General features: G+C 34.2%; 2 protein-coding genes, 3 long non-coding RNA genes and 1 other non-coding gene across 6 annotated transcripts; 5 read left to right on the top strand and 1 right to left on the bottom strand.

Moving 5' to 3' along the window:
* Nucleotides 1-3,912: 3,912 nt before the first annotated feature.
* On the top strand, nucleotides 3,913-18,075 carry LOC141583057 (GPI inositol-deacylase-like). Its single transcript, XM_074392465.1, has 6 exons — nucleotides 3,913-4,061; nucleotides 7,657-7,814; nucleotides 11,750-11,802; nucleotides 12,931-12,997; nucleotides 16,585-16,690; nucleotides 17,987-18,075. The coding sequence occupies exons 1-6, from the start codon at nucleotides 3,935-3,937 to the stop codon at nucleotides 18,073-18,075; spliced, it is 600 nt and encodes a 199-aa protein (XP_074248566.1). The 5' UTR covers nucleotides 3,913-3,934.
* A 1,010-nt stretch (nucleotides 18,076-19,085) lies between these two features.
* LOC141582914 (uncharacterized) lies at nucleotides 19,086-24,118 on the top strand. The gene is made up of 3 exons (XR_012515806.1): nucleotides 19,086-19,147; nucleotides 23,670-23,716; nucleotides 24,067-24,118. It is a non-coding gene; the product is annotated as an uncharacterized LOC141582914 (long non-coding RNA).
* An 11,137-nt stretch (nucleotides 24,119-35,255) lies between these two features.
* LOC141582916 (uncharacterized) lies at nucleotides 35,256-36,527 on the top strand. The gene is made up of 3 exons (XR_012515808.1): nucleotides 35,256-35,316; nucleotides 36,298-36,371; nucleotides 36,477-36,527. It is a non-coding gene; the product is annotated as an uncharacterized LOC141582916 (long non-coding RNA).
* A 2,616-nt stretch (nucleotides 36,528-39,143) lies between these two features.
* Nucleotides 39,144-54,726, top strand: LOC141582915 (uncharacterized). Its single transcript, XR_012515807.1, has 3 exons — nucleotides 39,144-39,184; nucleotides 43,312-43,405; nucleotides 54,706-54,726. It is a non-coding gene; the product is annotated as an uncharacterized LOC141582915 (long non-coding RNA).
* On the bottom strand, nucleotides 54,469-54,608 carry LOC141583088 (U4 spliceosomal RNA). The gene has a single exon (XR_012515841.1). It is a non-coding gene; the product is annotated as a U4 spliceosomal RNA (small nuclear RNA).
* An 806-nt stretch (nucleotides 54,727-55,532) lies between the features above and the next one.
* Nucleotides 55,533-61,506, top strand: LOC141582913 (GPI inositol-deacylase-like). The gene is made up of 6 exons (XM_074392378.1): nucleotides 55,533-55,746; nucleotides 56,733-56,868; nucleotides 58,145-58,195; nucleotides 58,647-58,834; nucleotides 60,207-60,311; nucleotides 61,368-61,506. Exons 1-6 carry the CDS (start codon nucleotides 55,625-55,627, stop codon nucleotides 61,504-61,506), a joined length of 741 nt encoding a protein of 246 aa, XP_074248479.1. The 5' UTR covers nucleotides 55,533-55,624.
* The last annotated feature ends 10,583 nt before the right edge of the window (nucleotides 61,507-72,089 follow it).

The following is a 72,089-nucleotide window of genomic DNA, read 5'->3' as shown; positions in this document are numbered from 1 at the left end:
AGTAGTGGGGTGTGTTCAAGGCAAAGTGGTAGTTTAAATCAAGGTAGTGGCAGTTGAAGCGATGAGAAATTAAAGGTTGAGACATTACAGTTTGCTGGCAGATCAGATATGGAAGGGCATAGTGAGAGGAAAAGAAGAGTTAAGAATGACCCCAAGTTTTTTTTGGCTAAACAACTGGAAAGATTGACTGCCATTAACTGAGGTAGGGAAGAATGTAGGAGGGACAGATTTGGAGGAGATTAAGAATTTAGTTTTAGACAGATTCAGCTTGAGATGCACAGTAGACATTTCATGTATGTTACTGTGCAGGTGGTGTTGAAGGCTAGAGTTCAAGAAAAGGGGTACAGCCTTAAGATAATTACTGGGGGGTTGACAGTATATAGATATATTTAAAGCCACTAGACTGGAAGAGATCACTGATGGTTTCAACAAAGATATGAAAAAGAAGTGATCTAAGGACCGAGGACTGATTCACTTCAGTTTTAAGAAATGAGGAGAGACAGCTAGGCCTGGTGGCTCATACCTGTAACTCCAGCACTTTCCCAGGCCAAGGCAGGTGGACCACCTGAGGTCGAGCTAGCCTTGACCAGCCTGGCCAACATGGAAAAATCCTGTTTCTACTAAAAATATGAAAGTAGCCAGGCATGGTGGCACATGTCTGTAATCCAGCTACTCAGGAGGCTGAGGCAGGAGCATCACTTGAACCTGGGTGGCAGAGGTTGCAGTGAGCCAAGATCACGCCATTGCACTCCAGCCTGGGCAAGGAAAGTGAAAATCCATCTCAAAAAAAAAAAAAAAAAAAAAAAGAAAGGAAAGAAAATCCATCTCAAAAAAAAAAAAAAAAAAAAAGAAATGAGGAGAGATGAGAAGGAAGCAGAACCAGAAACTAAAAAGGAGTAGCCAGTGAGGTAAAGGGAGAACCAGGAGAGTTTGTTCTCAGAGAAACTAAGGTAAATATTTCAAAGAAGGAAGAAGTAATTAACTGTTTAAAATGCTGCTGATAGGTCAAATAAGTTGAGGATTAATAATTGTCCATTGTAGCCTCGGCAGCATAGGAAGAAGCTGTGTCTACAAAAAAAAAAAAAAAAAAAAAAAAAAAAAAATTAGTAGGACGTGATGGTGTACACTTGTAGTCCCAGCTACTTGGGAGGTTGAGATAGGAGGATATGCTTGGAACCTAGAAGATTGGGACTCCAGTGAGCCCCAGTGATCGTGCCATTGCACTCCAGCCTCGGTGACAGAGTAAGACTCTGTCTTTTATTTTTATTTATTTATTTATTTTTTGAGACGGAGTTTCGCTTTTGGTACCCAGGCTGGAGTGCAATGGCATGATCTCAGCTCACCACAACCTCTGCCTCCTGGGTTCAGGCAATTCTCCAGCCTCAACCTCCTGAGTAGCTGGGATTACAGGCACACGCCACCATGCCCAGCTAATTTTTTGTATTTTAAGTAGAGACGGGGTTTCACCATGTTGACCAGGATGGTCTCGATCTCTTGACCTCGTGATCCACCCGTCTCGGCCTCCCAAAGTGCTGGGATTACAGGCTTGAGCCACCGCGCCTGGTAAGACCCTGTCTTCTAACAACAACAACAACAACAACAACAACAACAACAACAACAAGAATTAAGAATTGGCCATTGGATTCATTGGTGATTTGACAAGGACAGTTTTGGTGGCATGTTGGGGTAAAAGTCTGATTGAAATGGATTTAAGAGTGTGTGGAAGTTGAGAAATTGGAGACAGCAAGTACTGTGTATACAACTTGCTTTTTGTTTTGTTTGTTTTTTGAGACAGGTTCTCACTGTCACCAGGCTGGAATGCAGTGGCATGATCTTGGCTCACTGCAACCTGCCTCCTGGGTTCAAGTGACTCTCATGCCTTAGCCTCCTTAGTAGCTGTGACTACAGGTACATGCCACTGCACCTGGCTAATTTTTGTATTTTTAGTAGAGACTGGATTTTGCCATGTTAGCCAAACTGGTCTTGAACTCCTGACCTGAAGTGATTGACCCACCTTGGCCTCCCAAAGTACTGTGATTACAGGCCACTGTGCCTGGCCTGCAACTTGTTTTTAGAAGTTTGCTTTAAAGAAATGTAGAGCAGTTGCTAAGGGGAAAGTGATAATTAAAAGGGAGTTATTTTTAAGAGAGAATAACAGTATATTTATATACTAATGAAATGATCTAGTGAGATTAAAGCAATAATGCAAGAAGAGAAGGATTGCTAGAGTGAAGTACTTGAGAATACAAGTATAGTAAGAATAACAGTATATTTATACGCTAATGACAGTATATTTATGCACTAATTGCTAGAGTGATATACTTCAAAATACAAGTATTTTAATAAGAGAATAACAGTATATTTATACACTAATGAAAATGATCTAGAGAGAGAAAAGCAATAATGCAAGAAGAAGATGAGAAGGATTGCCTGAGTGATGTGCATGAGAAGGTAAAAGTGGACAGGTTTCAGAGCACAGTTGTAGGGGTTGGCTTTTGCTAAATCAGGTCTGTATTTGGCAATCACCAAGGACTCACTTGATTCCTAAATCTGCATATTAACGGCATTGCTGAAATACTGTCCACAAGGGAAGCTCATTAGAGACTCAGTGCCCAAGGTTTTTACTGGGATCATATCACACAGATACTCTCTGCCTAGCATATACGAAAATTCCAGCCTGGAGGACAGCAGGTGCTCAGCATCAAACATGTTGTTTGCACAAACAGTTTAGTGACTCTTATCATTTAGGGAATGGTGGCAATCTCCCCCAAATATAAGGTTCCAGATTCCAGCCAAGAGCCAACCTTATATCCAGTCCATGCCAAAGACAGCAGTCTCAGGCCTCCTATGTTAACTCTTCCGCACAAGATTCAGTCTACTCATTGAGAAGAGATGGTATGTAGGAAGGATCAGTGTTGGAGATGATGAGCAAAAGTAAGGTAATCAGACTGAGGAGGTTGATGAAAACAAAAGATCTTTTTGAAAAGCACTTCTCTAAAAAATAAAATATATGTAATTGTCAGTGAATAAATATTTGGAATGCTGTTTAACTTTTAAACCCAAATGCACAAATGAGAAATAATTGGATGAGATAAAAGATAACAACATGGGCCGGGCTCGGTGTCTCATGCCAGTAGTCCCAGCACTTTGAGAGGCCAAAGTGGGTGGATCATGAGGTCAGGAGTTGGAGACCATCCTGGCTAACACAGTGAAACTCCGTCTCTACTAAAAATACAAAAAATCAGCTAGTTTTGGTGGCACACACCTGTAGTCCCAGCTACTTGGAAGGCAGAGGAGAATTGTTGAACCCAGGAGGCAGACGTTGCAGTGAACTAAGATCACACCACTACACTCCAGCCTGGGTAACAGAGAGAGACTCCATCTCAAAATAATAATAATAATAATAATAATAATAATAATGATGATAGTAATAATAATAAAAATGATAACATGATAAGGTAGTATATTGCTATCATGACTGTAATTGTCTTGGCTTTTTTTGGGTAGTATTTTCAGTTTCAAACAAACGATCTGATTTTGTATGTCTTGTAAAACCTAATTGCTATATACCAAATATAATTACTCCTCAGATTACATGTAGTATAACAATTAGTATAAACATGATTTGCTCGACCTAGTGTTCCCGTTGGCTTAGAAAACCAAGATATACCTATTAAAAATGTTTGGCAGAACACAAAATATATGTGTACTCTTACTATATTTTCATATAATTAAAACTGGGTGAAAATGTGTTTCTGTACCTTATGATAGGAGGTGATATAGTTTGATTTTCTTTTTTCTATAAAATTGCTCATATGCAGAGAGAACTATTTAGTATTTTTTAAATGATACTAAACCTTAATTATGACATGGTGATTTCTTTTAATAGGGTCAAGAATTTGCTCCAAAAAGTGTGACAATAATTGGACATTCTATGGGTGGCCTTGTTGCAAGAGCATTGCTTACACTGACAAATTTTAAGCATGATCTGATAAATCTTCTTATTACACAAGCCACACCTCATGTTGCTCCTGTGATGCCATTAGATCGTTTCATTACAGGTGAGTACTATTACATAAACATTAGCTGACCTCCGTATTGTTGTTTAGGATTAAATAAATAAATCCCTACAGCTGTTCCCCTTAGAGTATGCTACAGATTTATCCATGAATGAAGCAACGCAATTGCAAACTAACACTTTCAATTCTGAGTGTCTCTCTCTTTATATCTTTGAATTTAGGCTAATAATTGAAGCTACTATTATGTTTTGTGTGTCCATAGCTTCCTAACATGGTTGACATGCGTTTTATAATTCCTAGGCACTAGGGCTTCCATCTAGTTTTGTTTGTTTTTTTTGTTTTGGGGACAGGGAGTCTTGTTGCTCTTTCACCAAGTCTGGAGTGCAGTGGAATAATCTCAGCTCACTACAACCTCTGCCTCCCAGGTTTACGCTATTTTCATGCTTCAACCTTCCAAGTAGTTGGGAATACAGGTGTGTGCCACCATCCCCACTAATTTTTATATTTTTAGTAGAGACAGGGTTTCGCCATATTGGCCAGCCTGATCTCAAACTGCTGACCTCAAGTGATCTGCCTATTTTGGCATCCCAAAGTGCTGGGATGACAGGTGTAAGCCACCATGCCTGGCCAGTTTAGTTATTTTTGAGGACGGTACCCTGTCTCTTAAGATGTGTTTAAACTTCCTATGCTTTGTTAACTGGTTTAAGGACTATATAAAAAAATAAGCTTGTATTTAAGTAGAATAGTAGCAATATCTAGTTTTTAAATATGTAGGTACACTAACACTTTATTTAATGAGATATAATTCCTAATATTTATTGAACTCATTATAACTTGGGTATTAAAGACTTCATATGATATATTACCAGGCGTAATCCTCACTGCAGTCCTGTGAGGTAGATACCATTATTATCTTCATGTTTACAGATAGAAAAAGGCCAAGGTGAAGTTCTTGCCCAGAGTCATGTGGCAAGAAAGTAGTGAAACCAATATTTGACCCTCACAGATTTGCTTCTGGCCTTGTGCTCTTAACCTTTGCATGCTGTAAGGCCTCTTAATTGAAGTATATTAACATAGGAAATAAAGCCACAGATACTATAATCTTGCAGGAATTTTGAATGAAAAGTAGAAGTCTGTGATTGATGTCATCTAATCAAATAGTGATAATGTCACAGAATAAGAATTAAATACCAGTTATCTCAAGTTCTTAAAAAAAAAAAAAAAAAAAGCCAAACATTATCCTCACTGCTTGTAGGAATATTATATGAGTAGAAGAAAATCTTTAGAAAGAATTCTTCCTGGTTAGTAAATGTATATAGCTTCTTACCTACTAAAATTTGCATTATCTTTATTTTGATGAAAATTTTGTTTGTAGTTAACTGAGAAATATTCACCAGTGACTCCATACCAAAGCAGTTTTTCTAAAGTGCTCATCTTAACGTAACAGCATTGCCAAAGAATCACTTATTTTCTGTTAAGTATCTGGTGCAATGGTAATTATTATGAGGCTCAGTTTTTCTGTTAGTACTTTTAAAATTTTGCCTGTAGAAGTCTTTTAATGAGGAAACATTTCAATTTTAAAATAATGAAGTTGTTTAAATTTGTTGTAGTCTAATAATCTTAAATGACCTTAGGTTTGGGAAAAAAAAAATTAAAAGGCTGAAAGTCAGTACTTGTCACTGTAATAGAGAACTCTATATTATTGCATTTTATATGGTATATGTAGATGAGCCATGTAGATTAAATAAGAATGACTCAAATATATTTTAAAAATTATTTGAGAAATGTACCTTCAATAGGTTTTGTTGCTTTGGAGGGTGGCACTGTTTTGTCTCTAAAAGGCTCAGACTGAAAATAATTCTTAAGGTTAGGATGTCTTTCCTGTAATGAGTAAGTCTTTCCTCTTTATTCTAGATTTATTCACTTTATTTTACTAAGTCAAAATTAGAATGAAAATTTTAAGGTTTTGAGAGACAAAGAGCCATGTGACCTCTCAAGTAGATTTCCTGTTTATACTTGGTGAAAATACTGCCTTTCATTAGGAGGAAGGAGGCCTTGCACTAGGATCTGGTGCTCTGCCCCTACCCTTTCCCATAGTTTGAGAAGCATGAAGGCTAAGTAGCTTCCCTGTGTGGAGCCTGTGTGTTTACTTCTACACTGCGATCTAGCTAACCAAGCCTCCAGACTTTTCTTGTCTATATGCCTCAAGCCTGCTTCCAAGACCTGTGTGGGTCTCTTAATTTCCCTTGTTCTACTGAGGGCAGGTATGTAGAATCCTAAGCTTGAGTTGTGGCCAAGGCATAGCTCTGCAGGAAGTACAGACAGAGCTTGCATGTGCACATGAGGCCCTTACCATGTGGGATCAAACTGGGATGGCAAGAGAAGCACAGTAAAAGGCTACAGATCTGCTCACCTCCATTCTGCCACTATCCAGTGGCTAACTCTGAGGTGTCTGAGAATTCTTAATTTGAACCTGGCCGTCCAGATTATTTCAATGATGCATTTTTCAAAATAGGCAGAAAAGACTGTATTTCATTTAACAGGTTATTAGCTGGATTTTTGATTTTTTAAACTATTTAGACATATGGCTTGTGTGACCTGCTGGTTCTCTGAATCCCAGGTTCTCCAGATGTTAAGAGTCAGTCTGCTAGGTGGTAATCTAAGTAAGTACTGCTGGAATCTTTAATGCGGGCACCTTGCTGTACCCAATGTTTGAAACCCTGAGTGGGATCAAATGCCAGGATAAAAATGCATTAAGTTTTGATAATCAGAAAAAGAATGGAGAAATCCCCTGCCCTAGCCTCTGTTTAGTCTTGGACAGTAGAATTTTCTCACCTCAATAGACAAAGTGAAAAATTGTCAGCAGGTTCTTCCCTTTGAACGACTTGTTACACTAAATCGGTTGAATCCCTAACCCTGAGGTTTTCCGAAGCAGCATAGTCCTAAGACTAATGTCAGTAATATTGTCCTGATAGATTGTAAGAATTTAAATAGTACTTTGCAGTGGTGGTTGGCCACAGAAGAGACTTAGTAAGCCTTTTTAAGCTGGGACACTGCCATCAGTGGGAGGGGACTACATCTCTTTTTTTTTTTTTTTTTTTTTTTTCCTTACACACACACACACACACACACACACACACACACTATATTGAGGGTAATTGATATATTAAATACTGCACATATATAATATATACAGTTCGATGGATTTGAACATGTGCGTATACCATCAAGCCAATACCACAAATGTCTACAATGGTAGTGTAGTAAATTCTTATCTTTGGAAGAGTATTAGGGTTTTCCCTTTTTGCTATATTGTGTGACTCATGAGTAAGCATCATTCTTGTGCTATGTAGAAAGGTGTTTGCTTATGGATCCGAAGCTAATAAAATTTAGGTATCTCTTTTTCAATTAATGCCTTTACTAACTCTTAGTATTTGCGCTTTGATTTAATGAGGAAGTTGGAATATGTGTAAAGATACTGATTTTACTGAAAATAGGGAAATGTGAATAATGCACTCCTTATAGATGAAATGACTTAAGGAAAAATTCAGTTAAATATTAATATTACTGTATAAATATCTTCTTGTTGCAGGGAATGGCTACTATTTTTTAATGTCTCCTTTTTATTCCCTACCAGATTTTTATATGACTGTGAACAACTATTGGATTCTAAATGCTCGACAAATAAATTTAACCACACTTTCTGTAGCTGGAGGATTCCGGGATTATCAAGTTCGTTCAGGATTGACTTTTCTTCCAAAATTAAGCCATCATACCAGTGCCTTATCTGTTGTGGTAATCTTTTTCTATTGAAATAGTAATGTAATAGACCCAGTGGAACATGAAAGAAGAAATAATATATAGCTGTGTGGTAATGACTGCTGAGTTAGTGACATAGGACTGCTGTATGCGAATGCATGTTTGTGTGTGAGAGAGAGAGAGAGAGAGAGAGAGAGAGAGAGAGAGAGAGAGAATGAGAGAGAAAATGAATGAATGAATGAACAAATGAACATGAATGTGTTGGGAGGGCAGAGTTGTGGATGCTTATGTTCACAGGAGTAAAAAGGATGGCCAGGAACCATCTCTTAATGCCTGTAATTCTAGCGCTTTGAGAGGCCACGACAGGAGGACTGCTTGAGGCCAGGAGTTCAAGACCAACCTGGGTAACATAGGGAGATCACTCCCCCACCATCTCTACAAAATACAAAAAAATTAAAATTAGTCTGGCTAATTTGGGCATGGTAGTGAGTGCCCATAGTCTGAGCTACTCAGGAGGTTGAGGCAGGAAAATCACTTGAGCCCAGGCGTTTGAGGTTACAGTGAGCTGTGATTTTTATTGCTGCACCCCAGCCTGATGACAGAACAAGACTCTGACTAAAAAAAAAAAAAAAGAAGTACAAAGGATCTTAGAAATGTGGTAAAAATGACCCTATTATTGAGGAATAATGATTTCTTGTCCAAAATAAGAGCCTATTCATTGATTAGAGTTGTAACTAGAAGAATGTGTGGATTGGAATTCAGGGGAATCTAGTTATATCTGTGTTAAACTATATGTAATCATAGTAGAATATCAAACATATCACATACTCCTGAATGCTAAATTTGAATTAAAGTTTAACAATTTTATAATAACATGATTAGCTTTGATAGTATAAGTAGTATAAGTAGAACCCTGGTTAATTTATTTGCTACTTATTCTTCCCTGCTAGGACATCCATCAAGTATTTGGTCTTTAACTGGGATATGTAACCTATGTAAAGTGAGTCAAGTTTCCTTTTAGGACTTCTCTCTTGTATATTTAACCTTGAAGTCTTCAGTTAAGATGGTAGCTTCTTAACTCAATAGACACATCACCTTCAAATCTAATTACTTTCTAATGAGAAAATGCATAAAATGTAGTCTGCTTGTTCCTTTTGCTTTTTAGGAGATAACCCTATAGTCACTGTTTCATAGTTGGACCTCTTCATAGATACTCCTTTGTTCATCTCACCTATTGTTGTCCTACTTTAGATTACTATTCATTCATTAAATAGGTATTTACTGAATGCTTGGCTATGTAGGACAAAAATTATTAAGCTGTAGGACAAAAATTATTAAGCTACTTTGCTATTATGCACCATTTTCACATACCTAGAGGAACTGGGATATAGCCAGAATAGTTTTGAAATGAAATTAGCAAATATATCAAACCTTCTTATTATAGGTATGAATGTTGTTATTTGGTGTTGAATATTTTGGTCAGGTATTTGTTGGAAGTCCTCAAAAAATTGTGTATCAACTCTTTATAAACACAGATGATTTAGTCATGTGAAATTTGATGTAACTTATTCCCTAGAACTTGGCTGGAGCACAGTGCTGTATTGATACCACATCCTAAAGCTTATCTTTTTTTTTTTTTTGAGGCAGGGTCTCACTCTGTTGCCCAGGCTGGAGTGCAACAGCACTATCTCGGTTCTCTGCAACCTCTGCCTCCTAGGTTCAAGCAATTCTTCTGCCTCAGCCTCCCAAGTAGTTGGGATTACAGGCATTTACCACCACACTCTGCTAATTTTTGTATTTTTGGTAGAGACAGGGTTTCACCATATTGGTCAGACTGGTCTTGAACTCCTAACCTTGTGATCCACCCACTTCTGCCTCCCAAAATGCTGCGATTACAGGCGTGAGCCACCAAGTCAGGCCCTAAAGCTTGTCTTTTAAAGAACTTTGATCTTTTTAGTTGTGTGTGTGGGGGTGTGTGTTTTGTGTACTACTTTATTTTTTTCTAATCCGTTAGATAATGTGTTGCTTTCAAGTCAGTTGGTTATCTCTGATTTCTGTATCTGATGAAGATATTTTGCTTTTGGAACTTTCTCAAAAGTGGCCATTGTATACCCTAAGATTTATTTTTTAGCCTCCAGGTATTCTACAGCCTTTCATATAGCTACATGTATATTCACTTTAAAAAATATTAACAAGTAATCATTTTTGAATGATTATCTCAAGAATAGTTAAATGATGTTTACATCCACTGGGATGGAAAAATCTTTTAAGTTAGACACCATAATTATATTAAGAGGGTTGACTAAACTGCTGAAACAGTCCCACACAGGTAATGACACTGAGGCACAATAGAAGTTTACATTTATTAATGTAACTGCCCTGGGTGGGTATTTAGGTTGGTGGGTGGTTTTCTAAGAGGTTCCGTTCAGGGACTCAGGCTGAGAGTAGGCATTCCATCTTCAGTGTTTTACTTTCAGAGTTGCTCTAGTTATCTTCAACCACAGAAAGGAAGAAAGAACATGAGACAAATGTCAGGCTTACAAATGGCACACATCTCTCCTGCTCACATACCATTATAAAAAACTCAGTCACATATTATAGCAAGAGAAGCTAAGAGCTGTAATCCAACCAAGTGTGCAAGCAAACAAGAATGGATTTTGGTAGACATTTGGCAGTTTTCAATGTAACAATCATGAGCAACTACCTTTTTGATTTGTGTTGGCCTTTTCTTTTTCAACTGTAGCACACATGCATTAATTAAAGTGAATGGAAGTAAACTGGATTTATATTCTTGGTAATGGTAAATGCTGTCTACTAAGAGTTCTTATTCTACTGACCATTAATGTAATCAAAGAATGACAGTGAACTCTGATTGTCTATTTTTTTTTTTTTTTTTAGTAAACTGTAAGTAGTAATTTCTAAATATATCAAGTAATTATAAGTTCATCAAGTAAACTGTAGATTTCTCCCACTTCAGAACTTGGAACCCAAAGACACGTTATTATTTATAGACTTCAAGGGTGATAGTGATTCCTTAGAAGTTATATGTATCTATTTTTTAAGTTCATTTATTAAAGAGATATTTTAGGCCTCTGTAAATTATCTTGCATCTACGCTATTAGTCTCCTCATTTTGTTTTGACAGTTCTGATAATGACAGCTCCTTGTCTCTTTGATGGTACATAGAGAGATGCTATGAAAAATAAAATCAGATTTACTTAATGAGCACCTGTTGTGTGTAAGATGCTATTCACAGAGAGATCATTATCTGGTGTGAAAAAGAGTCTGTAGTTTTTGGAGGGTGCTGTGCCATTGTTAGGAAGCCTTCTGCAGATACTTGTATTTTTTAGGAGCCTTTTGGGCGTATACATCCTAATCAGCCAGGGTTTTTTTTTTTTTTTTTTTCCAAAGTAAATAAGCCTGGACCCCAATTGTGAAAGTCTGATTTGGTATTTTTGGAATTGTGATCAGGCATACTTGGTTTGAAAAATCTTCTTAGGCCTAATTATTTCTTAGGTATACCACTGGTGAAGAAATAATATCTTAGAATCTATCAAGTGGTAGTTTGGTCAAAATTAAAATTACTAAAATGTCTTTAGTAACTTACATTATGATTTATAAAATAATCTTAAATTTACCTCTCAGGGTAATTAAAAAAAGGTAGACATTAAATTTTAGGAAAGAGTCCATGGTTGCTTTAATAATTTTTAAAGGGTAATTTAAACTTGACTAGCCAGGAATGATATTTATAGAAAGAGTTATGTTTTATACAGAAAAACTCTAATATATTTAGATCACCTTTTATAAGAATGCATCATTTAAAAATGACTAGGTGTCACAGTATAGTGAAACCATGTTATGTGTTTCTAAATATTAACTTATAAGAATTTCAAACTTTTTCGAGAATAACAAATGTGTTTTTTTGTAAGTTTGATTATTGTTTTCTCTCTTTTCTTTTTTTTTTTTTTTAAGAGTTCAGCAGTGCCTAAGACCTGGGTCTCAACAGACCACCTCTCCATTGTGTGGTAAGTTAATGCTTATATAACTTATTTTGATGATTTGTCATGGGCGTCTTTTCTCCTCAATGCAGTAATTTAATTGGTTTGTTAACCACTTTTTTTTTGTTTTTGAGACAGAGTCTTAGTCTGTTGCCCAGGCTGGAGGACAGTCGTGCAGTCTCCACTCACCTGCAACCTCTCACCTCCTGGGTTCAAGTGATTCTCATGCCTCAGCCTCGAAAGTAGCTGGAATTCCAGACATGTGCCGTCATGCCTAGATTTTTGTATTTTTAATAGGGGTGAGGTTTCATCATGTTGGTCAGGCTGGTCTGGAACTCTTGACTTCAGGTGGTCTGCCCACCTTAGCCTCTCAAAGTGCTAGGATTGCAGTTGTGAACCACCGTGCCTGGCCTGGTTTGTTGATTTTCTTAGAACTTCATCCATAAATAAGACTATGGGAGAAATACTAACTTAAGAAATTGGAACTCTAATCTTGGTTCTTGTTTCAGTTTGACCAAGGTTCTCTTGTCAACATATAAAATAACCTCCCAAAAACCTCCCAATAGCATTAGTCTCAAGTGAAGCTAACATCAAATACCAAAGTTTTTGAGATTTTCCTGGTTGGGTGGAGTCAATCGCACCTGTGGTAGGAGTTTCTGAGCTTCTGGCTAGTCACTATACTCAGATTTGGTTAATGGAGCAGTGACTATTCTCGGGAGCGGCACATGGAAAACCAAGTAGGAATTAGATTTATCTATATGGGTCAAGAAATAGGCAGACCCTAATATATTTCTCATTGTGTTTCAGCTTAAAGATTCTCTTTTGACTTTCCTCTGGCTGTGCAAACAGTAGCATCTGCTAGAATGACGTGCTTCAGGCATATAGAGATGGGGTAGATGGTGCATGTATAGCTAGGGTAGGTGAGGGAATTTAGGACCCTGAAAAATGTGGCAAACATTCAAGAAGATTTAATTTGCTTTATTTTTGCTTTAAAGTTTTCATCTTTAAGATGTATGTTAAATAAGAATGATTTGTTACATAATTTTTCAGTTTAGAACACTAAAAGAAACTCAGATGTTCCATTAAACAATAAAATTGTATGAAAAGTTTATGTTTTAAGAAAGTTTTATTTGTAACACTTACTTTATTCCTCAGGTGTAAACAATTGCAGTTGACTACAGTTCAAGCATTCTTTGATCTTATTGATGCTGATACTAAACAGGTATATATTTTTAAACTAAAAATTATTTAAGCAAAAGCTTTTACTTTACTATATCATTTACAGCCATGATGGATTTAGTGTATTTTCTTTACCTTGATGAAAATAGGAGCATATACCTTGTATCAATTTTAATTAGTCCAAAAATGGAAATACCTTTCTTTTTCTCATAATATTTGGACTGCTGTGAATAATTTATAAAATGCAATGAATATGAAAAAGTGAAAGAACCTTAAATCTTCCCCTAGTTCTTCCCACTATTTAAAGTTTGACATTTAGCTTTTTTTTTTTTTTTTTTTTTTTTTTGGAATGGAGTTTCACTCTGTCACCCAGGCTGGAGGGCAATAGTGTGATCTTGGCTCACTGCAGCCTCTGCCTCCCAGGTTCAAGCACTCCTCTTACCTCAGCCTCCTGAGAAGCTGGGACTACACTTGCACACCACCAGTGTTTTTAATAGAGATGGGCTTTCACCAAGTTGGCCAGGCTGGTTTCAAACTCCTGACATCAGGTGATTCACCTGTCTTGGCCTCCCAAAGTGCTGGGATTACAGGCGTGAGCCACTATACCCAACTTTCTTTTATTTTTAAATGTAGGGGAAATGCTTCTTACAAACTATTTTATAAATTTTTTTTGTAATACCTTATAAACATCATTATCTATCTTATGTTTTGTTTTGTTTTGGTATTTTTTGATCATTATCTATCTTACTAGACTTTTTTTTCCTTTTTGAGAGATAAGTCCTCACTATGTTGTCCAGGCTGGACTCAAAGTCCTAGGCTCAAGTGATTCTCCCACCTCAGCCTCTTGAGTTTATTAAACATTTTTGAACCATTTTTTTAAAATGCACTTTAGCTTTCTGATAAGATTAAAGTGTGTAATTTATTGAATAACCTAAGCTCACCATAGCTTAAATTATTTACTTCTGTAAGTTTTACCTTCTCTATAATGAGATTTCACAGTGTAAACTCTTCAAACTAGTAATTTTCCAAATTTTTCAATCAGCAGAACAAATGGAAGTCATAGTATCCTTTACAGATTATCACATTCCTCTTTTATCTGTTTCTTGTCTGCTAGCAGATAAATGGTAGCAGGTACCAAGGATTTCAGCAAAAATCAGAGAATTATTTTCATTAACTTAAATTTTTTTCTGTGAGTTGGAAACATTGTCATTATTCATCTTCAACAGCCTTTTACCTCAGGTCATCTTGTTACATGGAAATATATTTTGAGAACTATGGCTCTGGCTTATTCTTTTGGAGAAAAATGTTGCTTATTTTTTAAGTAGTCTTTTTCATGGCAAAGCATTGCAACCTTTATATTTTTGGAGTGTTTCCCCTGAAGGCTCCAATTCTTGGGGAAACTAATATGAGTGATCTCTTTCTCAATATGTCTCCAGGCGATACTTTTCTTATCTATGAGGAAAGAACCTTTGTCCTGTAGTGTACTCTCTTATAAGGGTAGGGATTTTTTTCCTTAACTCTTCAGAAAGCTGTATAATCACTCTTAGAGAGAATCATAGATACTTAGCTCTTTTCCTGAAGATCCAGATAATTTTGTGTTTTACCACATTTTAAACTACAAGATTCGGTGTTTTAGTTAATGTATTTATTGATTTTAATAAGCTTCACCAAGTTGACACTGTGACTTGGTCAGGAACACAAACATTTTTTGGTTTATCAGCACTGTTTTAACTGTGAGACTTAGCCTTGGTAAAGCTGCTAAGCCTACTTGAGGGACTGCAACTAGATACAATAATAGAATCAATTAAAGTTGTTTGTACTTGCACTGAGATTTAGTAAAGTTAAGAAAAACCTTATTCCAACTCCTGAAGAACAGGATACCTCAGGTAGGTATATTCCTAAAAAAATTGGACATAAAACTAATTTCAGTAAATAAAATCGTGTTTTTCCATTCACTTATAAGATTAGAAAAGAGTTATAGTACTAATATATAATAAATTATAATTCTGAATGTATAAATATTTTGTGCATTTTAAGGGGAAAATGAGAAATTTTTAATAACCAGATAGCTAAGAATCAAAAATACTGCTGATGAAACTGAGTTTTGTTTTAAAACTCACTATGTGTAATTGTCTGACTAAATAGTAGAAAATAAAAACTTAAGGTATGATATCTAACCCTCGGGAAGTATATAGTCTAGGAGAAAAGCAGAACATATATATTCAGAGAAACTAAAATGCAAAGCATAATTAGTCCTAAGCATGGTGATAAGGCAGGAATCAGAGTAATTTTTGGTGGTTCTTAGCATAAAATTCATAGCTAAAATCTTTTGAGTAAACAGATTGCCTAGAGAGTGAGTAAGGTTGGTAGAATGCAGTCTTAATTAAATTAAGTTTTGATAGGCTGTAACATTTAATTGATTGCAAACAGATGTGGCCACTTAAGAAAATCACACAAATTTAGTATGTGATTGTGTTCTTTGAAGTAGAGAGTTTACATGAATTACTGACCTCCACTCTGCTGACACCATATCTAGAGAACCGTATTCTATTTCATGCATATTTTGAGAGGGACGTCAGCAAACTTGAGTATATTCGGAGGAGGCAATCAGGATGGTGAAGGGACTAAAAGAGTTCTGTGATAAACAGTTGATATGTTTGAAGTTGTTTTATTTGCAGAAGATATGTTTTATTTGAATGGCGGACATAGCAAGCTTCTAATTTTTGAAGGACTCTCTCCCAATCTAAGATAGCAGTGCAATAAGGAATCAGATTATTTGCTCTAAAAAGGGTAAAGCATTCTCCTGATAGGAGCTGTTAAAATTGGAATGCACTGCCTTACAAAGTAGCAAATTAAAAATGCTCAAGGAAATGCTGGATGACTTTCAAAGGGATTGGAAAGGTTTAGTATACCTGAATCCTTATTAATTCTTTGCCATTCTCATTCTGTTGTTGAGAAAAGTCACTTACCTCTCAGGGTCTCAATTATTAAACTCTAGAGTTGAATAATGGTTGATACCAAATGGATTTTACACCCCAGTACACTTTTTTTAAGGGATGTGCTTGTATAAAGTTGCCAACTTTTTATTGTGCCAGGATATTTAGAAAACAAGTAGAAGGATAGAGTAAGAGAGTAATTTCTATGGTAGGAAAGTTGGCAATATCTTCTCTAGTAAACAGTGGCTTCCTTGTTGTGGTATTGACAGTAGTCTGAATTTGGAAAGTGGTATGTTAGAATCACTAGGTCAAAGAATCTCTAAATTTCTCTTCTGGTTCTATATATTTTTATAATGTTTTATTCTTAACTGTAACTTGAGAGGCACTATTGCATAATAATGAAAGCATGGACTCTAGAGCCAGGATGCCTGGGTGTGAGTCACAGCCCAGACTTAATAGCTGTGTGATATTGGGCAAATTCCTTAATTTATCTGTGCTTTAGTTTCTTCACATTTAAAATGCAGGTAGTATCATTATCTTTTAGAGTTTTTGACTGAGTTCATATACAGTGCTCAGAACAGTGCCTGGCTCAGAGTAATAAATGTTGGCTATTGTCATTATTACTGAAGCAATGTTTCATAGAACTGTTGCAAAAGATACAAAATGATACAGAATGTGTCAATGTTCTTTCTAGATAACTCAAAATTCCAAGAAGAAATTGGCAGTTTTGACTCACCACTTTATAAGACACCCATCAAAACATTTTGAGGAAAATCCAGCTATAATTTCTGACTTAACAGGTTGGTGACAATAATGCATTTTAATTTTAAATGGAGTATTACTAATTTTGAGTAAATCTGTAGGAGACAAAACCTTCGAAACTGTGATAATTCAAGTTTTAGGGTCCTATTGTATATGTATAATTTATTTCCCTATGCTGGTGCAGTTCTTGGTCAGGAAGGGAAAAAGAGAAGCAACATATAAGAGGTTACTGATTAAAATTTTGTCCTGAAAATAACATGACAAATAAAAAAAAATTCAATTAACTGACTGTTCTCCTAGCAATCACGTAAAATAAGTGCCATATTATTCTTACCTCCTTTCAGTTTCTCAATTATCAGTTATTATTCATTCTTCTTTTGGATACCAACATATCTTTTGCTGATAAATTTTGTTTTTAAATATAAAGCAAAATAACTTGCTTTGTCTATTTAAAAAGAGCAAATTATACCTATTATATGTAATTATATGTCTTGTTTGAGAAGTGAAATATTTATTTCCTTTATTTTCTTATTTTGATAATTCCTTAGAGTTAAAGGATACCAAACAGATTTATACTTTACTTGATGTGGATGCTAGTTGGTGATGAGCGTATAGAAAATATATTACTAGATTTTTTGTTTTAATATAGCCAGTGTTCAGGAAACCACTTCTTTATTGTGACTGAGAAGTATTTCACCAGGATTCAAAGAAGAAAGAAACTATGTAGTATAAAAACAAAACAAGGCAAATAAATTAATTTCCTTTACCTTAAGGGACATCTCTGTGGGTTCCAGTAAAAGTGTCCAAATGGACCTATATAGCTGACAATGTAAGTATTCCACCAATCGGTGTTTTTTTTTTTTTTTTTTTTTTTCATTTTTTTTCCAGAAGTGATTTAGTACCTATCTTTAAAAGTTAAAGACTCTTTTAAAAAAGATAACTGCATGCCATTTTCCCATGATTTAATAATAATTCTTTAAGAAATCTAGTCAGTAATCAGTTTTATCATAAATTTATTTTTGCTATTTTCTTTTTCAGTTTGTTTACATTAGGATCCGAACAAGGCCTACACATTGTTATCAATTAATGTCTCTTATTACTTTTTAATCGGGAAGACTTTCTCTTACCACCACCCTCTCCCTTTTTTTCTTGAAACTTATTTGTTAAAAACAAAAACAAAAACAACAAGTCATTTGTCCTCTAGAGTTTCACATTCTTGATTTTACTGACTGCCTTCCTGTAGTCAGTCAACATATTCCTTTGCCTGTTGTGGCCCTGTGATTTAGTAGTTGGATCTAGCTGCTTTTTCATATTCAGATCTTTGTTTTTGCTAGGCTCTATTTTTGTTATGTTAGCCACTGTTGATGAGGAATGCGTGGAGCTATTAATTGATTTAGGAGGATGCAAAAATGATGATGTTTAATTTTATTATTTATTAACTAGAATAGTACTCTAGTTAATTCTGTTTCTTTTTATTTTATTTTTTTATTTTATTTTATTTTTTATTTTTTTTTATTTGAGACTGAGTTTCGCTCTTGTTACCCAGGCTGGAGTGCAATGGCACCATCTCGGCTCACCGCAACCTCCGCCTCCTGGGCTCAGGCAATTCTCCTGCCTCAGCCTCCTAAGTAGCTGGGATTACAGGCACGCGCCACCACGCCCAGCTAGGTTTTTTGTTTTGTTTTGTTTTGTTTTGTTTTGTTTTTTTGTGTTTTTTTTTTTTTTTTGTATTTTTAGTAGAGACGGGGTTTCACCATGTTGACCAGGATGGTCTCGATCTCTTGACCACCTCGTGATCCACCCACCTCGGCCTCCCAAAGTGCTGGGATTACAGGCTTGAGCCACCCGCCCGGCAATTCTATATTACTTAGAGCAAAACTTCTGCTCATCTACTAATTGAAAGTAGAATAAATCCTATGAGAAAATAATGATAATTGTGTGGATCTTTATCTTTGGATATTACCTTATATTTACTCATTATCAGAATGGTGAGTTGGCTCACAGGCATCCTCTTATCAGTGACCATTAAAGGGTCTCAAAACCATAATCTGTTGCTAGAAATGCTTATAGCTATTGGATTGGCATTTCTAGGCCTTTTCAGTGGCCAGAGCTAAGAACTGTATAAAAGTTTACCTAAAAAGCAAAACGAAAACAAAAACAAAACACACAATAAAACAACAAAAAGTTCATTCACACTTATACTTCCAGGACAAACTGAGGACTACAGAGATGATACCTAATTTTTCTCTTGCCCTTCTGTATCTTCCTCCTTCTGCTCCTAGAGTATTGGTTCTCAACAGCACCAAGATGATAGAATGAGAATAATTACTCATTTGCTATATCTGGTTTTTGGAATGATTAAATTAATCTACTCATTATAGCTATATTGAGTGTTTTTCTTCTTTTTTTAGAAATCTGAGAAGATGTATTTTGCATTTCCTCTTGAAAATCATAGAAAAATCTACACTCATGTCTATTGTCAGAGCACTATGCTGGTAAGATAATTGGTACATTCTATGTAGATTTAAGAGATTAAACTGTTGTTCATTTTTCAAATTCTACTGATAGACCTAGTTAATCTACATAGTTGAAAAATAATTTCTCTGGAACAGTGTTTTAATTGAAAAGTATTAATCAGAAATTTTCTGTCACAGATACTATGCTATTAAATTGTAACTTTGGTTCTAGTTTAGGTCTTCCACCCTGTCTTTCTGCCTTAGTATTACTCTGTTCATGATGAAGAAATGGAATTCAAAACCCCTTTAATTCTAAGTTTCTATTAGTACTTTAAATAATAGATGTAAGTAAGCAAAGCTATTCTATAGTAACTTCATAAAATGAATTCTGTTTTTTCATTGGCTTCCATACTAAAATTTGAGGTACTTTTTATACCAAATATTCTCTAAGATAATAGAGTAACTTTTACAATGTTATCTAGATTTATTGTATCAGAATAAATATTTTGATTTTTGTGTTTCTTTTTTTTTTTTTTTTTTTTTTTTTTCGCTTTCAGCTCAGGCTTTAGATCCATTGCTTTTCTTTTTAATGAGTATTATGTTAGGCACTGTTAAAAAATGTGATATTGTTTTAAAAAAGCTGTAGCATGCATTTATTACAGTACTAGGAATGAAAGCCGGGTGCGGTAGCTCACACCTATAATCTTATCACTTTGGAAGGCTGAGATGGGTGTGTCGTTTGAGTTCAGGAGTTTGAAATCATCCTGGACAATGTGATGAAACCCCATCTCTGCAAAAAATATAAAATACTTAGCTGGATGTGGTGGCACACACCTGTATGTAGTTCCTGCTACTTGTGGGGCTCAGGGAGAAAGAGCGCTTGAAACCAGAGGTTGAGATTGCAGCGAGTTGAGATTATACCACTTGCGCTCCAGCCTGGGTGACAAAGTGAGACCCTGTCTCAAAAAGAAAAAAAAAAAAAAGAAGAAAAAAGTAATGCTTAAATAATACTTCAATAATTTATCTACATTTCTAACTTTCAGGATTTTTTCTTGATTTGGGTTCTTTTTCCTCTATTCTGATTTTTTTTTTTTTTTTTTTTTTTGGCGTGTCTCAAGATTCTTCACTTTATATTTCCATGTGTTCCTTCTTCTCCCTTTTGTTATTTGTATTTATTTAGAACCAAAATCTAGTACTTTGCTGGAGATGCTGACATCTGATTACAGTATATAGTAAAATCTTTTTAAAAAGATGATAGGCATGTGGGCTGGGTGCTGAGGAATACTACATTTTAGTGGAATTGCCAGATTTGCATCTCTCACAGAGACTATCATCTCTTAGCCTAAAATCTAGATGGGCTCTTTACACCGGCAGATTCTGGCCCTGAGAGTAATGGCTTAAAATAGTCTTTCTCACTTAATACTGAATTTCAAATCAGGATGTCATTATTGTATTTAGAAAAATGCCTGCCAAATTGCAAATTATTCATTTGGTTGATGGGAGGATTTTTTTTCTGTATTTAGTGTTCACTGCTATCAATTAGCATAAAGTCATGTGGTGAATTTTAAAAATCTTTAAAATTTTTATTTTAGAAGTTTTCAAGTATATATATAGGCAGAAATAAAATATTAGAATGAATTTTTTTATAATCTTCACATAGCTTTAACAGTTATTAATACTGTCATACATCATTTATTCCTTCCCACTCTTCTTGACTGTAGAATTTTAAAAGTAAATTCTAGGCATTTTATTAGTTCATCCATAAAGTATGTTTTTCTATAAGGATTTTACATATTACTGTAATGCCATTATTTCATCCAACCAAATTAATACTACTTCCTTACTATCATCTGATATTCACTCCATGTTCAGTTTTCCTCGGTTCACTTAAATTTCAAGTTTATTTGAATCAGAATCTAATGCATACATTGCCTCTGGTTCTTAGATCTTAAGTCTCTTTTATAATAAATAGCTCCACCCTTTTCCCCACATTCTGTGTTTAACTGATTATATTCTCATAGTGTCTTTTAGGATGTATTTCTATCCCCTATATTTTCTATTAACTGGTAGTTAGATCTAGAATCTGGATTAGATTCAGATTAATTTTTTATAATAAGAATGTTTTATAAGTAGAGCTATGTATCACCTATTTCTTGATATCAGGAAGTACACAATGACTGGTTTTACCACTTCTAGAGACAAAAATACTGGTGGGCTCTGGGGTGCCAGCATGATCCATCTATTATTATAAGGTATCCAGTCAATCTTTCACTTAATGATTTTAGCAGCCATTATAAGCATGGCTTTTTACTGTAAATGGAATTTTTTGAGAACTATAGATTTTTGATTAGCAGCATTTTCTTCCCTGTATAATTTAGGAGTTAGTTAATAATCCCTGAGTAACTTCTAAAGTTTTTGTAACTAGCTAGCCTTTTAACACCTTGGTTATATCAACATGATGTCTTAGGGTGGGCTTGAGTAATACATTATCTATTCAATCCATTGATGAATGAATCAGAATTTCCTGTACACTGAAGTAGTGTGGAATATCAGCAATTTTTATAATGAAGGCTACGTCTGAGGATAGGCCCCCCACTTAGTAGCCGTAAAAACCCTTTACAAAAATGGGTTGGATCGTTTACAGCCTGCTAGATTTTCTGTGTTCAGGCTGTGGAGATCTACTCTGTTGCCTTGCTTCTTTAATGTCATATTATTGTTCTGGGAATTACAGGGAACTGATACAGGACTCATAAAAGTGTTTTACCTGCAGAGGAACACCACATTTTTTTGTTTGTTTGTTTTGTTTCCAATCAGATTACTTTTATATAATCCAAAAAAATGTCTTAGCATTTTATTTAAGCTGAATGAGAGCAGAGGCTATGTGTGCCTGATTCATCATTTTCCTGAGGGCTTAGCATATAATTCCTTGGCCCTAGAATGGATTTTATAAATATCAGTTGAATAAAAGGATTGATTTCTTGATTGTCCTATCTGGAATTCAAAGGACAAATGTATTTAGCTATTTGAGCAGTGCTTCTCATCCTCTTATGTGTTGGTAGGATTTCAGTAGTTAGATAATTATATCTCAGAACATTGCTCTTACTTCCTTAAAAGTTACAGTGAAGAGGCCGGGCGCGGTGGCTCAAGCCTGTAATCCCAGCACTTTGGGAGGCCGAGGCGGGTGGATCACGAGGTCAAGAGATCGAGACCATCCTGGTCAACACGGTGAAACCCCGTCTCTACTAAAAATACAAAAAATTAGCTGGGCATGGTGGCGCGTGCCTATAATCCCAGCTACTCAGGAGGCTGAGGCAGGAGAATTGCCTGAACTCAGGAGGCGGAGGTTGCGGTGAGCCGAGATCGTGCCATTGTACTCCAGCCTGGGTAACAAGAGCGAAACTCCGTCTCAAAAAAAAAAAAAAAAAAAAAAAAAAAAAAAAAAAAAAAAAGTTACAGTGAAGATCTCAGGTCACACTGCTTTTAACTGATTAAAGCTGAATACAGAATGTGTTAAAATGTCATAGTATCTTCTGCATTTCCATCCGTGCTGATGAATCTAACCAGCTTTAGACTGGAGCCCTTGGAATTATGCTTTAGTACAAACACATTCTTGATTGTGTAGAAGTTATTTGTTGGTCATTTTGGGATGGAGTTGGGTGGATCACAAGGTCAGGAAATTGAGACCATCCTGGCCAACATGGTGAAATCCTATCTCTACTAAAAATACAAAAATTAGCTGGTTATGGTGGCACCACTGCACTCCAGCCTGGTGACAGAGCAAGACTTCATCTTAAAAAAAAAAAAAAAAAAAAAAAGAAGAGAAAAGAAAAGAAAAAAAAGATGTCAGTTTAAAAGTCTACCTCCGGCTTTTCTTTCTTTGTTTAAAAGATGTCAATTACTTTCTATCTAATTAAGGTATGGACATTACTGACCTCTGAAAATTTTGGTTCAATAATTAGAAATGCTTAGGTGATGTGCTGTAGAGAGATGGCAAGGCATGGTGGCTCACACCTGTAATCCCAGCACTTTGGGAGGCAGAGGCAAGCGAGTCACTTGAGGTCAGGAGTTTGAGACAAGCCTGGCCAACGGTGAAACCTCATTTCTACTAAAAATACAAAAATTAGCTGCACATGGTGACGGATGCCTGTAATCTCAGGAGGCCGAGGCAGGAGAATCACTTGAACCCAGGAGGAGTAGGTTGCAGTGAGCCAACGTCGCACCACTGTACAACACCTGGGCGACAGAGCAAGACTCTATCTCAAAAAAAAAAAAAAAAAAAAAAAAAAAAGAGAGAGAGAGAGAGATAGCTGTCAGGGCAGTCTTTCTCTTGCTCCTGGATAACTGCTTACCTATCAATGTTGATTTTAGACTTCTTTACCCATCCTTGATTTGTTTGACTTTGAGAACATCTTGGATATGTTTCTCAATAATAAGCTATTATTTTTCACTTGCTCCCAGTCATCCTATCATATAAGCATAAAGTATTGAAAATGGATACTTGTCTTATGTAATTGTTTTCTACAATACTTAATGTGTTTTGTTTTTTATTGTTAATCAACAGGATACGAATAGTTGGATTTTTGGTTGTGTAAACAGCCCTTCTATGTGGTAAGTCTTTTGAACCCACTGTTCATTTATCTGAACATAAACAATACTTGGAAATTACACTTTAAGAATAGCTTCATACATTGTTATCATTTTGATGCTATGTGAAATTATAGTATTGTTTTTAAAATGAATAGTAAAGGAAATGAATATGCTAGTAATTTTTCCAAACATTGAAATTAGGAAAAACATTTTTGTTTCTAAGGGAACTATGCAGACAGAGTATATTGGATTAGACTCACTAGACATCTCTAGGTGTAGAGATGATTTATTTTTCCTTTGAGTCTTATTTGTAATTTATAATACTTCCATATATTTGATCCTTTAATTATATTTTCATATTTATTTTAAAGCCAGACAGGTGTTGATTTATCATGGAATGCTGAACTGCTGCCAACAGTTAAGGTAAATTACGGCTTCAGAATTTTAATATTCAGGTGAAAAAAATACTTGAGTCCATATACATTTTAAAATATTCTTTTTCATTAGCTTATCTTGATATTAAATAAGTTTGAGATTTGCTAACCTACGTTTAAAAAATACTTTTCCTAGAAATACATTTGATAGGGAATAATATACAATTAGTGTTATTTATATATATTTTTTATTTTCAGAGATAAAAACTATAAGTTAACAGTCCTCTAAATCTCTGTATGTTATAGCCTCATACCAAAAGAACTGGATGGATTTCTAACATTCAATTTGAGTGTATGTTTGAATGGCCTTCCATAAAATATGAGCTGAGTAATATACTTAGAATTCATTCTGGGAGGAAGGGCCTGCAGTAGGAACATGGACATCTCACAAAGATATGATACATGGTCAAGCACTTGAATAACTAGTTTATCTAGTACTCCCCAGGGTGATAAGTCACATCAGGGATTTATTTAATTGTTGTTTATGATTTGATTAAGCAACTCTGCTGGGTCAGCAAGTTCTTTTATAAAGGGCTTATTTGTGTAGTCTCAAAATCTATTGTTGAAAAAGCAAAATAATTATAAAATTTGATGAAAATATCTGTTCTGATTTCCAAATTGTATTTATTGTAACTGATAATGTTATATCAGGATCGATAGTTTTCAGTCTTCAAGTAAATCTGTACTTTAAAAGTAAAACACAGTTTCATAATGAATCCTAAACTCATTCATTGACTTGAAAGTGAAATCATCTGATGGTTCCAGTCATTTCACAGTTAACTCAATTAAGTTAATTATTTTTGCTCATGAATATTTATAATTATTTGTATATATAGTCAACTCTGTACTATACAGAGAGTAACTTATACTAACAGAGAGGAATGGTGTCAAAAGAAATAATTACAAGTCATACTTCCCTTTGGAATGGTTGCAATTCTTTTTGTTACCTTGCTAAATCTTATTTGTACATATTCGTTCATGTGACCTTGAGTTTACCAAACAAATATGATAGGAAAGTTAATTGACTCATGAACATTTTGAAGGTCTCTCACTAGTTCTATCCTGACCAGATCGAAACAAACAAAAGTATTAGGATATACTTACTGTTCAGTTACTTATAAGGTGTAATTAAATATTTCTTCAACTTATATTTTTTATTTCAATAGCTTCAGGGGTATAAATGATTTTTTATTACATGGATGAATTGTGTAGATTAATTTGGATATTATATCCAGCCTATAATATAAGGATTAAGAATAAATAAATTATTAAAAACTCAATAAAATGTATTTTGCTCCTATACTTTAAAAGGTATTTCTTAAATCATAAAATTTTTATATTATTCTTTTAAACCTCCGAATATTAATCAGTTTCTCCATCAAACACTAGGTCTCTATGTTGTTTGTTCTGCATGTAGGAAACAGCTGGCTGAACAGCAGGAGAACAAGTTATTTCAGCTGCCTATTTTTCATGGCAAATGCTGAAAGAAAGAAGTTAGAAAACAGAAATTACAGCATTCTGCAATGTTACATGCTCTCAGCTTAAGAGGATAGATTTTTTTTTATTGTAATAAATCAAAATTGTATGTAATGTGTATTAACCATTTATAAATAGCACACAAAATTATTTTGCTGTGAAACCGAAGGAATGACTAAAGCAAAGAAATTTTGTAGAGTTTATTCACATTAATACCATCTCCAAAAAAAATAATGTCAGATGAGAATTATATCACTGTTAAATACTTCTGTGGACTGAACTTTTAATAAATAGCTGGGGCCCTCCATCAAAGCACGTATAAATTCAACACTTGGCCATTGTTGAGAAAAAATACTTAAAAGCTGTTAGAGTGGATAGTGGCACAGATTATCCAAGTTTTTTCTAATTAATTTATGTTTCATATTAGCTACCATTTTGATAGCTAATTTGGGTTTTAGCTCCCTGTAGCTGTGGCTTATGTGGCTATTTTGAGGCTTTTAAAATTTATATTAAAACATACGAATCTGTCACAGGGACTTTGCTAAATTGGGACAAACCCAGGAGTTTATGTTTAATAAGCATGCTACAGGAATCTCATCAGGTTTTTAGAAGGCTACTCATTGATGGGACTTTAACTTGAGTGTCTGTGTCCTCCTCGCCTACACTGGTGCTTCTGAAGAACATTGGGGAAAGCTAAGAGTCTTTAGAAATGTTTTAATGCGGGCCGGGTGCGGTGGCTCAAGCCTGTAATCCCAGCACTTTGGGAGTCTGAGGCAGGTGGATCACGAGGTCGAGGGATTGAGACCATCCTGGTCAACATGGTGAAACCCCGTCTCTACTAAAAATACAAAAAAAAAAAAATTAGCTGGGCATGGCGGTGCGTGCCTGTAATCCCAGCTACTCAGGAGGCTGAGGCAGGAGAATTGCCTAAACCCAGGAGGCGGAGGTTGCGGTGAGCCGAGATCGCGCCATTGCACTCCAGCCTGGGTAACAAGAGCAAAACTCCATCTCAAAAAAAAAAAAAAAAAAAAAAAAAAAAAAAGAACAAAAGAAAAGAAATATTTTAATGCAAACATATTGTTAGAACATATAACTAATCCCACTAACACATACTTCCAGAACAAAACTTGATTAAAAATTTATTTTGCTGATTCATCACATAAACAGAACTTAAGACAAAAGCCACATTATTATCTCAATAGATACGGAAAAGGCTTTTGATAAAACTCAACACCTATTCATGTTAAAAACTCTTAGTGGACTAGGTATTGAAGAAACATACCCCAAAGTAATAAGAGCCATCTAATGGCAAACCCACAGCCAACATCATACTGAATGGGCAAAAGCTGGAAGCAATCGCCTTGAAAACTAGCATAAGACAACAATGTCCTGTCTTACCAATCCTATTCAACATCGTACTAGAAGACCTGGACAGGGCATTCGGGCAAAAGAAAGGAATAAAGGGCATCCAAATAGGAAGAGAGGAAGTAAAATTATCTTTGTTTGCAGATAACATGATCCTATATCTAGAAAACCCCACTGTCTCAGCCCAAAAGCTCCATAAGGTGATAAGCAACTAAAGCAAAGTCTCAGGATATAAAATCAATGTGCAAAAATCACTAACATTCCTATGGACACCAAAAAGAGTCAAGCCAAGAGCCAAAGCAGGAATGCAGTCCTTTCCACACTGCCAAAAAAAGAATAAAAGATCTAGGAATACAACTAATCAGAGAGCTGAATGATCTCTACAAGGAGAATGACAAAACACTGCCCAAATAAATCAGAAATAACATTAACAAATGGATAAACATTCCACGCTCATGGATAGGAAGAATGAATATCATTAAAATGACCATACTGTTGAAAGCAATTTATAGATTTAATGCCATTCCTATTAAACTATTATGGGCATTTTTCACAGAACTAGAAAAAAAAAAAAACTCTTTTAAATTTCATATGGAACCAAGAAAGAGCCCAGTATAGCCAGGCCAATCCTAAATAAAAAGAACAAAACTGGAAGCATCACACTACTTGACTTGAAACTATACTACAGGGCTGTGGTAACCAAACAGCATGGTACTGGTACAAAAACAGACACATACACCAATGGAACCGGGTAGAGAACCCAGAAATAAGGCCACACACCTGCAACTATCTGATCTTCAACAAATCTGACAAAAACAAGCAAAGGGGAACGGTTTCCAAATTCAATAAATGGTGCTGGGATAACTGCCTAGCCTTATGCAGAGCTTTGATACTGGACCCCTTCTTTATACCATATACAAAAATTAACTCAAGATGGATTTAAAACTTAAATGTAAAAACCCCAAACTATAAAAACCAGTAAAACAACCTAGGCAGTACTATTCTGGACATAGGAATGGGCAAAGATTTCATGATAAAGCTAACGAAAGCAATTGCAACAAAAGCAAAAATTAACAAATGAGGTCTAATTAAACTAAAGAGCTTCTGCACAGCAGTGGAATTTATCAACAAAGTGAACAGACAACCTACAGAATGGTAGAAAATTTTTGTAAACTGTGCATCCAACCAGTGTCTAATATCCAGCATCTATAAGGAACTTAAAACAAATTTACAAGATAAAAACAACCTATTATAAAGTGGGCAAAAGATGTGAACTGACACTTTTCAAAAGACATACATGCAGCCAACAATCGTGGGAAAAACCTCAACATTACTGACCATTAGAGAAAGACAACTATAAATCACAATGAAATACCATCTCACACCAGTCAGAACGGCTGTTATTAAAAAGTCAAAAAATAGCAGGTGCTGGCAAGGTTGCAGAGAAAAAGGAATGCTTACTTGCTCTTGGCAGGATTGTAAGTTAGTTCAACCATTGTGGTAGAGAGTGTGATGATTTCTTAAAGACCTAAAAATAGAAATACCATTTGACCTAGCAATCCCATTACTGGATGTGTACCCAAAGGAATATAAACCATTCTGTTATAATGACACATGTGTGCATGTGTCCACTTCAGCACTATTCACGACAGCAAAGACATGGAATCAACCTAAATTTCCATCAGTAGTAGATTGGATAAAGAAAGTGTATTACATATACACCATGGAATACTATGCAGCCATAAAAACGAATGAGATCATGTTCTTTGCAGGAACATCGATGGAGCCAGAGGCCATTATCTTTAGCAAACGAATGCAGGAACAGAAAACCAAATACTGCATCTTCCCACTTATAAGTGGGAGCTGAATGATGAGAACACATGGTCATATAGGGGGAACAACACACACTGGGGCCCATTGGAAGGTGGGCAGTGGGAGGAAGAGGATTAGGAAAAATAACTAATGGGTAACCAGGCTTAAAACCTGGGTGATGAAATAATCCATACAACAAACCCCCATGACACAAGTTTTCTATGTTACAAACTTGCACATGTACCCCTGAACTTAAAGGTTAAAACCTGTGTTTGATGACTTGGCTTTTCATTAAAGAGGCAGTCTTCTACTGATTCATTCCTCCAAATATGGACTATAGAATCTGGTCTTAATTTTGAGAAGTGAATAGTTACTCATTTGTTGAGGTTCATTATTTAGACATATTTGTCTTTATCATTTGCTAAATCAATTCCAGGGGATGATGTGCAGATATGCCATTAGCCAGCAACTCTTTATTATTTGGGCTAGACCAAAATTGTTTGATATTAAATTGTAACTCTTTCATTATATTTAGCATCCATTCATTCATCAGCTATTGAATGTTTTTTGTTATATACTAACAAAATAAATGTAGAAACAATACTGTGACACTATATGTAACAACCAAATTATAAAAAGATACCAAATTTGGAAATAAAAAATAATAAAATTTAACATTTAATGTCATTTGTTTTATGTGAAGGGATCCAGGGAATATTTTGGCAGTCCCTTTTTAAAGTAATTATTAGGAATTTGATTTTCAACAGGATTATTGACCTGGAAATGTAAACATGGGCATTTCATGAAGTACCTAACATAAATTGGAAGTCTGGTTTTTAAAATAATTAAGAAATAAGTATAATTTATCTTTCTTTAAACATGTATTAATCTCTATGATTTATAATTTTTTTCTTTTTTTAGTTTCTGACATTAAGACTTCAAGACTATCCATTTTTGTCTCATCTTGTTGTTTATGTACCATCTGTTCATGGAACTAAGGTAACACTTGGATTAAGATTATTATCAGAATGTTTTGGGGACACATGCTAAATTTTACAGTTCTTTTCAATCAGTTTTTCTGCAGAGTTTATCTAAAACAGTAGCCAGTTTGATGATCGACCTAAGACTGTTAAATTATTAGGATCATCTACTCCTACTTCAACTAAGTAGAATAAACCCAAGTTTTTTTGTGCCATTCAAGATCTGGTTCCAGTTTATCAGTCTTTCAAAACCTATGAATTATTAGGTACGCTTAAGTACAAGGCTATGTACCAGGAATTATAGGAGGCATGCAAATGAAGACATGACCCTTTTTTTTTTTTTTTTTTTTTTTGTGATGGAGTCTCGCTGTTTCACCCAGGCTGGAATGCAATGGTACTGTCTTGGCTCACTGCAACCCTACCTCCTAAGTTCAAGCGATTCTCCTGTCTCAGCCTCCGAAGTAGCTGAAACTGCAGGTCCATGCTACCATGCCCAGCTAATTTTTATATTTTTAGTAGAGATGGGGTTTTGCCATCCTGGCCAGGCTGGTCTTGAACTTTTGACCTCAGGTGATCCCCCAACCTCAGCCTCCCAAAGTGCTGGGATTATAGGTGTGAGCTACTGCACCTGGCCAACATGACCCTGTTCTTAAATAGATACATACTATTGGGAAGGGGGAGAGAAATGGAACTGGAGCAGCGGAAAGAGTGAAAAAAGAACTACCCAAATACATGTAACACAAATCAGAATATAGAAAGTACATGAAGAGAATGACATTATAATAAGGTGATGTTTAAAATGGCTTTAAAGTGGGCATGGTAGCAGGTACCTGTAGTCTCAGCTACTTGGGAAGTTGAAGCAGGAGAATTGCTTGAAACCAAGAATTCCAAGCTGTAGTATGCCTTGATTATGCCTGTGAGTAGCCACTGTACTGCAGCCTGGTCAACATAGTGAGACCCCACCTTTAAAATGAAATGAAACAAAACAAAATGGCCTTAACAGATAGTTAGGATTTTAATAAGAAAAAATGAATATTTTAGACCCATGCTGTCCAATACAGGAAGCACTAGCACATTTGGTTGTTTCAATTTGAATTAATATAAAATAAAAAATTCTGCTCCCTAGTTGTCCTAATCACATTCCAGTTGCTTAATAGTAACATCATTGCTAGAAGTTATGATGGACGGCACTGTTTGGACAAAGCAACAGAGCAAGGTGCGAACTATATTTGAAAAACAGTTAATAAGTAAGAATTTTGGAAGGATGGCCACCATGGGTAGAATAGTAGTGGAGGAAAAGTCTGGACAATTAGTTCATGGCCATATTATGAAAGTCTTGATTGGAGGATTCAGGACTTCACAGAATTCAGAAATCAGTAGGAAGCCCTAAGATTTTTCACTACAGTAGTAATAGTATCAGAAATCATTTATTTGGGAAGATTTAATCTCCTTATGGTGTAGAGTAGATCAGAAACAGAGTAGACATCTCATAAGGGACTTGTACAGACATCCTTAATCCAAAAATCCAAACTCTAAAACTTTTTGACAGATGAGGATACTCACCTCTGTAATAACGAGGATGTGCCATGTAAAGACTTTTTGAGTGCTGACCTGACACCACAATTGGAAAATTCATCCCCTGACCTCATGTGGTGAGGTATAGTCAAAACAGTCAAAATTTTGTTTCATGCACAAAGTTATTAAAAATATAAAAATTACCTTGAGACTATTTGTATATTTATGAAACATAAGTGAATTTCATGTTTAGACTTGGATTCCATCCCCAAGGTATCTCATTATATTCCAAAATCTGAAAAAAAATCAGTCACTTCTAGTTCCATGCATTTTGGATAAGGTATCCTCAGCCTGTACTAGGGAAGTGGGAATAGAAAGAAAAGACTTGTGGTTTTGATAGAATTAGAGGGTAAGAAAGAAAATGGAGGTAAAGGGCCCTTTGGACTCCCCTTTTCCTATTTTACCCAACAACCTCACACTTCAGAATCCAACCTGTGTCCCTTTTCCCCTTTTCCACAGTCTCCCAGTAATCTTTTACTTATTCTTATGATACTTTGTTTACAACTTCTTTGAAAATTTTATTATATTGAATTATAATTTATTTATGTCTCAGTTGCCATGACCATATTGTGGTAAACTCTTTAAGAGTAATGAACAGATAAGTTTTATTCTGCTTTGCATCCTTACCCTTCTGTGACTACTGCATAAATGCTCAAGAAAATGTTTCTCTCTTTATTTATTTATTTATTTTGAGATGGAATCTCGCTCTGTCACCAGGATGGAGTACAGTGGTGCAATCCCAGCTCACTGCAACCTCCCCATCTCAGATTTAAGTGATTCTCTTGCCTCAGCTTCCCAAGTAATTGGGACTACAGGCACATGCCACCACACCCAGCTAATTTTTTTTAGAGACAGGGTTTCACCATGTTGCCAGGATGGTCTTGATCTCTTGACCTCTTGATCTACCCACCTCAGCCTCCCAAATTGCTGGGATTATAGGTGTATGCCAGTGGTGCCTGGCCAAAAAAATGTTTCTTGAATGAGAAGGTTGATAAGATTTGTAGCCAAAATAATCAGAGAAATTTACGAAAAATAAAGAAAAGAAAAGGAGGGTGTAGTTGGGAGTCATCTCAATGACTAAATCACGAGTACCTTATAATGCATTCATTGTTCTGTTTTGCTTAGCTCAAGTGAGAGGTAATTCAGCATCTTCAATATTAAAAGCTCTCTTTAAGGGTATTTCTGGCAGGTAAGCTGGTTGTGAATGAATCTAACATTTTTCTCAAACTTGAAAAGGCCCTCTCTGCTTATTCCAAGAAATTAATAAGCCTTTCTGCAAATAGACAGTCTTAGCAGCCTAATAAATATGTAATGCATCTTAATGCTCTTTGGAAAGTAACACTGCTAACTCTACTGTTGTACAATCCTGTCTTACTAGAATTATAACTTAAGTCTTATAATTTTTGCATGTCTATGTATAGCTCATCATCAGAATGTAACATATATTCAAATAGTGTAAAACATTTTTGAGTCAACTAGTATATTAATATATTTTTAAAAATGCAAATATGGAATTACCTGTACTTTTTGGTAACAGAAAATGAAATAATTAAACCCATTAGAAATTTACTTCTTATTGGGTTTTTCAGAGATAGGCCTTTGAATTTTCTCTTTCTTGGGTGAGGTTTTTGTCATTATCCAAAACTAAAGGCACAGACAAATTCTTTAAGCACTAATAAAAATTCTATTATTTTAAACTTCTTCAAAGTGATTAAATTGCTTTTAAAAATTGCTTCCCTGTCTCAGATAGACTTGTCCAAAAGTACTTTGTAAAAATGTAATGAATATTCCTGTTCAATAAATGATATCTCTAATCTTTTAGCAGCCATTTTCTAAAATGAAAATATCTCTGTTCTTTACCTTGTAAGTAAGGAGGGAGAAATAAAAGCAAAAGTTTTTTCTTTTATTCCCCCAAGCATATGCTATAATCTAATAGCAATTTCCCTTGTCTGTTTTTCACTTTTGAAAACAATCAAAAATCTCCCCAAGAGGCAAACAAAGTAATAGTACTTCAGAAAATCCAAGGTATAGTCATTGGAAAAGCCTAGGGTAGACCCCACTAGCTTTCCACTTTTTTAGACAGAAAACTACTTGCTAGCTACAGTTATGCATCTAATTCATTTTTCTTTAGCTTCTATAGGTCAAAATATTATGATTGTATTGTAGAGATTATTTTAATGAAATTATTCCTTTACCAGAAAGAATTCTTGCTGGTGAGAGCAGTGTCTTATGGAACTAATTGAAATGTTACCTAAAAAGAAATTTCACTACAAAAATTTATAATAATGCAGATGTCACATTGTAGTTTTACATTTTTGGAAAGCATTTCTTTTTCTGGCTTCATACATAGTAAAGTAAACCTTCTTTCCGCTTACTGTAATAACTATTTAACCTGAATTAATGCTCCACAAGTAACATTGGTCATCTCTCGATGAATGACAGTATTTCTCCAAAAGCCTTTTATAGTCTAATTAGACTATATTTAATAAATACAGGATTTTTAAAAAAGATATATAACAAAACCACATTTTCCTTTTGACTATGAAAGCATTAAGAGATACAGTATTTAAATTCTTAATTAATCTTAAATTAGCCTAGGCTCTTAATACTTTGATACATACTTTAATGTCCCTCTTCTGCAAACACCTAAAGCTAACCATAAAAACACTGCTATGAATCTGTTGTTCTAAAAATGGCCCTCTAATAATTTATCTATTTAGTTAAGCTTCTTTATCAAGTTTTCTCAGCATACTATCTCTCCTTGAGAAATTCTTACCTAAGTTTAGGCAGAATTATAGTGTGATAGATGATACTTTCTCCAAAGCTGAGGTTTATAGACTTATTTTCCACTCAGACATCAAGTAAAGATATTTTACTATAAATTTAGCTTTACTTTTTCTGATAAATCAGTGTTTTATATTTCAGTTTGTTGTAGATTGTGAATTCTTTAAAAGAGAAACAAGATTCTTAGAGCTTCCTGTAACTCATCTTTTTTCCTTTGGTAAGTACTTTGTTTTTAGAAGCATAAGAATTACTTTTATTTTTAACAGAGTTGCAGTAAAGCAGAGCTTTGTAACATAAAATATTAATATTTCAAGTATACTTAGAATAACTATGTGATGTGGTTCAGTGGTTTGATTCGCATTTAATACTGGGCTAGCAGTCATCTTCTGAGAAGTCAACTTACATAATCACATACATTTTCAGATAATCACATGTGTGTATATGTGTGTCTGTTCTTATGTGAAATTTATCCTATTGGGCCTTTTAGGACAATTTTAATATAGAATATAAATTGCTGTGTATGTAAGAAGGTTTCAAGATTTCTCCAAATATTCTTTTAAACTTTGTTTTGAAATAATTTTAGATTTACAGAAAAGTTACAAAAGAGTTTCTGTATATCCTTCACTCACATTTCCCTAAGGTTGACGTTTTATATAAACACAATACAGTTTTTTCAACTAAGAAAGCATTAGTGCAATACTATTAATTAAACTATACGTTTTATTTGGTTTTTACCAGTTTTTCCACAGATGTCCTGCTTCTCCAGGTTCCCACATTGCATTTAGTTGTCATGACTCCTAAGTCTCCTATAATCTGTGACAGTTCCTCAATCTTTCTTGTCTTTCACAACTTTAAAACCTTTGAAGAATACCGTTTAATTATTTTGTAGTTTGGAGTTGTCTGATACTTTCATTTTTGTGGAGAAGTAGGGAACAGGGTCTCACAATGTCACTCACCCTGTAGTACAGTAGCATGATCTCAGCTCACTGCAACCTCTGCTCCTGGGCTCAAGTGATCCTTCCACCTCAGCCTCCTGATTAGCTTGGACAACAGGCATGTGACACCATGCTCAGCTAATTTTTTTTTGTATTTTTTTGTAGAGACAGAGATTCACCATATTGCCCAGGCTGGTCTCAGACTCCTGGACTCAAGAAATCTGCCTGCCTTAGCATCCCAAAATGCTGGGATTACAGATGTGAGCCAACACACCCAGCCTAATACTTTCTTATGATTAGATTGAGGTTATGTATTTTTGCCAAAATATCGCAGAGGCAATGAGATTTTCCTACTATATCATGTTGAGTATACATGATACTGATAGTTCTATTTACTGGTTGTGTTAATTTTCCTTTCTTGGTTAAGGAAGCCTGCTAGGTTTCTCTGCTATAATGTTAATTGCTTTTTCCTTTTGTAGTTAATAGTTGGGCTGAGATAATTTGAGAGTATGTAAATGTCCTGTTTTTCTTTAGAATAACCCACTATTTTTAGCATCCATTGGTTCATCTAGAATTTAGCAAATATCACTCTGGTATTCTACATTTAGTGGAATTCTTCCTGAAATAAAAGAGACCTTTCTCCCTACTATTTATTTATTCATTCATTGAATTTTTATTTATGTCACTATAGACTGAAGGTTATGTATTTTATTCATTGGGTTATAATCCAGTTCCATCATTATATATTTTTTTGCTTAAGTTGTTCTAGCTTTGAATATTGGGAACTCTCTTAGGCTGGTTCCTGTGCTCTTTTGGTATGCCTATCCTTTAAATGTATATTTTTTTACATTCCATTTATGAAAAGAAACTGTGTTAATTTGTAAACCTTAAAAATTTTTCTCTTCACGCAAATACTCAGAACAGTACAGAAATGACAGTTGTGAATCGCTCGTATCATTTAAGATAACAAGCATGTAAAATAAAAGATCTACTAAGAAAGTACACCTTTCTGAAATTGGAATTATATACTTGACTTTTTAAAAGCAGGTTGATGTGATTGGAAGTCATAAAAGTTGTTTTATCTAGAGTTTATTGCAGTGGGATTAGATTTTTGGGAGTTCACACAGAAGTGAAAACCTGTAAACAAATTTTTAATTATTGGCATTGTTTTAATGTTATCAGTACGTTTTTGAAAAAAATTCCTTGATATTCTAAGTAATACAGTACTTTGAAATCAACAGGACTGTCTTCAAGGAAATTGGTGATAAATACAAGAGGCCTATACTACAATATAGTGCTTCTGAACTTTGGACAGGTAATTAATCCTGACTACAACAAGAAGGATTTTATTTTACTTTAATGTTTACTTTAACATACAAGTAAACTTTTATTTTTTGTTTTTGTGGTCAAACTCTATTAGATATACCAAGCTTTTAAAATCAACGTGGTAAGCAAGTGCTTAGCAGTTAAAGGTAAATATATTTTCTAAAAAATACATAGAAAATTGATTATTATTGCCCTTCTGAGTCTAGGAAAAAAAGAAAGAAAGAAAGAGGTTAAAAAATATATATATATATATAATAATATTGTCATTTGAAGACTCATTAGGTGTTAACTCGAATTTTCTGTAATACTTATTCTTCTATATGTTTTTATGTTAAGTAAAAGTAAATATATAATAGAAAAGTTGTTTATTTCCAGGGGATTTGACGTAGACCCTTTCCTAACAGTAAAGCATTTTTATCTGTTTCACTTTAAATATCCACATTTTAAAAATGCCATCCATCTTTATGTCTTATAGTAGTAATTCAGATTTAGTTATTTAATATTTAATATTTTCCAGTACTAATATTTTCTTAGTACTGCCCATCTGCTCTAATATGTATTATAAATCTAATTAAAGCATTATTATTTAGGAATTCTCCATAATTTTCTAATCACGTAATTTAACCTGTATTGATTTTTTTAATGAAATGGACAATTGTATAATTAGTTAGGTATTATAGCAGCTTATGTAACATTTAGGGTAACATATTGTTAATGATACTTTTTTTAATGTTTTAACAGAAGAAATAACCAGTATCTATAAACTTCATATTCCTTGGTCTTATGAAGATTCACTAACCATTGCACAGTAAGTATTTGAAAGAATTTACTTTAAACTTTGGTGTTTTTGAATAATAGATATTCTGGTTAGTTTATTTCTTTAAATCATGAATTATTAAAATGCCTCAGTAAAATGTGTTTATCCTATATGTAACATTGTTCCTATAATTTAATATATAATATTCTTATTAAATGATAGAGAACTTAAACTTTACTTACTTTTCAGCTGAACCCCCTTCCACCTTCTCCCAACTCCTGTGTCCTAGAGGGAGCATTCAAACAGTTGTGCTATCATTGAAAACGTGCCCATCCACAATTATGGGTCTGGTACCTAGCTTCTTCTACATTATTTGATTTTATTATGCTGATGATTAACTTAGCCATGGCTCTTTACCAGCATTTTGTATTTAAGAATTGATATTTAAGTTATCTCTTCAGGGTTCCATCTTCCACGGAAATTTCTGTGAAACTCCATATAGCTAAACCAGAAAATTACAGCCATGTGGCATTATTAAAAATGTATACATCATCAAGCTGCAAGTATGAGGTAAGTTGTATGTTTGCTTAATTTTTAATATTTAGTTATAGAATAAGCTAGAAACATTCTTTTTATATTAGCTTCAGATATATAGTGGTATGGAAGCCAATAAATATAAAAAATAGGCATTGAAAATATTATAAATACTCTTCCTTTTTGCTGTTAACACCACCTTAGCATTCCATAGCTGGACCATTTGAAAATGTGTACATATTAATAAGTAATAGAAGATAAAGCCAAAAAAATAAGACTGTAGATTAACCTTATAAATTTGGAAGCCCCAAGTCCAGAATCTTGAAGAACATCATGAAGTCAGCTGACATGGGCTTAATGCAGTAATTGATGTAATACTTATTGGTGTACAGCTCTACTGGTTGTTAGCTTAAGGATCTTCTTTTCACTAATTATTTTAAGCTCTGCTAGTCATTAACATATGTGATCACATACCTATTGTGTTTATTTTATAATTAAAATACTTCTCGTTGTGTTAGGGGAAATAGAATTGAGAGTAACATTTTATTTACTTATGGATTCATGAATGAAGAGCCCCTAGATTCCCAATTTAAGTGGTTAAAGTACTTATTTCAGTGGTTATGACATCATAGGCTTCTGTGAAATATAAAACCAGCTGAAAGCTCAGCTCTTAAAACCAAGCTTAAATGTTTGGATTCTTTGTTACAGCTAGCTGTTCAAAGGTAAACTAGGATTGATTGTGTCAAATTAATAGAATCCGTTCCTCCAGCCAAGTTTCAGTTGAACTTATATTATAAATTAATTTAGATTTCATGGAATTTATTAATGCTTTGCTATCTTGCATTCTGTTTCTAACAGTTAAGGATTTTTCAGTAGTTTTTAACTTGCATGTTCATATTTATATTAAAGGAATATAAAAAATTGTTATAAAAATTTGGTTCCAACTAATACATGCTCTCAAAATGTCCTTGTTTTTCCAAGTACTGCATATTTTGAAGAAGTCCATATATTGACAAAATTTCATCATTTTAAGTTTCCCTAAGAAATATTAATCCCCTTTCTAATATCAAATAGACTTCCTAATTATTAAAAAAAAAAAGTATATTTATGGTAGAGATAATTGAGGGTGAATTTATTTTCAAAATATTACTTTGGCTTAAATTTCTTTAGCTGGCATGATCTGGTAATAAGATAGTCTACTTAAATATTTTCGGTAGTAAAGGGGCATAATTGCATTCACTCAACTGTCAAAAAATTAGATATGTGGGAATGTATATTAAATAGTAAAACTATACTTAATGCAGTTTACATGGTGGCTCGGAAGATTCCTTAAGATCTTGAATGCCTTTAAGTTAACCACTATGGAAAATTAATTATTATGCTTAAGAGATTCGCAGAAGTGCTCAATTTAATAAAATGTAAACTAAATAGGTGAAACTAACCTTTTTTTTTTCAATATTGTTTTAAACCAGGTGACAATTAAGACTTCCTTTTCACAAATACTTGGACAGGTAAGAGAGATTCCTGGCTCGTTTATTATTTACTGTTTTATGAATAAATAACTGTAAGGAAGGGATTATAGACTTTTTCCATAAGGGGCTGGATAATCAATAATTTTTTTGCAAACCACACATAGTGTCTTTTGCTACTGCCACTGCTGTAGCTGCTTCTCTATTCTTCCTTTTTTCTTTTTCATTTTTCTTCCACTTCAATAAAGTCCAAAAATTTTTCTTGGCCCACAGGCCATAGTTGTCCATTCCTGCTTTAAGGTGATGCTTTCATGTTGGATACATCCAAAAAATGAGAGCTGATACTTGATTTTCAAACAAATTAATGTTTTTGCCTAAATGAATTTCTATATTAAGCCTTTATGGCAGGGCATGGTGACTCATGTCTGTAATCCCAGCATTTTGGGAGATCAAGGCAGGAGAGTCACTTAAGGTCAGCAGTTCGAGACAAGCCTGGCCAACATGGTGAAACCCTGTCTCTACTAAAAATACAAAACTTAGCCAGATGTGGTGGTGCCTGCCTGTAGTCCCAGCTACTCAGGAGGCTGAGGCACGAGAGTTGCTTGAACCTGGGAGGTGGAGGTTACAGTGAGCTGACATTGCACCACTGCACTCTAGCCTGGGCAACAGAGGGAGACTCCATCTTTAAAAAAAAAAAAAAAAAAGAAAGAAAGAAAAGAAGAAAGATTTCATGTTGCTCATACCACACTATAAATTCATAGTACAATAAAATCCACAGACTCTGTCATATAAATGAATGTTTTCAAATAACTTTTTGTATTGTGCATGCTCAATTTGTAAAAGGAAAAATAAATTATATTAAAGATAAATGTGTTGAATTCATTAATTTTACAAAAATAGTGCATAAAGCAGTAGAACTATAGATATTACTTAGCATCACTGTAATTTGCAGAATTGTGCAGCCTGGACATAGATATATAACAGTTGATTAATTAGGGGAATTATATAGTTTTAAAATTCAGTCAAATTTGTATTACAGCTTTTATTACTTTTACTATATTTTTTGCTCTTTTGTATTTTGCAATCCAGGCATAATAGAATTTTGTTTTAACTCTAAGTCATTTAATACTGTAGTAATAAAACTCACAAGGCAAAATTAAATTAGAAATATTTGTTAAATGCATTATCTCATGTAATCCTCTGAACAATTTGGTGAGAACTAGATTACAATCATCATTACATTATAAGGATGTACGTTATAACATTCTAAGTTAATATATAAAAATTCTATGCTAAATTAGGAAGGGAAGGTTAAAATATTAGTATAAGTTGGAAAATAGCATCATGGATAATTACAATAAATATTAGAAAATGTTGTGAGCAATTATTAAATCTCTATAATTTATACCTTTGTATATTTAGTATGGCCAAAGGGCATGTTACTGTACACAATGGTTTGGGGTAGGAATATAACATACTCTTTTATCCATATAATTCCTACTTTTCATAATTCAGTTTAGTAACAAGAAAAGTCAAGTTATCTTGATACACTAGAGTCAAGCATTAAGTGTCCACCAAAAGAAGACAGACCTCATATACTTGTTTTGATGTGGAAATCCTTCTAAAGACTGAGGATATACAGGTGTTACAGTATCAGAGGTGGATTCTTTCTAAAATGTCAATTAAAAATTTGTGTTATTGAAGCTTAAGCTTAGTTTTGTAATAAAAAAAGAATTTGTATTAATTGAATTAAATTCTCAAATTATTGAAAAGACATAGGATGTTCTTTCTTCTTGCTGGTTTAAAATGTAGCTTATAGGTAGCTGGAGAGTGAATGAAAGTTGTATATCCTAGTTGTTTTAAAAAATTGTACTTGTTTTGTTTGTTTGATTTTTTTTTTTTTTGAGACAGAGTCTCACTCTGTCGCCAGGCGCCAGGGCTGGAGTGCAGTAGTGCAATCTCGGCTCACTGCAACCTCCGCCTCCCGGGTTCAAGCAATTCTCCTGTGTCAGCCTCCCAAGTAGCTAGGACTACAGGCACGCACCACCCATGCCCAGCTAATTTTTGTATTTTTTAGTAGAGACGGGATTTCACCATGTTAACCAGGATAGTCTCAATCTCTTGACCTCATGATCTGCCCAGCCTCCCAAAGTGCTGGGATTACAGGTGTGAGCCACCACGCCCAGCCAAAATAGTACATATTTTAAATGTTGCTTACTCAGTCACAGAAGATTGAAGAAGAGGAATAAAGAGAAACTGCTTGGGAGAACCTTCAGCCTTCAATAGATACCTTTTCATAAAGTTAATTTTTTTCTGAAAGAGGAAAATGTATTCACATATTCTGTAGTCTGCTCTTACAAAAAAGAGGGCAAAGCATAAACTGAAAGTTACTTTCACAGAATTCCATAAACTCAGGTAAATCATTTCTGTGCAGAAATGAAGTCCAGTGTTGCCAGATCTTCAGCTTTTAAGGTAAACTAGAAATCTGAATTTTTTAGATGAAATCTTTTAATTTTTCAATGTTGGCATGTAATTTGAAATTTAAAAAAATACTGTACCAAATACTAAGTATGGCTACAGTTTGACTGTGAGACAGGGAGGCCAGTTTATGATTGTAGGTTTAGTAGTATCTTAGATATCCAGCTGTATCTATATCACAGTGTAACATTTGATGCTCGTAACAATAATCCTCTATCATTAAAAAAAATTTTATATTCAGAATACTCTGTGTAGGACCTCTTACAAGATTCTAAATGCAGTGAAGGGCATTAAAGGTAACAACAGCTAATATTTTCCAGTCAGTTACCATGTACCAGTTACAATTCCAAATGCTTTATGCAAGTGTGAATATGTTTAAGCCTTACATCCCTATGAGGTAAGAGCTGTTTGTCTCATTATACAGATGAGGGTATAGAGAGAGGAAAGGGAAAGTAACGGAGGGGAAACATAACTTGCCTAAGGATACCGAGCTAGTGAGAGGCAAACCAGGAATGTAAATCCAGAAGTCTGACTCCTGAGCTTGCTATGATGCTTAAATTTATTTTTATACTCTCAAAAGTGCATGTTTTTACTAGCATGTATATTTACAGTATATTATATTTACTAGGATGTCATATATGATTTGCTATTAGGTAGCAAAATTGCCTTTTTCCCTTTTACTCAGCTTTCCCAACTTCCCATGCAAAGCTATAAACTATACTTCACAAGTATGGGCTGTACATTTTCTGATTTTTTTTTCTTCTCTTTTTACCTGGGAATCCATGGAAGAACTTTAGGGAGACCGTGAACTTTCTGACATTTTTTGCATCTTTTGTGTAAGCTTGTACTTCCATAGCTTTCCTCAGGTTGCAAGATAAGTTTATACATGTTCTAAAAAAATTCTGTGGAATGGAGAACATGTTTTAAAGTAAATTTCCTTTTAATAATGTAACATTAAAAGAACTTAAGGCTTTGTTTTTGTTGCATGTATTTTATAGAGAGCTGATATAATGACTTGAGGCACTATAACATAATGATTATGAACTTAGACACTGATTTTAAGACCTAGTTTTGTAAAATTTTCAAACACAATGAACGACATAAAAAGTTAATAAAGCAGTTAACATTTTCTGATAACTTGTCATATATGAGTTAATATTCTGAATGCCTTACACAAATAAACATGTCTACTCCTCATAACTGTCTATAAAGTACATACTATTATTGTTACCATTTACTGGTAAAGACAAAGGGAGAGCTAAGTAACTTGCCTATTATATTTTTAATTGTACAAGTTAGTTGGGCTCTCATGCCTGAATTTCTTTGTCTGTAAAATAGGGATAAGAACTACCTCAAAGGATATTGGGAGAAGGACATGGGATAATGCATATAAGGTATATACTGTCATGCCTGCAGCATAGTAAATAATCCGTGTGTCCTGAAAAGCAGTATTGTAGCATATGCTACTCAATTATATGTTCTATTATGCCTTTGGTGAAAAATTCAGATACATTTTTAGTTTGCTATATATTTTCAGCATTTATTTTACTTAGAGTTTTTGATATTTTTACTGGAAATATCTTTGTGGCCAGGTCGGAAAAGTATAAAAACAACTTTTACATTTTTGAAAGTACATTTATTTCATTAACATGAATATTCAGGAGTTGCCCATTGATTGACTTGTTTTTTAGGTAGTTAGATTTCATGGTGAAGCTCTTCCTGCTTATGTTGTATCTAGTATCCTTCTTGCTTATGGAGGACAATTATATTCTCTTTTCTCAACAGGTAAGAATGCTTCTAATTTTTAAATTACTTTTGTTTTGACTATTAAAGTAGAGCAACTGCATGTATGCTTTTATATATAATTCTATTATATTGTATCAGGAGACATATTTAAGAGAGTTCTTTGAACTCCCTTTTTACTATTTTATAATTATACCACATAATAATAGTTAGTATTCTGTTCTTGAAAGCGTTTGAAAATATCATGTAATTTTATGATGAGTCTTCTTTGCACCTTTATTACTCTTCTGCTATCAACCATGAATCCCAAAATAGTTTGAGGAAGCTAGTCCAGAGATCTTCAGTTTGTGGTCTGAAGACCTGTAAAGTATTAGCATTCTCTTAGCTTGTCAGTTTTGTATCAGTGTCATTTTTTAATGGAAAAAATAACTTTGAGTCTAACCAGATTAAGTCATTTTAAAAAATTCACGTCGGAATCAAGAAGTATAATTATCTGCATATAATAATTTTGTTAGTATTTATGACTTAAAAAGCAGTAAAACATTTAACCATAATACACACCAAAAAATTAACAGTGATATCCTAATATTATCAAATGTATTTTTTTTTTTTTTTTTTTTTTAGACAGAGTTTTGCTCTTATCGTCCAGGCTGGAGTGCAGTGGTGCGATCTTGGCTCATTACAACCTCCGCCTCCCAGGTTCAAGGAATTCTCTTGCCTCAGCCTTCCAAGTAGCTAGGACTACAGGTGCCTGCTACCATGCCCAGCTGATTTTTGTATTTTTAGTAGTGACAGGATTTTATGATGTTGACTAGGCTGGTCTCAAACTCCTGACCTCACGATCTGACTATTTCAGCTTCCCAAGTGCTGGGATTATACGTGTGAGCCACCATGCTTGGCTTCAAATGACTTTTTAATTATTTTATTTTTTATTTATTTGGTTAATACATAATTGTACCTATTTATGGGGTACGTGTGACATTTTGATACATAAATGTATTGAAGGTCAAATCAGGGTAATTAGGATATCCATTGACTCAAACGCTTATAATTTCTTTGTGTTGGGAACATTCCAAATCTAGCTATTTTAAAATACACAATAAATTATTAACAATAGTCATCCTGGCTGAGTGCAGTGGCTTGTTCCTGTAATCCCCACACTTTGGGAGGCTGAGGCAGGTGGATCACCTGAGGTCAGAAGTTTCAGACCACCCTGGCCAATATGGTGAAACCCTATCGCTAATAAAAATACAAAAAAAAATTAGGCAGGTGTGGTGGCGGGTGCCTGTAATCCTAGCTACTTGGAAGGCTGAGGAAGGAGAATTGCTTGAACCTGGGGGTAGAGGTTGTAGTGAGCTGAGATTGCACTGTCTCTTGCCTGATTGCTCTGGCTAGGACTTCAGAAAGGCAATCCCATTCACAACTGCCACAAAAAGAATAAAATACCTAGGAATATAGCTAACCAGGGAGGTAAAAGATCTCCACAATAAGAATTACAAAACACAGCTCAAATAAATCAGAGAAGACACAAACAAAAACAGAAAGTTTAAAAAGGGAAAATACAAAGTAAAATTATCAGTTTGCATAGTAGTTTTGAACCATGAACCTAGGCTTAAACACAACCAGTTCAATATATCAAATAATCATTATCCTTCAAGTAAAAAAAGGTCATTAAGAAGGGTAAGGTCTCATGATGTGAAGTCTTGTTCTGATGTCTTGGGAAAAGCTATCTGAAGAGTGAAAGTGTCAACTTCTCATCCTGGTTTGTAGTTTGAATGCCTCTGATTATGACATCAGATGGCTTGGTGAACTTTTTGTATGCCCCATACATCAAACATGATGCATATTTCTTAAAATGCATCAAGTTTCAGCTTATAGAGCTTTCAGAACAGAGCAGTTCTCATTTTTAGTAATACCATGGAAGAAAGTTGGATTGGAAGAATCTGGAAGAATTCAAGATCTAGTCTAGTGTATCAAGTCTAGTCTATCAAGAACCTGAAAACAAGGAACAGAGCTACATTCTAAAAACAGGTGTATTAAAGCTTTTCTTTAGAAACATAATTCTTTTCTCTCTACATTGATCACATAACAATCTCAGATTTAAAACCCTCTTGAGGGCTCTGCCTGGTGGCCCATGCCTGTAATACCAGCAGTATGGGGAGGCTGAGATGGGTTGATCACCTGAGGTCAGGAGTTCAAGACCAGCCTAGCCAACATGGCAAAACCCCATCTCTACTAAAAATACAAAAAGTTAGCCAGGCATGGTGGTGTATGCCTATAATCTCAGCCACTCAGGAGGCTGAGGCATGAAAATTACTTCAACCCAGGAGGTAGAGGTTGCAGTGAACCGAGATCGTGCCGCTGCACTCCAGCCTGGGCAACAGAGCAAGGCTCCGTCTCAAAAAACAAACAAACCAAAAACAATAAAAACCTTTTGAAGTTTTTAAAGTCTTAAAGTTCCTAGGTCTGCCATCAGTTGGCAGTTTTTATTTACTCACTCTCAGGTTGGGATTAAAGCCAGGTATTCTGTGCATCTTCTCAAATATAACATTTTTTTTTTTTTATTAAGCCTTGATAACATAACTAACATTCAATACAATATTTCCAGTTGTATCCTGTTATAAAGAGAGGCTAGATTTTTACTGGACTTGTGCAAAAAAAAAAATTATACAGCCATAAGAATACTCAAGATAGTTTCCAAATTTTGTAGGAAACAAGTAGAGAGGAAAAGCATTATGATTCCATCTTTGTTCACAAAAGTATATTTTACTGAATTGATAGCTTAAGAGAGAAATTTTCCTTAAATCTAGAAAATAAAACATTTAAGTGAGGAACCATTTCAAGTAGAAGTCATAAAAATGCTATCAGTTGGTCAATCGCATGTAATTAATTTTTCTTCTACTTTATTTTGATTAGTAGTTTCCTGAGCCCTAAGTTTTCTCATCAGAGTTTTGGATATTTTTATTTAGTTAATTGATCTTAAAGTTTTCAGAAATCTGTGTTTAAGAGTACTTGTGGCTGGGTGCAGTGACTCACGCCTATAATCTCAGCACTTTGGGAGGCCAAGGCGGGCAAATTACGAGGTTAGGAGTTCAAGACCAGACTAGGCAACATGGTGAAACCCCGTCTCTACTAAAAATACAAAATTTAGTTGGGCATGGTTGTGTACGCCTGTAAAACCAGCTACTCAGGAGGCTGAGGCAGGAGAATCGCTTGAATCCAGGAGGCTGAGGTTGCAGTGAGCCAAGATCACGCCACTGCACCCCAGCCTGGGAGACAGAGCAAGACTCCATCTCAAAAAAAAAAAATAGTACTTGTTGGACAGGTGTTGTGGCTCACTCCGTAATCCCAGTGCTTTGTGAGGCCGAGATAGAAAGATCACTTGAGACCTGGAGTTTTAGACCAGCCTGGGCAAAATAGGAAGACCCCATTTCTACAACAACAACAACAACAACAACAACAACAACAAAATGTTAAAAAAAAAAAACCATTAGCTGGGTATGCTGATGCATGCCTGCAGTCCTAGCTATTTAGCAGGCTGAGGTGGGAGGATCACTTGAGTCCAGGTGTTCAAGGTTGCAATGAGCTACAGTTGCAACACTGTACTCCAGCCTGGGCCACAGAGTGAGACCCTGTATATAAAGGAAAAAAAAGGGGGAGAAGAAAGAGTTCTTGTTATTTCATGAAAAGCTTGATTGCAATACAGCTGACTGCAAATGCTTTTTGAGAGAAATTTAAGACAATAACTATGGATGACAGAAACTTATAATAGTAATGGCTAAAATCTGATGAAAGCCCCCAGTTGGCAAGGAAATTTTAGCTATTTCTGTTACATGAAGCATTTTAAGATATCAACTAGAATCATGACAGCATCATATCAGGACCATCAGATTTTTATCAATTTTATGTAATTTTTAGAGTGCTGACATCAATAACATATACATAGAAATATAACTTTAAAGAAGATTTAACATAGCCAGAATTATGACTGATAACATATTTTATTTCTATGAATTTATATAATTTTGTAGCATATCAATAACATGAATATAACTGAAAAAGGATCTAGTGTCACTTATCATTTGACAATTTTTCCATATAATTCACCAAATAAACATAATTGTTTGATATCCCTAGAAGGTGAGAGGTACGTTCTTGCAGACTCTTCTGTGGCCCAACTAGAAAATTGGAAAGTTAATTCTAGGTAAAAATGACTTAGTCTGGAATTTTCAGCCACGTGTGTGGTGGCTTATGCCTGTTCTCCCAGCAGTTTAGTGGACCTAGGAGGGTGAATCACTTGAACCCAAGAATTCAAGACTATTCTGGGCAACATGGTGAAACCCTGTCTACATAAAAAATAATTAGCCAGTTGTGGTGGCATACACCTAGTTCCAGCCACTTGGGAGTCTGTGAAGGGAGGATCACTTAAGCTTGGAAGTTTGAACCTGCAGTGAGCCATGATTGTGCCATTGCACTCCTTCATCAAAAAAAAAAAGAGAAATTTTCATCTTTGAGAAGCTTGCCAAAGATATCAGAAGGTTCAAAACACTTGATCAAAAGAGGATCACAGGTCACTGTGAAATAATAGTAGTTTGTTTTTTTGTTTATTATTATACTTTTAAGTTCTAGGGTATATGTGCAGAACGTGCAGGTTTGCTACATAGGTGTACATGTGCCACGGTGGTTTTGCTGCATCTATCAAAAAAAAAACTTGTCATTTACATTAGGCGTTTCTCCTAATGCTCTCTCCCATCTAGCCCCCCACCCAACAACAGGCCCCTGTATGTGATGTGTCCATGTGTTCTCATTGTTCCAGACTTCAAAAGCAATACAGAAAATTATATGGATGTAAAAATCTTAACCTTTTAAAGCTCAGTTTTCCTAAGTAATAAGAAAACCTAATAAGAATAACACAGGAAATTATCCCATAAAATGTCAGTACTATGTAATTTCCTGTGTTATCTTTATTAGTTTTTTTTTTTTTTATTACCAAAAGGTAAAGAAAAGTCTGTTGCAGTGTGACTGTGTCTTCTGCATCTTACTATAGAAAACTCATTTAGATAACCCAGAACTTGAATGAACCTGATGAAAAGGTACTTGAATTTAATCAGATACAGGAAGACTGTATCTAACGTTATAAGTGTAAACCCATATGACAGAGGAATATAAACAAGAAATCTAGTATTGGGAGCAGAGGAATACGTGGCTCTTAGATATAAAAAACATTTGACATGGTTTCCTTATTACATGGAACAATTCAGACGTATCATGAAAAGCCAAGAATGTAAAATCAAGTTATCCAAGAGGAAAACATTGTTTATCTAGGCTTTCTAGATGAATATTTTCAGCTTTAAATAGTAGAGTTGGAACTGGAGAAAAAAGTTACAGGAGCTGACAAAAAAGGTTGAAAGAGGTTATCATCTGAGGCCTTCTCAAAGGAAGAGAGGAAGAGCAGGTCTTAGGAGGAAATGTTGCAGAAACAGAAACTCTGTACAACGTAGAGGATGGCTATTAATGAAATAGATTTCGGATTTAAAAATCAAAACCTTTTCTAAGTGTAAATGTATATTCAAGAAAGCCTTGGTGCTTTTCCATAGGTGACCAAATTTTTAGTTTTGCATTAGTATATCTTTAATATTGAAGTTTCATCTTTAGAAAGACACAAATCTCTTTTATAGCCAATTTGATCACATGCAAAATTTTCTTTCATGAAGTCACTCTTTATAAACTTTTTTCATGACTTAGTCAGACCTTTGATAACATTCTTCACATCTCTTACTTACGAGTTTCTTTCTATCTTGTTTCTATTTTTTTTTCTAGATCTGTATTTTGAAATGTTTAAACATCCCAATTAGACAAAATTATTTGTTCTCCATAAAGAACACATTTTTATGACTTTCTTATAATTTTTTCAATAACACATTTTTGATATATTTTTATAAATTAATTAGAATTGTTATAATTTATATTTTTAATTAGAAATTTAACTCTTAGTAACCTTAAATTTAACAGGTAATTTGAACTGTCACTTATTTTACTATTTAATAGATGAGAACTAGTTTTTTATTAAAGATTTACTTAAGTCACTGCACTAAAAGACACCTGGGTTAATTAGTATATAATTTATATGAGCACTCATTGATTGAAGCCAATCTGAACAGAATTTCTTAAGGGATTTTTGACCAACTCTGCCAATATATTTACATATGTATAAATACACCTGAACATGCATAGTCATACTCAAAGGCCTTATAGCTTTCATTTTGGGATTTTAATTATAAAGTAGTAATACAAACTCACTGGTTTATAAACCAAATTATATTTATGAAAAAACTGGGAGTTCTTTATTTGGCTAAACTTCTATTTAACTCCTATATATAATTAAGACTGTGGACCAAAATTTGGGGTAAATTACTCTCAGTAATAGTTTGATTTTTTCAAAACCTCTTTCACTCTTTTTTGTCTTTCTTTCTTTTTTTCAGTTTTAGATGAATTTAAGGGTTACATTTTCAATGTTTAGCTAGGACTGGCAGCAATTATTTAAGAAAAACAAAATATCCAAGTAACCTTCAATTTATCTTTTGTTTGTTGGTCTTGTTTGCTTGACTAGTCAGTGTGGGTGGAAAGACAGTTTAGCAGGGTTTTCTTCTAGCTTTTTTTTTTTTTTTTTTTTTGGCTAATGCATGGCAAAAAAAAAAAAGCAAAATTTTTATCCCAAACAGAGAAACCTTATATTATTGCTCTCAGCTCAATATTTTGACCTGTTTAACCATAGAGCCTAACCTATATAAATATCTATCTAGTTCTTTTTTTTTTCCTCTAAGATTATCTTTCAGTTTAACTATTCTATCATCCTAAGCGACTGTTGGTCAAGCAAACTCAAGTTTGCCTTTCGAAAAGGTGTCTAGATTACTAGTTACCATGGAACTGCTGTAATTTTTTAAGTTATTAACTTAAAGCTCTTTAAAACTTCTAAAAAATCTTGACCAGAATGCTGTAAGCAGTGAGTTTTATCTCAACACCGTAGAAAGTTAGCAGATTTAAAGTAGGCAGAAAACATTTTTTAAAAAAAGAGCTAGAGAACATGGAAATCTTTACGTATTAACTCTGTGGTTTCACAGTGTTTTAATTTGAATAATAGCCACTTTTGCTCTGAATCTTCCTTGCTGTAATTTGCTCAGCAGTTAAAAAATGTGTGTGAGAACAGGCCATACCCTGTTGGATTCCAATAAACCTGGCATCCCCTAATTAATGTTTGAGAATACCATTCCATTTTTTTCTTAATATATTAAGAGCAAAGAAAATCCTATAAACCTGTTAGAGAATGTCAAGAAGTTAGAACAGTGATTTAGATGAAAGTAACCACATTAGTCACTAGTCCTATGTCTAATGAGCCGTTCTGTGCCCACCATTTAGAATTTTATTTTGCTGTTAGAAGATTTTCATAAACACAAAAGGGAAAAGAGCCAGATCATGTACAGACACACGACCAAATCAAAAGAAACCGAGATAAGAATGTTCACATAAATTTTAACCAGTAAAATATTAAATTAAATTATTAAATTAGGCACACAGAAAATCAAAAGTAAATTTCCCAGAAAAGACATATCTAACAGACAGAATGTAAATTCCATAGAAAGTCACCACAAAGACATTTGTCTTTACACCAGGAAAGACTTGCCAGAAAAGACAAAAGGTCTTCTGTCATCCCAGGAGAGATATAAGGTCTTATTAACCAGACACAGAATAAAGTCAAGAGGTTCTACCCCGATTTTAGAGAGTCTTGTCCTGACAAAAGATGTGCCATGGAGGCAGAGAGCTCCAGGGGCTCGATTAAGTACTGCATTCCAGTTCTCAGTGTCATCAACTATCTAAAAGTAATCCTATTCCATGTCCTACCTCTGGATACTGTTAATATCAACCTAAATAATAAACAGAGAGAGGCTCTCTAAAAGAAAATAATGTTTATTTGGGAACAGGTTATTACAACAAGAATCTACAAGTCATAGTAAATTGTTTGCAAATTCAGGAAAGTAAAGGAAGACAATGGGTGTTAAAGAAAAAATGAGGAGGATTACATAATTGTTTTGAAATAATTATCCTTGGCTACAAGGATCCCTTACAAGGGTGGTGCCACCCTGAGGTTAGACAAGTTAGTTGCTGGGCAGATGTCGTCAGAGAGGTTTTGTTTTGTTTTTTTGGTAAGGTTGCAGTGGCCTTTCTGCAGAGTTGTGGTTTTTTCACAGTCTTCTGTGATAGTTTTGTTATTAGGTATACAAGCATGAGAACCCTCCCTTCATTCCTGGCTGTATTTGTCAGGGTTTTTATTTTATTTTATTTTATTTTTATTTTTTTTATTATTTTTTTTTAACACCATGATGCCATTTTGTTTCTGACAGCTTTCACAGTTTAAACATTGTTTCTTAATCTAGTCTCCATCTCTTTTTCTCCCTTTATAATTTTTAATATAATAAAACTTTTTTTTAAATACACTTTTTCATTTTCTATAAAGTGAATTTTGCTAGTTTGCATTGTGCTGATTCCATTTCCCATGGTGGAGTTGAACATGTTTTTCTATTTTATATAAATTAATAATTAGAGCTATAGGTGTGATCAGATTCAGATTATTTCCCACCCATCCCCACCCCTATTCTTTTTTGTTGTTGTTGCTGCTGCAAGAATAGTTCATAATATGTATACTTCTAATAAGAGACACCTACTCCCTAATTTCCTTCCATGTCATCCTAGTTTGTTTCCTTTTCTTTCTTCGCTTCCTTTCTCTCTCATCTCTTCTCTTCCTCTTCCCCTCCCTCCCTCCCATTTTTTCTTTCTTCTGTTCATCTTTCATTCCTTCCTCCTTCCCTCCTTCCTCCCCTCCTTCCAGCAGCCAATGCTTCATTATTACCTTTTCATCCTACATGTGGCTAAGGAAGGCAGATGATTTCTTAAACTGATGGCCCTTCTTTCCCAAATTAGCAAGGATTTGGGAGAGCAGGGATCCTCTATGTTTTAAGACATACCCCCAAAATTTCTCACTCATGTTCTCCATTTTTACCCTGGCACTTGAAGTTTCCTTCCTATAGTCTGAAGACTTCTTAAAGTGTACAGCCTCATCTCGTTCTCCATTCCATTCCTAGTGCCTAACATGATAATGCCAAACACACAGTAGGTGTATTGAACTGTATAAACTGTCAGTTAGGTCCTGGCATACTGAATGGAATAATTGAGATTTTAATGGACTATTTCAAAGGCATATGCAGGGTTAGGAGAAACCAACAAGAAATAATAAGGTGCTAAACTAGTAACGGAGCCATCTGGTAGTCAGAGGTATCTGGACAAGACAGGGAACAAACCTAGAGGGCTGTAGAGGTAAACAGCATTCCTGCAGGTGTAGCCTTAGGTGCAGGAACACTCTAGCCACTGTCAACCTGTGGCTACGCAGGATAAAGATGAGAAAATACATGCACACTAACCTTATTTTCTCCTACCCTCCTATCTGCCAATACCTCTAATTCACTGAACTTAACTAGAGGCCAGTCCATAAAAGTCAGCATTTCAGAATTCAGGAAAAAGTGAGGGGTAAAGAATGGATCTGGAAAAGCAGATATAGAAACTGTAGTACAATGGGCAAAGTCTTCCCTGGAGTATAACAGTTATTACAGTTTCCTAGGAGGCTAAACTTTGTTTTGTTAGGCTTGGACAGTGATTAAGGGAGGCAGGAGATGGGATGAAAGAGTTGGGCCCAAATATATTAAAGCAGTCCATAAATCCCTTCCACTCAAATCTTTCTGCAGCTACTTAGTGCCCTTCAGTGACTTTTATATGACTTCAAGTCTGCCTTTAGTGTTATTTTTAATGTGATTTAACCTACATTCCAGGAAGAGGTAAGCAATATTCAGTTGATCTGCCACAGACCCAGCCTTTTAATTAAGAGATTATTCTGACTGACATCAACCAGACTCGAGTTCAAATGTCTATCTTGCTTTGAAAGTCTGAAAAAAGCCTAATTTTTTCTTGGTTTCAACTGACTTGATAATTGATTCTCAATTATACAGAATGTGTATCTAGGGGATATTTGATGTCAGTTAATCTAGAGGCTTTAAGTATGGGATTATGTCTTCAACCAATTAAAGATGTAGTTTTGAACCAAAGATGCTTATGAAAAAATCACCTGTGGATTATACCCACTAGAATGACTATAATTAAAAAAGAGACAAATAATATAAAAGTATCAATGAGAATGGGGAAAACCTGAAACGCTCATACACTGCTGGTGGAAGTGTAAAATAGTATCACTACTGTGAAAAATAGTCTGACAGTTCCTCAGATGGTTCAATATAGAGTTACTGCATAACTCAGCATCTGCATTTTTAGGACTATAATAAAAAAATAATAAAAGTATATACTCATACAAAAATTTATATACAGATGTTCATAGGAGTATTATTCATAACATCCAAAAAGCAGAAACAACCCAATTTTTTGTCAGTTGATGAATAGAAAAATAAAATGTCGTATATTCATACAATGGAATAAAAGGAATTTGAATAAGAAGCAATTAAATGAAATACTGGTATGTTAACAACATGGATGAATCTTGAAAAATGCTAAGTGGGAGAGCCTATCACAAAGGACCACATATTATGATTCCATGTATATGAAGTGTTCAGAATAGGCCTATCTGTAGAGAGGGAAAATAGATTAGTGGTTGCCAAGGAGTGGGAATTTGTGGGGCGGTAGTTCAAGGAAAACTTTCTTTGGTGGGTAATAAAAATGTTCTAAGACTGTGGTGATGGATGTACAATTCTGAATATACTAAAAACCACTGAATTGTATATACTTTAATATGAAGAATTATATGAGAATTGTGTTCAATAGAGCTATTTTATTTTAATCACTTGTGGAACTTTGTGAAAATACAGCTAGTGAAACCCATCTTTGACTTCCTGAATTTGTTTTTATAAGTGATTGAATGTGTTCTCTAATATAAGAACTATTGAATTACAACTATTTTTAATCCTTCAAGAAGAATCTCTGTGTTAGTAATGACGACTCTTTCTTTCTCTGGCATAAAATTTGTTGCTTTTTAAAATTTCTTTAATTCAGTCTCTGTAGACACTCAAACATTGCCAGTGCTGACTATATTTCAAGTCGTCATGGTGGAGTATTGGGAAAAGTTTTCAATTAGCAATAATCATGCCTTGGATAAACCTCACTGGCTACGATATTGCCGCTGTGCAAAGCTAATATGTTGCTCTTCTAGAGAACCTGGGATATAGTATATCTCATGCTTAATTACTGTGAATTGCATATAATTGTTTTTTTTTTTTTTAAATCACCAGGTTGTTGCCTAGAATATGCTACCGTGTTAGATAAAGAAGCCAAACCACACAAAGTTGATCCTTTTGTAATTATCATTAAGATTCTGTTGGGGTAAGTTTTATTATCTGTGATAATGATTTTAATTGTGTTTTACATATAATATTATATTTGGTTCCATAATGCAATATAAATTTTCATATAGATTTGGTAGTTGACTTGTTTCATTAAATGGGATTTTTCTCTTAGGCAAAGGTCTAATAAGTATGTCAATGTTTACTTCAATAGTATAATCATTTCAAAAGTAATTATTCACTTTATATACATCAGTCCATACTTAGACTGCCTTTAATGTTTGCAAATAGGTCCATGATCTGTGAGTCCATGATCTGTGAGTATCCTACATTCAAACATAAGTCATTACAGGATATTGATGAAACAGTACATCTCTGATCATTTTTAAAAGTATATTTTTGGACCTTTCTACCCTAATTAGCATTCCATTCTTAATTTAGTCACCTTTTATGTTTTTTGGTTAAGCATCAGTATGTAGATGTCTTTGTTCCCTCATTACAACTAACTTGGCTTTCTAAAAATAAAAAACAAAAAAAAAATATTACTTTTTATAAGTATCAATAGAGAGTAGTAAATCTATTTTGAAACTCAGATCTTCAAAGATCAGTAGGCTCACTTTGAAAATAAGTAACTTGTTCCAGACAAAGAATTAAAACTTTATTTTTCAGTATAATTATAAATTAAGTATCATGGAACTTTAGAGACGCCCTTGAATGGTCAGACACAACAAATATTAAGTCCTTAAATTTCAGTTGTTGGGTTTTTGCTTTTATATTTTCTTTTCTCCACAGGTATAAATGGTTTAAAGAATTATGGGATGTATTATTGTTACCAGAATTAGATGCCATCGTTTTAACTAGTCAGAGTATGTGTTTTCCCCTGGTATCCTGTATTCTTTTTCTTTTTGGAACGTGTACTGCCTACTGGAGTGGCCTGCTCTCTTCTGCGTCTGTGAGACTTCTTTCTTCATTGTGGCTAGCTTTGAAAAGGTAAAGCATGAATGATTAACAACTTTCTTATTGCCTTAATTAAACAAAATATATATATTCTGATAAGAAACCTGAAATTAATTATTTTGACTAAACTATTTTCTAAGAAAAAATATATGACTAGCAAAAGTATGGGTTAGTGTTCAAAGTTAGGTCTGTGAAAGCTAATCATTTATTCCAAGTTAAATGCTACCTTTGATTTTAATCTTAGTGTTCAGAAGTTAATAAAAAAGAGTTTGACAAGTTACACAGATAGTTTTAAACATCATGATTGTGAATCTTTCCCAGGAGGGATTGTTTCTCCCATGGTGTTGCTTTTATATGCTGACTTCTCTAATGAAACCATGTGGCAAGAGACTGTAATCCAGATGTTAGGCTCAGATTAGATGAGATGTATAAAAGCTCCAAAAACATTGCCCAGAGTTTTATTATGGGCCCAATGACACAGTTTGAATCTGAAGTTACTGGTAGGCTTTCCTGGTAGATCATCAATTTAGTGCCTATTGCCACACCTCCTTACCAAACATGTCATGTGATTTCCTGTCCCAGAGAGGATTATGGTGTGGTGCTTCTTCGTCTACCCTTCTGAAATACTTCAGATAGCGGTTCTGATAGTAACACCACCAAAGGTCTGAGTAGTCTCTAGGCTTTAAGAAATAGAACATAGCTTCTCCTCCTGTCAAGACTGGAGATGTATGCCACAGGGTGTATGATTAATGGTTACCTTTGGTAACATGTTTTCACCTGTAGAACAAGTATCAGCTATAGAGTATCAAAATGGTAGACAGGTTATCACAATATATTACAGAACTGAAAATCAAATATTTGAGACCACTTACCTTTATTTAAAAAATATCTTACTGTTTACCTTATGTATTTGCATATAAGCAAGAGAGACTGGAAAAGTACTATATTTTCTTCTTCTTATATGTGACTACAGAAATATCTGTTGATATGTATTTTAAACTTTATTCTTATCATTCCAGACCTTCTGAACTTCCTAAAGATATCAAGATGATATCACCAGACTTGCCTTTTTTGACAATTGTTTTGAACATAGTTAGTTGGACAACTTGTGGAGCACTTGCCATACTTCTTTCTTATCTTTACTATGTGTTTAAGGTATGTCAAATCAGTAAAGCAAAAATGATTGTTTTATATTAGGCACATGTACGATGTACTGTAGGCATCATTAGCAAAAACTTTCATTAAAACTGTAGTAACCTGTTACATAGCAGATTTTTTAAAACATCTTAGTTACTTAAATTACATACAACTAACTGGAAAACAAAAATTATTGATCTGAGTTGGAGTTTTTTTTTGTTGTTAAAAAGGAAAAGGAAAGGGAGAAGATATCTGTATCTGCTTGCTTCTTAGTCTTGCAAATGTTAACTTTTTGTTTTACATTTTATATTATAAAATGGTTTATAGTTACACTCTTTTTGAACATGGGTAAGAGACAAGAAAAAGTAAATTTATGTCAGTAGGATCAAGCTATTAATCATGTTGAGATAATCTAAAATGTTACAATTGTTGCTGAAGGATTAGAAGATGACAATAGAAATAATTAGGCTAATAATTTTACTGAAGAAACAAAAAAAACACTTCTGATAAAGTTGACAGCTTTGCAAAAAAAGAAAAAAATCTAGGTGGTGATACAGGTGTATTCTCTCCATGTAATTTTTAGGAACAGATGGTTGACATCACAGTAGATAATCTTTTTTTTTTCCCTGAAAAGAAAATTTTTTAAGATGTAAACTAAATACATGCATATCATAGATTGTTTTCAGTTTTCCAAAGGAAATTTACGTGCTTCTGAAAAATTACTTATGGCTACTTTGATTTATAAATAGTAATTTTAGTATTTTTTAAATTAGGTATTTCAAACCACTGACCCACTAAGCAAAGGTTTCTTAAATACTTAAGTAACCCTAATAAATTGAGTTTAAAAATTTTTTTTTCCAGTTCTTATTAACATTTGACCACGCTATATAATTGAGTTCTGTTTTTCAAAGACTTAAAATACCTAAAATGTATTATATTCTTTTACTGTATTGAAGATAATGAAATCTTTGACTTACAAGACACATTAAGTTGCTGTAACAAAGCATCATTCAAACGCAGGCTTTTACAGGCTATAAAAGGTATAGCAGGATATCCTGGTCCCACTATATTCCGGAATTTTTGTTGTTTTGTTTATGTTTCCATTTGTTTGTTTGTTTTTTCCCATGATAGCCAGCATATATAGTTGTTGTTTTGTATAAGAATGTTTTTAAATGACTTTCGGTTCACATTTTAAAAATTTCAGATTACAGTGCTTCTCATTTTTAATGCCAAAGATTTATACTTTTTGTTTCAAAATAAGGGTGAAATTAAAACAGTGATTTCTTTTTCTTAGATTGTTCATCTGCAAGCCAGCTTAACAACTTTTAAAAATAGCCAGCTTGTGGTAAGTTTTATTTTCAAAACTCTATATAACTGTAAAATGAAAGAACATGGGGAGATATGAGTTTATCTTTTTTTAAGGTTAGGATTTCATAGTGTTTAAAAGATGCAATATTATGAATTTAAGTAAAGTGAACTTAATGAATATTTTAAAAGATTTATAAGTTCATCTTTGTCAGTACCTGTATCATTTTTTACAAGTTATTATCTATTAAATTTTATTTTGAATAATTACTTAGAGGATATATATTCTCAGGAGTAGAACCAGCAAGTCAAAAGAATGAAAGTTTTATAACTATTTTAAAGTATTTTTAAGCAAAATAATTTTAGGATTTTATATCAGTTTGGTAATGGAAAGATGTACTTATTTAGCTATGTAACATTGAGTATGATTCTAAATAAAGTATACTTTCATTTAGTTAGTATCTTGGTATTTTTACTTTATTGTTTTATAGAATACCAAACACTCCAGAAGAAGTGAAAAAAAATCCAATCACCATAAAGACTCCTCCGTACACCACCTGCGTTTATCTGCCAATGATGCTGAAGATAGCCTTCGCATGCACAGTACTGTGAATAACTTATTAACATGGATTGTATTACTCAGCATGCCTTCTCTAATTTATTGGCTGCAGAATCTTAGGTGTGTTTTGTTTATATAATTATTGTTTATTTGGTTCAAACAATAAATATCCCTAAGCAGAGACTTGCTAGTTTCCTAATAGTTCATGAAAATTCCTCAGGAACAGGAAGCTATATATTATCTGAAATTAATTAATTTAATTTTATTTTTTTGAGACAGAGTCTCCCTCAGTTGCCCAGGCTGGAGTGCAGTGGTGCAATCTCAGCTCATTGCAACTTCTGCCTCCCAGGATCAAGCAATTTATTTGTAACACATTCACATTTCCTCTCTTACTATGTATATATAAACTTTGGGAATATAAACTTTTCAAAAAATCAGCCCAAAAGAGTGAATCGTATTTTTATTCACTTGTCAAAGGCTAAATAAAAGGCCACTTCATCCAAGTAGTAAATGAACCCCTACTCAATATAGTTTTCAAAAATAATATAAAACTTTCAAGTTATCTAAATACTGGGAATTTAAGTTGCAGAATCAAAATAAGATCAAATTAAATCAAAGGTTACCAGATTTTAATATCCTTCTTTTGTTCCTTAATTCAGTCAGTATCCAGATTTTTGTTCACAGATTTGCTGTCAGAATTATTTGAGGAGCACAATTTTTTTTTTTTTTTTTTTTTTTTTAAGACAGAGTCTCAGTTGTAGCCCAGGCTGGAGTACAGTGGCATCATCTCGGCTCACTGCAACCTCCGCTTCCTAGGTCCTGGTACAAGCAATTCTTCTGCCTCAGCCTCCAGAGCAGCTCAGATGCCAGGCATCTGCCACCACGCTTGGCTAATTTTTGTATTTTTAGTAGAGACAGGGTTTCACCATGTTGGCCAAGCTGGTCTTGACCTCCTGACCTCATGATCTGCCCGCGTCGGCCTTTCAAAGTGCTGGGATTACAAGGATGAGCCACCGTGCCCTGCCGAAAAGCACAAATTTTTGATTCTGAAAGCCTGTAGACATCTTACAGTCAGTGAATGCAAGAAATGAATTGGATTTTTAAAAAGATAAGGGACAGTTAACATTATGAGCCTTCATTTTATCTTTTTTGTTATAGAGTATCACTCATGTATTTTAAGTAATTTGTTTTTTAAAAAAAACTTTACATGTGCCCTTTTAAACATATATTGCTTATAAAAAGGAAGTGCTTTCATATTGGATATTTTTATTTCCTTTAGTAGTTTCTGATCATGATTCTCTTTATGAAACCATGGACACAAAAATGATATAGAGCAAAAATTACTTATCAGATATTTCCTGAATTATTTAGAGTTCTCTTATATCCATATTGCTACTGTAATGTTTTTATTGACTCTGATAATTTAAAATGATCGGGTCATTGTTCATTTGTGTGTGTGTGTGTTTTTTTTTTTTTTTTTTTAATATCATAGGTATTATTTTAAACTTAATCCTGATCCATGTAAACCTTTGGCATTTATCCTTATTCCAACTATCGTAATTCTTGGAAATACTTACACTGTTTCAATAAAATCAAGGTACAGTAGTTTAATCTTTCTTTTTCTCATATCTTTTCTTTTCTTTTTTTTACCCTTTATGTCTAAAGCATATTCTTTATTTCTAATTAATTTGACTATTCCTAAAAGTAAAGCTGTAACCGTATTATGGTTTACATGCAAGTATATTATATTTGCTTTCTTAATTACAGGTTTTACTTGATAACATATAATACAGTATTTTTCTTTATGAAGTTAACACTTAGAAGACATGATATATAAGATTTGCTTCCCAAAAGTACAAGAGAAGTGGATGGGGATCTAGCTGAAATAAAATTGGCCATGATTTGATAGTTTTTGAGGCTGGGTAATGGTTGCATGAAAGTTTATTACACTGTTAGTCTACTTTTGTAGTTTCCAATTTTCCATAATAAAACTTGAGTTTTCATTCACTTGTTTGCCCTGGGAGTCTTTTCAGTTGATTCTGGCAGGTATTTGCAGATATTCTAGAATCAGGCTGACCTGGAGTTTAAATCCTGGCTGTGCTATTTAATAGCTCTGTCTTTAGCCAGATTTCTTAACCCCTCTAGTTCTCAGTTTCTCTATTTTCAAAGTAAAACAGTAATTGTCTTTCCTGATAGTATTTTTCTTTTAAAAATACTATCTTCTATACTCCTTGTTTTGAGAATTCAAAATGGTTCTTTTTTTGTTTGGTTGGTCTTTTTTCTCTTATAAGTAAGGTTAAAATAAACATTTTTGTAGCTATGTCTTACTGAACATTATTGCTTATTTTTGTTAGGATAAGTTTCTAGAAGTGTAATTACTAAATAAAAGTCTAACTAGTATTTTTCTATTGTTAAAATTAGACTAAATGAAACTGGCTATTTTTTAAATAGAAATATTTTTCTTTTGTAGACACATACGGCTTGTATTGATCTTTTTAAAAATTATAAATAGGTAAATTTATAACATAAAAAATTCATTTAAAATCACTTGGAATATTTATCTTTCCCAAAACTATAAAAAAGATTGCTATATTCCATTTTGGCTCACAATGTGGTTCACATAAGTGATGTATATTTCTCTGTCTCTTTACAGTAAATTGTTGAAGACTGCTTCACAATTTCCAGTTCCTCTGGCTGTTGGTGTGATTGCTTTTGGGTCAACACATTTATATAGGATTCCATGCTTTGTCTTCATTCCTCTTTTACTCCATGCATTGTGCAATTTTATGTAAGATTGGACGTAAGGAATGAAGATGATTTACGCATTTAGGGCCAGTGATAAGAGGTCACACAAAGATCCATCAGTATGGACAGCAAGATCCTTTGGAGAAGACAAGTCTATTTTTACAATATGGAAAACAGGAAATTAGTTTTATAATGTTTAAGTGGTTGAAGCATGGTTTTGTTTGGTAGTATGGAATCCATGTACTAATCATTTTTGGAAAATATATGAAGGGATATATGATGATCACTGTCACTGATGACTGCTGTGCATATCAAATAGTCTGTTTCATCAAGCATAAAAGAAGTCTGATCTTAGAGATTTAGTAGATGCAGCATTGTTTATAATCTCACCTCAAGCATTCTGTTCATCAAACTTTTTTCACAAAAGGAAGCTATTTTGAATTTGCTGTTGTTTACCTATTAAGAAAAATGTCTTTGAATAATTGACAAAATGTAATGAAATGTACAGCTGTTTGGTTTCTCAAAGGTTAAATAGCCACAAAAAGCCTTTGGTTAATTTTTGGCAGCCATCATGAACAAAGTGGATTTTTGTCTTCTTACACCTATGAAAATAGAGCTTTGAATGGTAAGGAGAATTGTTTTCTTGGTATCCATTGCAAGATTGATGGATGGAAACGTGATTCAAACTTCAACAAATTTTTTGCTATTTTTCAAATATGAATTTAAGTGTCTATTCTTGGAGAATATCAGGAGACTATTAAAGAGATCTGTTAAATTTAAAGGAAAAGTGTTCATAGCTATTTGCTTCCTGGATTGGAGCAATTCAGTTGTTTAGTCTATACCATTGGATTTGATTCATTGCCCCATGGTTGCCAGAAGTGCCTAAGGTAATAATGGATTGTTAAAATAATTAAATTTCAATGGTTGGAAACTCTAGATTTATACCATTTTTTTCTGCTGTGGAAAAAACAACAGTAACAACATGATCAAGGTAACGCCACATTTGATGTATAATATTATACTATTAATTCGTTAATAGTGGACAACTTGACAACAGTGGGCAACTGTTAACTCATTAATAGCATGAGTATAAACAGTACACCTGAATAAATTGGAGACATTAGCCACTAGGTTTAACAGTGGAATCTTGATTTGCCTGTGTGACTTCTGGGTTTACTGTTTGACAAATAAAGGAGTAACATTTTATTTCATTTCAGAATTTACTTCACTTTTAGCTACAAGAGTAGGAAGAAGATAATCCAGCAAGGCAGAAGAGTATATTCTTTGTCTTAGGATAGCGTAAACTCGGTCTGAGACATACCTGGCTTATAGCATTCTTTTAGATGTGTAGGCTATAAATGCCCAAAGCCTCTCAGCTAATGATTCCACAAAGCCTCTCATGTAAATTTCCAGTGATTCCACTGTTGCATTTATGAACACACATCCTTGTTAGTACTCATGGATGTCCTCAAGTACCAGTTTCATTTTAACTGCTGTTGGGTCTGTATTCCATTACAGCCTCTCAGCTGTTACTGCCTATGGATAGTTACTTCTACTTCACTGCCTGTAGAGAGTTACCTAACTCCTCTTCTCAATTCTCCCTCAGATCCTGGCTATTTTGGCCTCAGTTGAAGAGGCTCTTGCTGTCACCTTTGAGGGTTGTAAGTTAGTTTGATACCATTGTTGTCTTTTCCAGCTTTGTGCCTCTCATTCAATATTCATATTTTCACTTACTGAGAACATTAAAGGGAAATGATAAACTCATAGTGGGGATATGGTAGGCATACTAGGTACTTGTTTGTTTGAGAAAAGTAGTAGAAGGGATAAAACACTAAAGTGCTATATGTTTCAGCTGGAGAGGAAACAGCATTTATTAGGTTATATACTTGTCCTATGGCATACCGCATATATATTTAAATAGGGATACATCTGCCTATGTTTAACTATACTTATAAAAAACTTTGATACACATTGCATCTCTTCTTCTGTCACTTGATATTTTAGTGTATCTCCAGTTATAGATTAAATATGTCCTTTATTTCTGAATTTGGACTTAATTCCATACACAGAAAGAACTTTAGGAAATTCATTAATTTGATCTTCTATTGATAGCCATAAACATTATGTTTATGTGATCTAAAATCTCTTTGTTTAGTTAGTACTCTGTATGAATGTAACAAGTTTGTTTCTCATTTGTGAGTAGTACATTTAACTTTATTTTGAGACAGAGTCTCACTCTTCCCAGGCTGGAGTGCAGTGATGTGATTTCAGCTCACTGCAACCTCCGTCTCCCAGATTCAAGCAATTTCCCTGCCTCAGCCTCCCGAGTAGGTGGGAATACAGATGCCTGCCACCACAACCGGTTAACTTTTTTTTTTTTTTTTTTTTTTTTTTTGTACAGACAGGGTTTCTCCATGTTGGCCAAGCTGGTCTCGAACTTCTGACCTTGTGATCTGCCTCCTCGGCCTCCCAAAATGCTGAGATTACAGTGTGAGTGTCCATGCCTGGCCATGCATTCACTTTTTAAAGCAGCAGACTAGGTACACTAATTCTCACTGAAATATTTTCATGTGAATGTAGTATTACCAAGTCCTAAAGTCTTATTTATTCAAAAAAAAAATTCATTTTAAGTACTACAAAAAGGATTCTAATTAAACATTTTATAAACAGTAGTTTGGGTCTTTAGCCATTATATATGTATATATACAGGCACATATGTATACACTTACATTTTGACAGGGTCTTCATTGAGTCCTGATGCACTTTAAAGTAAATAGCTACCAGAGATGTGAAGGTAGGTTCTTTGAAGATTCTCAAAATGGATATTTTTACTTGAGAAAAAGAAAGTCCTTTGCCTTTAAATTACAGTTTCCATCATGCTTACAATCTATATATTTGGCTAATAAAACAGCACTACCCTGTTAACAATGTTAGTGAAAATGAAATTATTTATTGGCAGTTATTGATTATCCAATTCAGGAAATTTCTGAGGTCAACTGTTACTACAGCTGTTAATGGCATTCTAATTTAGCAATTGTTGAGTTGTGAGTAAATTTTGTGCTTATAAAATAACTCCTAGACCCTATTGTTGATAACCAAATCAAATATAGACAGTACAGGGAAAAACACTGTATACATTCAGTGTTTCTAAAGTCTCCTTTGAAGTTACTACTGATTGTAATTTGTAACTGATAATAGGTAGAGATTGTTTACACCATTTTTTTCCTGGATCTTTTTTATGTCAGAAATTAAACAGGTTCTACTAACTTTTTTTTTTTCTTAGTTATCACCAGAATGAAATTATTTGAAGTGACTCTAGAAAAGCCATTAGTCTTTATTTTTTTTCATACTTTGGCTAAACAAATTCAGATCTACATAATGGAATACCCCTTCTTGAGTGAGCTATGCTAATATCTACATGATTATATAGCAAGGAAAAAAGAAATAACTGTAATAGGCATAGTAAATGTTAGTTTTCTTGTCACTCATGTGATACACATTTCCACAGTACACACAAACTTATATGAAGCAGATTATTTGTTTTGTTCATTATTTAGTTCCTATATGATTTTTCTTTAGAAGCAGAGTCTCATTCTGTCACGCAGGCTCGAGTGCAATGGGGCGATCATAGCTCACTGCAGCCTTGAACTCCTTGGCTTATGTGATCCTCCCATCTCAGCCTCCCAGAGCAAGTTAGAACTACAGGTACATGCTACTGTGCCTGACTAATTTTTTTGTAGAGATGAGGTTTCAATTTGTTGCCCAGGCTGATTTTGAACTCTTGATTTCAAGTGATCCTTCCACCTCGGCCTCCCAAAGTATTGAGATTTCAGGCATGAGCATCTGGCCTAGTACCTATACTTTTCTTAATTCTTCAGACTTTTCACATCTAGTATAGTGCATTCATTTCAACTTGCTGTTTATTAGCACCTTTTGTGGAAGGTGGCCAAGAGAAATAAAAGGTGGTAAAATTCAGTTTTCAGTTTAGTTCTTGAAAGTTCTAGGAAATGAAGGAAACACAAAACTATGAAATAAACTAGGGCTGTTGATTTCTGAACCCCCCAGATAAATCAATTGGCCTACATTTTCGTCTTCGGTATTAGGTCCAAATTAGTATAGAGTCTTGCATTATTATTAGGTTTAGTGTGAAACTTTACAGTGCTACATTTGAAGTTTTAGTAACTGGTTATTAAAATCATTTGGGAAAAATAAAAATGTTGAGACTTGCTGTGACTAGGCATTTGTTGATTATTTTTCATGATTGCTTTTTGTTTTCTCATTGTGTAGGATTTGGGAACTTGTATATCATAGGAAACAAGATATTTTGTAAAATTTATTGGGGAAAATCCATTTGGAATGCATGACACTTGCCAAGTTAAGAAAGCAGTAATACTACGTTTCTATTATAAAATTAGACCCTGCCAGAAAGCTTCCTTTCCTAGTAAGGTCAATGTAGAAGGGACTTTTAAAACATAGCAAATTGATTAAGAGCCAAAATTTTATCCCAGTTTTTTTGAACTAAGAATGTTTTAAATTATGTAATGAACTTTTATGTGTACACATTACTCATGCATTTTTTCACAATGTGTTTAATAGTCTGAGGAAGTGGGAAAGCTGTGAAACTACTCCCATTCTTTACTTTTAATAAGAATAATAGGAAAGAAAAGTCAGGTCAGCAGTCCAAATCCAAATGTGTGTACTGTAACTGCTTAAGAATTCACTTTTTGGCCGGGCGCGGTGGCTCACGCCTGTAATCCTAGCACTTTGGGTGGCCGAGGCAGGTGGATCACGAGGTCAAGAGATCTAGACCATCCAGGTCAACATGGTGAAACCCCGTCTCTACTAAAAATACAAAAAATTAGCTGGACATGGTGGTATGTGCCTGTAATCCCAGCTACTCAGGAGACTGAGGCAGGAGAATTGCCTGAACCCAGGAGGCAAAGGTTGCACTGAGCCGAGATCACGCCATTGCACTCCAGCCTGGGTAACAAGAGCGAAACTCCATCTCAAAAAAAAAAAAAAACAAAAAACAAAAACAAAAAAAGAATTCACTTTTTTTGGATAAATTGTATAGAGTACAAAAGTCAGGTCAGCAATCCAAATCCAAATGTGTACTCTAACTGCTTAAGAATTCACTTTTTTTGAATAAATTATATAGAATACAGAACATATGAATTTATTATGTTAATAACAGTTTTGACAACAGAATAAAATTTGGAAATTGTGAAGATAAGCTGTTTTTCCATTAATAGTGAAAATTCATAACAAGTCTTTCAAAAGTTAGGTTATATTCTAAGCTGTCTTAATTGTCCATGGTTGATAATTTTTAAATCAAGTGCAGTACTTTCTGAAAGTGTTTGGCCTGTTTTGCTGCCAAAGCCATCTGTGTTTTGAAATACCAAGTAACCAGTTAATTTCTGAAGACTTTGTATAGGACTTGATATATGAGTCAGTATCTGTCTGTATTCGTTTTGTACATTGTAACTTTGAACACTTATGAAGAACTGTATCTGTTGGTGTATTTTGATTAGTGTGATTTGTTTGCATATTTGGATTCTGATTTTAGTTTAGGAAGTCTAAAAGTAGCATTTTTGTAAAGTTTATATGCTATTTTGTAATGTCATTTTGGTTTTTAATATTTATATAATAGTATCTATGTTACTAGTAAAAATGTTTATAGACAACACATAGAGCTATTACTATTCAAAAGCCTACATGATAGGCATATTTTGTATTTCATGTTACATTTGTTCTGTTTCATATTGGACTTCTTACATCCCTTTTTTTAGGAAGAAAAAAGAGACACATTTGAATTCCCCTTAGCATAAAGCTGTGCATCGGAAACTATATGACTATCTGTATGTTTAGCAAAATACTCTTTGCCATTAAGGTAAACGAAACTGTAAAATATCTCTGGATATTTGTGCCAATTAACTTTTCTTAGTATATTGGGATTAAAGCAAAAATAATATTTTCAGTATGTTTCATCTAGGACTTACAATAAATGTTTGAACCATGAAAACTTACATTTCATACCCTAATTTTTCTTTGAAAATATTCAAGATTTGTAGCATTGTGTGTTCTATTTTGTGTGATTGCTTGAATGTTTTCTGATTTTATTGGGTAAACGTTAGCCTGATCTTTCAGCAATTAGTTGAAATAATCATTTGAAGTAATCTTGCTTCAGATTTATTTTGTGATGTACATTAATTGTTGTACAAGACACTTTAGTACAGGTGTCTCATTTATGTAGTTGAAAGTCGGTTGTGGAATTTCTTTTGTTTTTTATATATTTCCATTCAGTCTTTTATATAGTCACATGTTTCACAGGGGAAAATTGTCCACTGGAACCTAACATAGTACAATCTTTTAACATGCATATCTTAAATGAAAATATTATAAAACAAGATATTAATCCTAAAGGGTTAACATAAATATGTTGTACTCATGGAAAAAGAGTAGAAAATAGGATAGGCTCAGAAACTGCTATTTTTAAAATCTGCATTAAATGCTCTGATTTCTCCACATAGAAATTCTAAGGAAATTTCAGTTACTCCTATTATAGTTTTCCCCCAGATTTAATATTACTTACTATTTCTGTGCCCAGTAATGTTGATGCAGTTTGCATAAATATTGGAAGTAAGGAGGCAGGAGAGAAAGCCACATATTGAAATCTTTGGCCTTGATTTAGTGACAGTTTATTTTTCTAATGGGGACCACGGGTGTTATTAGTAAAAAGATGATATACAAGGCCTAAATTCAGTGTACATTGTTCTTTCAAATGAGTTCTTTTGTGTTAAATAATTTTATTCTAAGTAGGAGATGCCTGTATTTAACATAATCATGCTTTCTACATTATCAAATATGTATTTGTTGGAATACTGGTAGAAATAACCTTCCTCTTCTCTAGTGTGAAATGGAAAAAACTCCCAGTTTTTAATGTATATAAAATAAGAAATTATGTTACATAGTTAGATTTTTAAAAATATTAAAATTACTTAATATGTTACCTTGAAGTGATTATATTACAGTTTCTTAAACTTATAACTGGCTATAAATTTAGCAACATACCCATGAGAAACCAGACCAAAATTGAATATATAATCATCACTGTGACCTTGAACTTACAGTCATTTGGAATAAAACAGAGTGTGCCTTAAAATGATAAAAGAATGCCCTGCAATTTTATAACTGTACATTTTATTATGGGTGGTCTTCTCAAATTGGCCCCAAATCCTCATCTTTGAGGTTGGTGAAATACAAGTTTAAAATAAAAATTAACTGATATTTCCTTAGATATTTGCAGAACTATTGCTCTAGAGGCCTCCCATAATTTTCAGAGTTCTCATTTTAAATTAAAATAGATTTACACTACATAGATGTAGAAAATTAAGTTTGGCTAAGTTTTCTGAAAAACTCTAGGAGGAGGTGGTGGCATTGTTCTGAACTTATTACACATGGAAAAGCTAATCTTGAAATTTAATTTTTTCTCTTACTGATGAATAATCTATCAAAGACATGAATTCTCTGACTTGTGCTCATTCCTACTCAAATTATTGAGGCTTGTCCTTGTATATCTCAAATAGGGGTAATTTATACAATAATTTTTCAGTAATTAATAAACATATTTATGCAGTATATTTTAAAACATTATTTCCCCTCATATTTCCTTCTCTTTTTTCTTCCTCTTTATTTTTAAGATATCAAAAGGAAATGGATTTCAGCTTTTATATAAATGTAGACTTGCATTTTTACTGTGCTTATTTACAATAATGGATATAATTTATATTAAATTCCAAATTACTTCAGGATAATCATAGTCTCTGATAAAAGATGCTCACATTTATGTGTACTCACAGTTGTTGTATATTTTTCAGTTTCAATTTTGAACATAAACTCAACATTATTACTTTCCCATTTTACTTCCACTACCTCCCTGCCAGACAAAAATACAAATTTCTCTAAAAATACAAAGAAAATGTTTTTCCTTAAAACATGATCATATTGACATGAAAGTAGTTTGAGGAAGGTTATGAAATAAAATAAGTGGCTCTCAACCTGCAACAATTTTTATACTGTAGTTAAAAATATATAGAGGACAACCTATGGGTTATGCTGAGTTAGACTCAGTAAATCATCATTTATTTGCAAATTGATAATTTTTTTCTCATCCATCCAGAAAATACAGTGCAGCAACCATACTTAAGTGCAAAAGAACCTGTACTGTAGTATATACTAAAAATCGATTGACACCTTGCCAATCATTCCATTTAAACATGCATGATCTCCAGTACTTTGTGCAATGTATAGTATCTTAAATACATTTATGTGTAATTTTTGTGTGTATTTTTGTATGGTATAATATATTTATGTGGTTGTGATTCAAAAAAACTGCTACTTAACTGTATTCTGTAGAGTGTGTTGTGAATGTTTTTACCTGTGTTTCAGCATTATGGTGTAGATTTCATAGTTGAATATTTGCCTTTAGTCTCTGCTTAGGTATTAACGTGTGTAGCAATTTTTGGTGCTTTATTTTTAATCTGTCATCATCTGGTGTTCTGAATGTTCAAAAATAAATTTGGTTGAATAAGCACATGTGGTACAAAGATTGCTTACCAATTGACATACTTTCCACAATACCATCTTGGTAAAAACTCTTTTAAAAGGATTTATATACATGCCTAGCATTTTAGAAATTAGAATGCCTAAGCCTTGGACATGACACATCACAGGTAAACAATGGAAGCAAAACAAGTAAATTACTGTATTTTCCCACTTTGTATTTTGTAGTTTTCCATATGCATTTGTATGGACATTTCATGGGTTCCCATTCTGTTTTAAGGAACTGTAGATTGTTTTCTCCCAGAGACCATGCTTTTTACTTTTCTTACGCTAACTTGATATTTGCCTGATGTGAGAAAATATTTTACATGGTTCATTTTCAAGGCATGATAAGTTTGAGTACTGGCAGCCAGTCTGCAAATGTAACAAACTGCATGGCTTATGCACCTAGAAGGTCACAGTAAGTGAAGAAAATGTAGAATAGGGTTCAGCCCATAAAAGGAAATAAAGTTTTATTACTAGGAAATCAAAACTTAAGTGGAGAAGGGGTTAGGGTATAACCTTACAAGGAGGCTAATGAAACTTAAGTGGCATCCGGGAAGATTGTAACCCCATAGTACTCCACCAGTGAGGAACTGGGGGAAGGACTTGTGTGCTAGGAAATAAATTACCTGTTGTGACTGCCCTGGGTGTGGCTGCCCATCAGGCACCCAGTCTTGCAAGATTGTTATTAAAAGCCTCACTTTGGCTGTTCTTCTTGCCTCTAAGTCCATTCTTTGGGTTAGGATTGGTGAGCATGTCCCTCACAACCTGGTGGCTTGTCCAAGATCTCTGTGCCTGCATGGAGTAGGACTCCAGCCAAGAGGGGATATGCGTCTCACCCGATTCAGGTGACCCACTCTGTCCAGGCATCCTGGCTACCTGCAGAAGCCATAGACAAATCTGAGACTGTTATCCAGGAGGCAGCAGAGGTGACGCAGGGAGAAAAGATGGTACCACAGCAACCAGGCCACCTCATTCACTAGCCAAGGTAGGAAAATTACACTGTGAGTACTGCTTTGGTGGTTGGGCATTTTTGGAGGTCCTGGAGTGTGTAAGAAACCTCCAGTAAGTGAGGTTAAGTATACAAGGGAAAACTCAGACACAGAGACTGGCTGAAAATGGGAGACAGGAATTCTAGTCTAGGGAACAAAGGAAAGAGGGAGTCAAAGAGACTCCCTCTGACATTCCCCCAGGTGGTCCTTTGGGGAGAATGTTGAAGGTTTGGAGAGACAACCCTCAAATAAGAGACAAGGAAAAGCAAAAGATTATAATAAAGTATTGCTGTTTTATCCAACACAAAGATCCCGTCTGTAAGTCTTTGGTCTTTCGGACTAAGTTTGGCTCAGATGAGGATTGGGTGTGTCAAACTTTAATTCTCTATGTGAATGATAAAACCCATCCCCACAAGAAGAAATAGGTTGCACCTTCTGCTAGATTAAGAAATTTACCCCCATGTTGCCCCTCGAAGAGGAAAGAGAGCCTAGTAAAAACCCCTTGCCGAGGGAAAAGCCCTGGGACTTGCTATCATACTTTCCCCTTCATATGCCTCACAAAATAGGGGCCAGGAAGATCAAGGGGCAGCAGGAGGGTGAGAGGAAAAAAGACCTGGAGACCATGGGGGAGCCGAACCAAGTGCTCTTTTAAATCCTCCTCCTGATTTAAGAAAACAATTAAAACAGTCTAAGAGGGAAATTGAGATCTTACCTATCCCTTCCACAGAAGGCATCTAGCATGTTCCCTCTTAGGGAAGTTCCCATGGGACTGGGAAAAATTGGGTTTGTAAATGCTCCTCTTACAAGTACTGAAGTTGGGAATTTCAAAAAGCAAATGAAACCACTCCTACAAGATCTCCATTTAGCAGACCAGTTTCTGGAACCCAGCTTTTACATCTGGGCTGAAATGTCTATCATGAATATCCTGTTCACAGGAGAAGTGGGGAATGATTAGGAGCACTGTTCTTTGTGCCTCTAAGTTTATTCTTTGGGTTTGGACAAGTGAACATGTTTCTCACACTGAGTGCCCAGTT

The sequence above is a fragment of the Saimiri boliviensis genome, chromosome Y (genome assembly GCF_048565385.1).
Source record: "Saimiri boliviensis isolate mSaiBol1 chromosome Y, mSaiBol1.pri, whole genome shotgun sequence".
NCBI classification, from domain to species: domain Eukaryota; kingdom Metazoa; phylum Chordata; class Mammalia; order Primates; family Cebidae; genus Saimiri; species Saimiri boliviensis.
This window is presented reverse-complemented; position numbering and strand designations above follow the sequence as displayed.

Excerpts from the sequence above, each read along its gene's own strand:
- LOC141583057 (XM_074392465.1), top strand. The coding sequence starts at position 3,935 with ATGGGTGGCCTTGTTGCAAGAGCATTGCTTACACTGACAAATTTTAAG. Across the intron at positions 12,998-16,584 it reads TTGATGCTGATACTAAACAG|ATAACTCAAAATTCCAAGAA; the intron begins GTATATATTTTT and ends TGTTCTTTCTAG. Across the intron at positions 16,691-17,986 it reads TATAATTTCTGACTTAACAG|GCTCTATTTTTGTTATGTTA; the intron begins GTTGGTGACAAT and ends TGTTTTTGCTAG.
- LOC141582913 (XM_074392378.1), top strand. The coding sequence starts at position 55,625 with ATGTGTTTTCCCCTGGTATCCTGTATTCTTTTTCTTTTTGGAACGTGT. Across the intron at positions 56,869-58,144 it reads ATCTTTACTATGTGTTTAAG|ATTGTTCATCTGCAAGCCAG; the intron begins GTATGTCAAATC and ends TCTTTTTCTTAG. Across the intron at positions 60,312-61,367 it reads ACTGTTTCAATAAAATCAAG|TAAATTGTTGAAGACTGCTT; the intron begins GTACAGTAGTTT and ends GTCTCTTTACAG.